Source organism: Helianthus annuus, chromosome 15, assembly GCF_002127325.2.
Source record: "Helianthus annuus cultivar XRQ/B chromosome 15, HanXRQr2.0-SUNRISE, whole genome shotgun sequence".
NCBI classification, from domain to species: Eukaryota; Viridiplantae; Streptophyta; class Magnoliopsida; order Asterales; family Asteraceae; genus Helianthus; species Helianthus annuus.
The window spans coordinates 104604033-104676121 of NC_035447.2; the positions used below are offsets into that span (position 1 = coordinate 104604033).

The following is a 72089-nucleotide window of genomic DNA, read 5'->3' on the forward strand; positions in this document are numbered from 1 at the left end:
AAAAGCCGTTTTTGAGTGTCTAAAGCACCACATGCACAAGATTTTCTTCTTGCTATACCTATAGATGGGCTAGGCTTGCATATATCACTAGTGGAGTACCGTACTATCTTTATGTATTGCCTCATGATTCCTTTATTTCCAGTTGATGAGATATGTCTTGTTTGTCATAAGGTGTGTTTGGATTCTTTTGAGGAGTGTGCAGTGCATTGTAGAGAGCTCCCGAGGTTCAAATACTAACATGATTTGGTTAGGGATGCCCTTTTTGACACATTGGAAGGGAGATCTACCCTTCGACCAGCCGACATTTTGATCTTTGGATGGGTAGGAGAAAAACATGCATGTTTGGATCTAACAAGGGTTTCCCCGCTTGTGGGCATAGGGGGTAGTGGTTTCATGATGGGTCAGTGTAACGCTTCGCATTTTGTACCTTCCTTATTTAAAAGGTGTAACCGTATTTCTATTTTTGGAAACTTGTATTCGTATCATGAACGTATTCCATTTCCATCTTTGTATTCTGAGATCTTGATCATAATGAAATTCTTACTTTATACATACGTTTCATACTTACAATCAATCATTTAATTACATGTTTACTTGCAAAACGACACTTGATATACGTTTAATTATTCATACATACATTCACAATACTCGAATTATACTTTGATACGGTTTACATACTTGAAAACATGCAAAATACTAAAGTTTGGGCATAAAATGATAACATAAAGGAAGTTCAGGGAACAAAGTATAACAAAAACAAACCAGCTCGACCAATAAGCGTCACGTCGCGCGACCCCCTTCCTCTTTTCTAGTTGCGTCACGCCACGTGTCACGATCCGCGGATGGTTGTTTCCCAGCTACGGGTTAGTCCTCTTTTCCCACCTTTCTCTTCCCCAATCACCTTTAAACCTCATTTAACTCAAAACTCTAATCGTCTATTATATAAACAAGCTTCCCACCTCCCATTTTCACTTTCCCAACTCCTCTACACTCATACAACTCTCTCAAATCAGTTGCAAACTCAAGAAAAGGCAGAATTATCTAAGTGCCAAAGTGAGCACTTTTCTTACATTTCTTCACTTCTTCTTCCACTACAAAGCTTTGAACACCTCTAGGAGTGTTTCCACTAGTTTACCATGGTAAACTAAGGTGGAGCATCACCATTTTGAGGTCCAAACTTTTTGTTTTGGAAGTTATATATTATAAACTTTTATAAACTTTACTTTTCTTCACGAATCTTATGCCTAACATTTTCTTAAACCCATCTATGGTTATAGGACTTGTTTGATATCGATTCCTATAAGTTTAAAGGTGCAAGCACCATCTAAACTTTCTGTTTTGACTAAGGTTTGAGATAACCTACAAGTGCTAAAACCATCCAAGCTCACCATCTTCAATATGGTGAGACTTGTGTTTTTTGTAAAGGTGTGAACCATGGAAACTTTGGCTTTCCAAACTTGTTCCACCACCTTACTTGATGTTTTATCATGTTATTCCAAGTAGTTTCCTAGACATAAAGTAACACAACCTCGCCGCATCTCCAACATTTTCTTTTCTATGACGGGTATGAAACACCTGAATTGTTCTTACTTGGCTACTTGATGAACTAGGTAGTTAGTAGTATTTCCTAATCATTCATGACCAACCGGGTTTAACAACTATGTTGGTAAACTTTGTGCTTTGGTGAATCATACAATGAGGTATACATAACTCCATGCTTGACTTACATGAATTCTATGATATTATATGATGGACAAATTTTTAACTTATACTATATAATATAATACATATGTTTAACTGAATTTGTGATATTAACCGGATTATGGTTATATGTCATGAACATATGTTACTTTGTCTTTGTTCTAAACTCCTTGGTTTTGATTCTAATTGGGAAAATTAGGACCCATCAAATCACTTAAGAACTTAGTGCCATAACGAGTATTTAGACGAGATATACTTTCGTGCACTTATCTTTTTATGTTCTTAAATTCCAAATCGGAATCTTCGCCAAATCTGAATATTCACACACCTTCATTTCCCCATGTAGGGTAACTTCGGTGTTCCCATCTGAACGACTTAACAACTTCGCGGTTTAACTCTGAAAGCTTGCAAAACATGAATATACATGACCCCGTTTTTATTTTAACACTTCTGGGTGCAATACGTGTAGCTTATCAAAAACGCACACATACACTTATAAACATTCTTACAAACAAACAATCCAATATACATGCTTAATACGATATACTTGAACACATACATCATACTTGTTGCCTTATACTTGTCATTAACTTCGTACGAGCCTCCGATAACATGTATAGCGTTATAGGATTAACGCACTGCCCCTATTCTTGAGGTCATGTTTAGTAAACAAAATGGTCTTAGCATTGCTATAATAGGATTACGCTAGCGGGAATCTTTGGGTTGACAACTATAAATTGCCTAATAGTATTGCCATGTTAGGTTCTTAGTATCTGAATTTTGCCATGTGGAATAGTTTAGACCTTTATACTTATGCTAGTACCTAAACTTGTATGCTCGCCAATACTTTATGTATTGATCTATACTTTAATACGTACTGTAGGAAATTGATGATGATGATGATGATGATGAATGAATGAATGAAATCTAGTAGGAAGACTAGAAACGCACCTTTAAATTTTTAGTACTTATGTTGTATTTCGTTTCTTTGATTAAGTTGTTGTATTTGCTTCAAAATGATGTAATTAAATTTAGCAATGAAATGAAATTTTGATTTTATAAAATATTATCACAAATGATATTATGAATTCTCTTGCAATCTTGTTTTTGCCTCATTACCATTGTATGAAAATGGAGGTATTTAACCTCAAGGTTTTCGAATTCATACCTCAACACAAGTCTTCCAACAATATAACTTGTTGGTAACTTGTCTTGGTGCCAAGAAATCCAAGAAACAAGGTACAAGATGAAGAAGTATGAAAGTTTTAAGAAAAGCACCCAACTTTGACCTCAAAATGGTGATGTGTCAACTTGGTTTACCTTGGTAAACTTGTGGTAACACTCCTAAAGGTTTTCCTAGTAAGAGGAAAGCAAGAAAAAAAAGAAAATGAGAGAAAATGAGTTCAAAACATATTGTTTTAACTTAAGAACAATATGCCAACACTTGAATTCTAGGAAATCACAAACGATTGGAACGTCCTTCACGCTTTTTCCTTTGCCTTTCTCCTCCACAATGTGGGTTAAAAATGCAAAGAGCTCCTTACGTAAGTACTTGCTCGCTTGAGTGCATGGCATGAGCTTGAGGCCTTTTGAGGGTTTTTCTCCATAGTTTTCAAAGTGTCACCAGCTGAAAAAGGAAGGCGAATGTGTAACAACCCTTGGAAAACACCTCTAAACGCCTTAAATATACCTCGTATACGCAAATTATACCCTTATAACCTTAATATTATTCAAAAACAAATAAAACAAGAAAATAAGGGTTCTCGCGGGTCGCGACCCAGTTCATCAGAGGAGTCGAGGGGCGCGATCGAGCTATATCTGGCGAACGCACAATGTGCCATGTGGCACTACACCCGGCAACCCTACACTTGTGACTAATCTGAGCTAAACCCTACCTAGGGTCTCTCGTTGGCCGCGAAGGGCTGACCCCAGTGCGTCACGGGGCACGAGCCACCCCAAAATCAGCCTATAAATGGGGCCTTCAGCCTCAGTGGTCAATCGTTCAAAATCTTCTTTCTTTCTCAAAGTTATAGTGCGAAAATACTCGGGTATAATACCCCTAAAACATGAAGCTTTGCCTCGTTGTAAGTATTTTAACCCCCGATCACTAATTTGTTACCTTACCCGATTGATCTAGGGCTCCGTAAGCTTGTCAAGGCTCTGCCTGACTCAGTTCGTTGGAGTTCTGTCTCGTGTTGTACGGTTAATGTGATTTGGGTTATCTTACTAACACGTATGCATTATTTATTTTTAATAGATAATAATCAGGAACACCAACAGGAAGCTATAGTATTACCTAAGTCAACAATGTGAGTCGTTCTCTTTTTCTACCAAACTGTTTTACAAAACCTCAAATGTTTTCAGTTATACTTACAATGATTGAGTCTATGTATTCTACAATTGTTGCCGGTATGTGGGGTTTTGAATACACTACTTGTAATCCGTTACTATTGGACGACGAGTTAGTCAATGAGTAACATGACTAGAGTCATGGAACTTTGAACATGACAAATACTGAATGAGTATATTGGTAGATATAAACATTGTAATCGCTCTCAATGCTGTAAAGTTATAAAAGCTTGTTTTGATTGAACTGGGATGCACTCGCCAGTATTTCTTGTTGATAAAACCTTTTTAAAACGTGTTTCAGGTAACTTAATGTGAAGCTATTAGAAGCCAGTAGGGGAGCACTGAAGGCTTAAAGAAGTGGCTATAAAAGTTACCTAAATAAAAAGGAGTTTATGTTTTCAATAATTAGGGTTTCTCCCTATAATTGTATTGTGAATGAAACAGGGTTTTATCCCATTTATTTATTATAAAAGTTTGGTGTTTTGAAACTCTGATAATATTTTCTAACTAAGGTCCTGATGTTTAAATTCCGCTGCCAAATTAATAAACACCGATACCACTTGACTGGCTCGCGGTGCCCGCTCCCGGGGTAGGGGTCGGGGGCTGCGACAGAATGAACTTCTCGAAACAAACAACTTCGGCACGAAACTTGGTAAGCTAATCCATGCCTATTATTATATCAAAACTACCAAATTGCATGGGTATAAGTTCGATGGGGAATTCATGTTCGTTAAGGCTAAGAACACAATTGTGGAGAATGGAATTAATAGTGATATATTTCCCGTTAGCGACTTCAACAGTGAAGGATTTTAGTAGCTTAGATCGTGTACATTTAAACTAGGGTTCAAATTCTACGGATATAAATTCCATTTACGAGAAATGTATCGTTAACGGCATCATTGTCGTTTTGAGCTTGAGTCACGTTGATGTTGAAAGCACAACCACGAGACACTTGCACTTGGCCTTGAACGTTACGTTGAGGGCATTAAGGGGTAAGGTGGTTGGGATCACCACACTTGTAGCAAGTAAGACCATTGTTAGCCAGTGGTCGTTTGTTTTGGTTATGGGGTTGAGATTGGGTTTGGTTACCTTGTTGTCTAGGACCACTTTGGTACGCGGTGTTAAAATGCCCATACCGGTTCCATGTGGTGCAATGTCGGCATGCGGATGTGGTTGGATGGTGGTAGTGGCATGCGTTACATTTGGCAAAAGTCCTAGTGTAGGCCTTCTTGATGAGATCAGGGTTAGGGTTATTGGGAATTTGTTGGGGGTTACAACGGCGTAGTTACAGTTTTGAAATTTGCGTTTCTTACCGTTGGAGTTGTTCTTTAGTTGAGGTTTAGCTTCATTGGGCTTATCAGGAATTTCGGTAGTGGCTTGGTTGACGGTTTTGATGGAGCCTTTGAAAGACAAGGTTCCATCCTCGACATGGTTGTTGGTGAAGGTGGCGGCTAGACGATAAGATTTCTCTAGGGTTTCGTGTTCGGCCACAGAGACGGCATTGCGAATGGCTAGTGGAAGTCCTTTGATGTACTTCGCGATGACTCGCTTGGTGGTGCTAACTTGGTGAGGGTATAGGACACTAAGTTGCTTAAATCGGGTGGTATAGGCCATATTGTTTCCCCCGATTTGTTTGAGGGTCCAAAACTCGTTCTTGAGTTTTTGCATCTCATGGGGCAGACAAAACTTTGTTACCTTGAGTTGCTTCACCTCTTCCCATTGTAAAGCGTAGGCGGCGGCGTTGCCATAGATTTTCATCTCATTTTCCAACAATCGAGTGCCCTTAATTTGAAGACACCGGTGGCATTGAGGGTTTGAAGATGGTCGGGACACTTACTATTGATAAAAGTGACTTGTCACACCCCAACCGATGGCAAAAACATCAGAGTGAGACGAACGATATTGCTCGAGACTTCATAACACTAAAGGTGACAAGTATTTAATAAACATTTTCATTTCATTTCTAACATCAAGTACATTGTTTGAAATAGAATACATCGAGTTTGAAACAAAATGAATTACAACAACTATCGAATTACTAAACTAATATACACAAATTAAAGTTTGGTGTGTTTCTAGGCATCCTACTAGATTTCGTGCATCATCATCATCATCAAAATCCTGCAATACGTTTTAAAGTATAGTTCAATGCAAAAGTATTAGCGAGTATACAAGTTTTGAGTACTAGCATGTATGTATAAGAGTTTGAACAATCCACATGACAAAAATAGTTAACGAGATTAATGTAAACATGGCATGCAATTATGCAAGTCAATCCTCTGATTACCGCAAGTATTAAAGACTTAACATAACCCAAGACTACGGGCGGTGCGTTACTCCTATAGCGCTATGCATGTTAAGGGAAGGCTCGTACGAAGTTAATGACAAGTAAATCGCACAAAAGAATCATCCAAGTATACAAATCAAGTATCACATATTTAAGCATGTATGACTGGATTGTTTGTGTTTGTGATATAAGCATAAAGTATGATTTTGTGTGTTTAAATAGTATAACATATTGCACCCAAAAGTGAAAAAAAGGGTAAAAAGGGGTCATGTATACTCACAATTTTGCAAGAGCTTTCCAATTATCCGTGAGTGGCGAGTTGTTTGAGAAAGGGGAATCGAAGGTAAGGTCATACGGCGTTATGAAATGGTTAGATTCGGGATTTAGAATTCAAGTACAAAAGTATGTATGCATAAAAGTATATCTAGTCTAAGTACTCGTTTTGGCACTATGTTGTATGTGATTTCATGGGTCCTAGTTTGCCCATTAGAATCAACAACGAGAGACTTAGAATCATAGATAAAGTAGCCTAAGTTCATGACAAATAATCATAACCCGATTATCATCATGAGTTCGGCCATGTTTATATATATATATATATATATATATATATATATATAGAGAGTAAGGTTAACATACAAAAAGCCTTATCATACATCACGTAGGAGACAATGGTAACCGTTGGATCAGGGGTATAATCACGCATGGGACCACATAATCATGCATGGGACCACATAATCACGCATGGGACCACATAATCACGCATGGGACTATAATCACGCACGTTCTATGATAATAACGCACGTTATATTTTTTGTCATGTATGTTAATGTAGGTTAAGCCTTGAAGTACATTATACTTTCTCTCTCTCTCTCTCTCTCTATATATATATATATATATATATATATATAGGGTAAGGTTATTGTAAAAAAGGTTGAAAGTGTGAGAAGGGTGAGAAATATTATGGAGGTGACATGTGTCCTAAATCTAAATTAATTCAAAAGGGTAAAGAAGTAATTTTATCATTAATTTAATTAATTGATAACCTTCCATAACCGCCACCCTTATTTATAGGAACATGATTTTTTTAAAGATCTTTATAAAAACACTACGAATAACACTGCAACCACCATTCAGCACATATATAACACCCTTCGATAATTATATAACACCATTCATCACATGTATAACACCATTCAATAAAGTATATAACACCATTCAGCATATATATAACAACATTCAATACATATATAACACCATTCAATACATATATAACACCATTCATCACATATATAACACCATTCCATAAAGTATATAACACCATCCAATACATATATAACACCATTCAACACATATATAACACCATTCAATACATATATAACACCATTCAGCACATATATAACACCATTCAGCACATATATAACACCATTCAATAATCATTACATCTCCGTATCATCTTCTTCTCCACTGCCGACACCACCACTACAGCCCACCGTTGTGGAGAGGTGGCCGGCACCGCCACTGCTGCCCGTCGTTGTAGCATCCACTTTCTCTACATATTTTTCCTTACAATAATAAAAATAAAAACAAAAAACTCAAACTCAAGATGAAAAATTATAATCTGTGGTGAGGTCCACATCACCATCATCATCTCCATCATCATCGTTGATCTGATCAAGCACCAGAACCAATCCCATTGCAAATGCACCACCAAAACCAGGCTTCAGGGTTAGCAAGAACACATCCTTCCCTAGCATTACATTCGTTGTAGCATCCACTTTGCGTCGGATTTCCGCCATTGTTTCCTTCGCCGAATCGTAAATCGAGTCTATATAGAGTGAATCGATACAGAGTGAATCGCGATTCTTATATGTTACGGTGGAGAAGAAGATGATACAGAGTGAATCGCGATTTTGTAGGGTTTTTGATACGGTTTCCTTTTTCAAAATGGATATAAAGACTTTATTACCCCTACATATATCAAGTTAGTCCAAAATAATAAAAACATTTTACAATCTGGTCCCTATTGATCTCAACCATTAGATCAAAAGATCTAATGGCTGAGATTCTTTCTTACCCTTCTCACACTTTTGGTCTTTTTTACAGGAACCTCAATCTCTCTCTCTCTCTCCCTCTATATATATATATATATATATATATATATATATTATAAAAATCCTAAAACTAAGTCCATTCAAGAGTATCATAGATTGTCATGTAAGTCAAGCATGGAGGATTAATCTCATTGTATGATTCACCAATACACAAATCATCACAAGGATGATTCGGATGGTCATGAATGAAAAAGAAACAAACAACTAACTAATAAGTCTTCAAGTAGCCTAGTAAGAGTAACCCGGGTGAGCCGTCCCAACATGGAAAGAGTTAACTAAGTGTTGGAGGCTAGACAGGGTTATGTTACTTTAAGACTAGCAAGCTACTTGGATTAGCAAAATAAATCATCAAGTGATGTGTGGAACTGGTTAGGATAGCCTAAGCTTCCAAGGTTCACACTTGCATCAAACATAAGTCTTGCCATATGAACTATGGTAGACTTATGTGACTTCAACACTTGTGGGTTTTCTTAAAACCTAATAAAACAGAAAGTTTAGGAAGATGTTAAACATGAGATTCAAGTGGAAAAGTTGATTTTTATAAAATTTACCACACATTCATCCAAAACAGAAAGTTTGGACCTTAAACTAGTGTTGTTCCACCTTGGTAAACCATAGTAAACCTGTGGAAACATTCCTAGAGGTGTTCCAAGCTTTGTAGAGGAAGAAATGGTGAAGAAACGTTGAAGAAAAGTGAGTTTGAACTTACTTTTAGCACTTGAAGAAATCTGCCTTGTTCTTGATTTCCATCAGATTTTGGGAGTGTCTTGATGATTTAGAAGTGTTTGGAAAGTGCAAATGAGGGTTAGGGAGGTTGTTTATATAGTGGGTGAGTTAGGTTGGGTGTTAAATGAAGTTTAAAGGCAATTGGATGAGAAAATTAGGTGAAAAACTAGCCAATCTCGTAACAAAAACAATCTGGATGCGAATCGGTATTTCAGGAGACACGCGGAAGAAGACCAGGATCCTCCCATGTGTCGACTGGGAGTCATGTCAGCAAATTTCCATTTTTGGCCCCTGAACTTTGCAATTAGGTTATTTTATGTCGTAAACTTGCATTTTAACCCGGTTTTAGGTATTCAAAGTGTAATAAAGTATAGTATGAGTGTATGCAAGTATAATTTGAGTGTCGTGAATGTATGTATGAGTATTAGTATGTATAAAAAGTGCCGGTTTGCATGTAAACACGTATTTAAACAATCGATTGAACGAATAACTAGTACATATACAACATGAATTTCTTTACGATTAAGGTCTCGACTTACGAAGCTGGAAATGGAATATGAATACGATACGGATATAAGTTTCCAAAAATAAGAATATAAATAAACTTTCTAAACAAGGAAATTTCCAAAAAGCAAGGCGTTACATGACTTCAGTGTCGTCGGACCATTAGAGCATTTGAGTAGCACCATCATCGCCTGTGAAGGGTTTGGGGCTACACGTTACGAATTTCTAGTAGGTAAAGGTGGTTTTGGGAGGGTCGACTTTAGAATCTACCGGAACATTAGGGCTTGAGGTGGCTTGAATTTACTAACGATGTCGGGTTTGACTTGAGCCATTTGCTTAGCCGTAAATGCTAACATCTTCTTGTTTGAGCTTCGCTTGGAGCTCCTCTTAGAGTTACAGTTAGAAGAAAACTACAAGGTTGGGAAGGGAGAATGGTGAGACTTGATCAAATGGTTTTAAGAAAAAAAAATTTTGCACAAGTAATGTGTGATGGCATAGCATATAAGCATGTAAGGTTCACATTGTTCACATAGATGTAGCATGAAATCACGTTGAGTATAACTAAGAAACAATGAAAGAGTTGTAATTTTTTTTGGTTCTCGAATGTTATTATTGTTTTAGGTTGCGAGTATAGCGCGTTTCGGGGAGTTCGATTTGAAAAGGAGAAGGGATCAAGCATAAAACACATAGAAATTTATATAAGCGTAAAAGTGATTCAATTATAAAACTTGGAATGTTTTGGAACGGAATTAAGACTAATTCAAAGTAATCAAAACCCCTTTTTATTTCAGGAATCATGCTTTGGCCTAATAGGTAGAACACTCTCGCCAGAATCTTCGGTTAACAATATTCACCATTCTGGTTACTACATGTCCCTAGTCAATCACAAATTCCAGACTTTGCTGGGATTGAAAATCGAGGAGTGGGACTAGTCACCAAGATTTGGATATCACTCCTAACTTGGTGGTGTTGTTCCCTAAATGTGGTTGGTACTTACTCATCGAGAAAAGGAAATAAATATAACTCATTGGTTAGGGTCCACAAGAGTATGATAGGTGAAATTGCCATCAAGGTAAGGAAGTCACTCCTAACTTGATGGTGAAATTTTATAAAATGAAGATGCGGATTGAAAGTCGTCACCAAAGTAATGGTTTCACTCCTGATTTGGTGAGGTCGTTTCGTTTGTGAAATATGAGTGTCTTCGTGTCTCCATATCGTAGTATAAGTTTGCCTTTGGAATGGTAATGTATTAAGACCAAGAAGATGAGATAGAAGAAAATGAATAAAGAAAGGTCAAATAAGCACAATGTTCGGTTTCTTAACTATAAACTAGGTCAAATCATGGATAATTTTTCCTAATTCCCTATAGTTATGGCTCTGATATCAATCTGTCATACCCCAACTGAAGGTGGAAACATCGAGGCGGGACGAATGAGATTGCTCAAAATGTCATAACATGTTATTTGTGACAATAAATTAAGATTTCAAATTTAGTTTCATTTCATAACTTCCAAAGATGCATTTTCTCAAAAAGAATTTACAACAACTTGGGAATAACATAACTAAACATAAAAGAAATACTTAAATAAAAAATTCAGGCGTGTTTCCTATTTCCACCCTAAGTTGATTTCTCATGCATCATCATAATTTTCCTGCAACATGTATATAAAGTATCCATCAACACAAAAAGGTCGGTAAGCATACAAGTTTTGTCTACATAGCATACGTATAAAAATGTCTCAAATCCACATGTTGTTTGTACACTAAGTTATATGAACATACTAGCATGCATCAACTATAAATCAAACCAAAGTGTTCACTAGCGTAATCTTATCACCGAAATGAATAAGACCGTATTGATTGAATACTTAACAATGACCACAAAAGGGGCAGTGTGCTACATGTTAAGGAAGGCTTGCAAAGTTAATGATAGATGGCGTGCATAATAGAATTCTAGTATGTATAAACAAGTAGTATCACAAGTAGCATGTTTAAGAATTGAGTGTTTGCATAAGATCGATTTTATGTATGATTGTGAATTTAATAATAATACATGTTTCAACTCAAAGTGACTTAAAGCATAAAATGGGTCAAGTATATCATGTTTTAATAATAATACATGTTACAACTCAAAGTGATTTAATAATAATACATGTTACAACTCAAAGTGATTTAAAGCGTAAAATGGGTCAAGTATTCCACAAAAGCGAGTTGAAGGAGTTTGAAGGTTGGACCACCGAAGTTTCCCTAAAATGAGAAACAAAATTATGCAAGTTTATTGAGTTTGATGATGGGAAATGTATCCGGAATTTATAGATAGGAAAATACATAAAATATATATTTGCTTGGATATTCAATTGGACACCATTTTTAGTTAGTGTTTTGCATGAGTGTTACACTCATGGAAAGTCCAAAACAAGGAGTCCAATACTAAGATAAGTTCCACCTTAACATCTAACATTCAACCATGGTCATGGTTGATGTTATAGTTTGGTTTTGGATGTATTACATAGGTATATTAATAAGTATATTATAGTTTTGTATTGTCATGTATTAGAGGTATGGTAACCCTCTAACCTCATGATGCTCACCATTGCACAAAAATTACCACAAGCATGATTCGGATGGACATGAATAATATGAAGAACATAAACTAACTCTTCTAATTCACCATGTAACCAAGTGAGTTCAACTAGACAAGTGCTTCCAAACATGGTTATGACTTGAGACTTGGTGTAGTTTCTTTGTTTCCATGAAAGTTACTTCGTGACTTAGATTGTATGAAAATGGAGGTATGTAGCGTCAAAGTTTCTGAATTCATACCTCAACACAAGTCTTCCAACAATAGAACTTGTTGGTAACTTGGCTTGGTGCAAAGAAATCCAAGAAACAAGGTACAAGATGAAGAAGTATGAAAGTTTTAAGAAAAACACCCAACTTTGACCTCAAAATGGTGATGTACCAACTTGGTTTACCTTGGTAAACTTGTGGTAACACTCCTAGAGGTTGTCCTAGTAAGAGGAAAGCATGAAACAAGAAGAAAAGATAAAATGAGTTCAAAACTTCCTCTTTTGAACTTAAGAACAATTTGCCAACACTTGAATTCTATGGAGACTAAAAGGAGTTAAGAGTGTTTTGGAGGTGTGTAAAAGGATTAGGAGGTGTGGAAAAGGTGTATTTATAAGTGGGTATTAGGGTTTGGGTTTAAATGAAGGTAGTTGGGAGTTGGAGTGGAGAGAATGTTCAAAAATGACAAAATTCGTGAGTTGAATTGGAGTCTACTAGACCAGGTCCTTGCAAACCGTAAGACCTAAAAGATATAAAATTTTCAAAAATGTCACTTTAAGTCCCTACAGTTGGGTTGTGTGTTATTTCATGTTATAATTACATAGTTATGTATGTTTTAGAAATTTTTAAGGTGCATACATGCATGTGTAATGTGTGAATATGTTTGAATATAATTCCGAGAAAATATATTCTCTGTTTATGACTCGCTTTTTAAACATTAAATATAAATGCGTATTTCATGATTGTTTGCGTATAATGTATAGTATGATATAAAATGTGATTTCCATTATGATCAAAGTCTCGGAGTTACAAGGATTGAATTTGAAATACGAATTAAAATAAATTGAAAACGAAATGTAAAATACGAAACGCTACATAAATAGCTTTTCTATTTGTAGGATTAACTGGGTACGGTTGTTGTTGTTATTAATTGTGAAACATTAAAAAATAAAGTTTGTAAATCTTGTGTTTTTGGAAAACATATCAAACTACCTTTCATTGATTCTAATAATTTTATTTCTTTTCCTTTTGATATCATACATAGTGATCTTTAGACCTCCCCGATTTTGAGCACATGGGGTCACTGTTATTATATGTTGTTCCTTGATGATTTCACTAATCTTTATCTTATGGACTTGTCGTCTAAATAACAAGTCTGATGTATTTTCTACCTTCACCACATTCTATAACTTTGTTAAAACACAATTTGAACAACACATGAAACAGTTTCAATGTGAAAATGGCAAAGAATACGCTAATTCCATATATCAAAACTTTTGCAAAAAAAACGTAATGCAGTTCAGATTCTCTTGCCCACACACATCCTCCCAAAATGGCAAGTTGAACGTAAAATTCGGTTCATTAACAATGTTATTCGGATTCTTCTCGCTCAATAACACTTATTGGCATCATGGACTCGAAGTTGCAACATATCTCATTAATATTTTACCTAGTAAAATACTAAACAAACAATCTCCTACCCAATGCCTTCCATCTTACGTGCACCTTCGTATGTTTGGATGCCTCTACAGGTGCTTTACAATACCTCACTTTTACTCGCCCTGATATTAGTTATGCTGTGCAACAGGTATGCATGCATATGCACTCCCCACGAATCGATCACCGGAACACTTTAAAGTGTATCATCCGATATAGTCAAGGTACATCCTCATATGGTCTCACTCTGAGAGCATTTTCTAACATTACATTGCGAGCCTATACAGATGCTATGCTGATTGGGCTGGATGTCCACATACTCGTAGGTCTACAGCTGGTTATTGTGTATACTATGGTCCTAATATGCTATCTTGGTCCTCCAAACGTCAGGTAGTAATATCCCGTTCTAGTGCCGAAGCAGAATACCATAGTGTCGTAAACGTGGTTGCTGAACTTTGTTGGGTTTGTAATTTATTATTAGAATTACATCACTCTGTCACAGACGCCAGCTTGGTGTATTGTGACAACATTAGTGCTATTTATTTATCTGGGAATCCGATTCACATCAGTGAATCAAACATATCAAGCTAGATATTCACTTTGTACGAGAACTTGTTAAAAGGGGTCAGTTCGTGTTCTTCATATCCCAGCTCGTTATTAGATCACACATATTTTCACCAAGGGCCTACCAAAAGTTCTTTTCGATGATTTCAGAATCCAGCCTGGTGTCGCTTCGACTATGAGGGTGTAATAAATGCAATCTCGTATATAATAGGAATATGTATATTCTAGCGATTTAGGCATATCTATCCCTAAAAATAGGAGATATCATTTGTATTATATATACAATTGTAAATCAATGAAATCAGTCAATCGAGTCAAATAATCTTTCAAAAACCTTAAAGCATGGAAGTCAGAATTATTCAACAAGGGAATTTAGTTTCATACACCATGTACTTTGGGGAATCTACACCAATGTCTGTAAACTGCAGTTTACAAGAAGCTAAACTACAATTTACAATGTTTTCTTTTGTTTTTGCAGATGCCAGTGACGAAGCTTGAGATTTCTAACCGAGGAGTCGAAAACGTATATACCAAAAAATTTCTATAAAACCGGGGGTCAAAAACGTATATACCTAAAAATTTCTATACGAAAACTACATACTCTCCACGATTGAGCGAAAATGTTTGGGGGGTCGACCGCCCCTCCCGCCCCCACTATGTTGCGCCCCTAGTAGATGCTACTGTAAACTGTAGTTTACGAACATGTAAACTGTAGTTTGTTCTGTTTAATTGGTTTTTTAAATATAAAAGTAAACTGCAGTTTACTATAATAAACTACAGTTTACTAAACAATAAAACTTTGAATAAACTAACTTTTTTTATTATTATGTATAATTATTTTTTATTTTTTTATTATATAAAAGTATTTATTATTGTATATTTATTATTTAAAAGTTGTTTATTTACTTTTTTATTATTTATTATTACCTTATCATTGTTTATTTACTATTTATATTTTTTATTTATAACTTCTCTAAGTTATTTTTTATTTTTATAATTTATAGTAATCAATTAATTATTAATTATTATTTTGTTATTAATTATTATTTATTTATAATCTATGTTTACATGTGGAGAAGGTTTTGCTTTATACATATATTGACGTGATACGAATACATTTTCCTAACCAGCTACATCGCTTGTGTTGTTTGATTTGTAACACTATCTTGGGTCAGCACAATGAAATCATATCTTGGTGTGTTTGAAGGGTTGGCAAAATAACTTTGTCTAGCAATATCTTGGTTAACCTCATGAAATTATGTACTATTTATCGTGAATTTATACATGCATAATCATAGCAGCTTGTGAAGCTTGTTTAGCCTTTATGTACAGGATATATTGGTTTCTACATATGTTGTGATTCTTGCACTACATGTTGTCAAGCTGTTTGAATAATAAAACAAGCAATAAGAGTTTGTGAAAGTGTTTTACAAAATATATGATAGAAGGGTGTCACCACAAGATGGCATGATGCACTTTATCACCCTATATGACATGATGCACCTTAATTCATTACTGAAATGAGTCAATGCTAAATATGATTTATGACTTTTGTGCCCTAGAATGTCTTGTGGCTGGCTTACTATTTGATTACATATGTGGTAAAACGCATTGTGCAAGTTAGAAAAAAAATGATACTATAATTCCTTATATTTAACCGAAAATTAATTGGGTACATTGAAGTACTTGCCTGTTTGTGGCGTTGAGTATTATTAGGGAGGCAGGTTGATGCGGTGAGAGGTAAGATAATTCCAACACCAGATATGCGCATAGAGCAACACTGTAATAGAGTTGTAAGAAAAATTAATAAATCATTTGTTAGATATTTAGTAATCTCTAGCATGCCTCATATATACTCAATATGTTTGACAAAAAGATCCATGGTGACTTTTGTTGCTTACCCCCTGAAACATACAAGTAAAACAATCCAAAACAAAGCACTCGCCCAACTTGATTCCTTATATGCTATCCACACCTGATAACCAATCAAGTACAAACAGGAGATGCAGAGATCTATCAGATCCAAAGGTAACTGTTAATTAATCCAAAGCCATTACTATGTATTTAAAATCTTATAACACCCACATTATATTATTGGTAATGTTGTTAAAAAATATATGACTGGGACATGGTTTTTAAGAAGGCAAACGGACTTTATCACATCTTAAAATTATGTAATTATTATATAGAGGGCCTTTTTTATTAACTAACTGAACATCCGGCCCAATGAAATTATATTGTCTGATTTTGGAAACAAGACAGGTTACTCATCTGGTAGAGACTATTGCCTTTTAGTCGGATGTTTTAGGTTCAATCCTAAAAAAGATGATAATTGGATGTACTTTAGTAGTAATTGAGAGTTGTATACCATTAGCCGTTCATCAAAAAAATAATAATAATACGACGGGTTTTATAACCCTAAAATAACGCCTAATAAAAGTTTTAAAACTTGTAATTATCAATCGATGCTGCTAAACATACCGGCTATCTCTTTATTTTTACTAAACGTACCTCTCCCCTAAATTTCATACTAATACAGTTTAAACCTTTTTAGTGGCCAAAGGTTCCAGGGTAAGGGTTCTCAATATGGCCGCAAAGTAATAAAAAACTTTCTTAATTGTTTTAATAGTTTCAAAATAATAAAAACATGTTCTAATTTATGTTGCAGCTACAGGGTGGTCAGAAATAATTACTAGATAAAGAAAAACATTTATTTAAACCTCGAAACCTTATAGCGACAACATCTCACCTCCATAGGTTAAAACATATTTTATTATTATTTATGAATAAAGAATAAAATAAAACCAAAAAATATATTTTTCTGTAGCGACGACAAGTTGGCAATATAGAGTTTGACTGGTCAAAAGTTTGGAAACATTTATAATGGCGTCATGTCGTCGCTATATGATAAGATATGCGGATTGAGGACGTCCGTCGTCACTATAGAGTCGTTGGTATATGGTAACATTTTTGCAATGACATACCGAAAAAGTCACAACGTAGATATTCATGTCGATGGCAGTTGTCACGAAGCACCTGTCAACAATTTCTCTTTATTAATGCCAACTTATAGCAAACTATATTCTATTTTACTTTCAAACGAAAAGGAAGAATGTTTACGATGCGAAATATTTGATATAGGATGGAGATAACTCAAGAATAAGTGTATAGATCAAAACTCCCAACACCAAGCAACCTAAAACTGAAAAGATCACCCTTGCAGCTACAACAGAACTTCCTCCACTTACATCCCTAAGCCAAATAATGGAATCAAATCAGATCTGAATGTCTTAACACATGAAAGAATGAAGACATCAAACCTGAACTTGTCATTTAAAACATAATATGTTCACACTCCAAAAGACAAACAAGTTTAGTGGATCTTATGTTATTTCTTGCCTTTTTTGACGTCTTGCTAACACAAAATATAATGGATCTTTCACATATTCTTCATGTGACAACTTGTAGAACTGTGTAAGGATATATCCAAGGCTAACGAGACTACACATAGGGGAAACATCCACAATAATTAGTATCTACAAACTCTAATAAATACTGAAAAAGAGTTAAAAGGAAAAATAATGATTATAAATAGTTTCGCGACAAGGAGGCTTTGGCTAGACGTCATATTCAGTGTGGCGACCATAATTGCGTTTTATGTGAGAGTAACGAAGAATCGCTTGAGCACTTGTTAACTGGGTGCATCACTTCGATGGGCGTTTGGAATGCGATAGCTTCTTGGTGCAATATCCCTAGACCTTTTGTTTTCCACGTTAATGATTTGGTGGAAGTGCATAAGGTGAGTGGCGTGACGGGGAATAAAAGATCGATTATTCATGGCATTGTTATCATTACTTGTTGGAGGATTTGGCGTGCTAGGAATGAAAAGATATTTTCTGGAAAGGATACGAAGGTGGTGGAGATGGTTGCGGATATAAAATCTTTGGGTTTTCTTTGGTACAAAAATAGATCTAAGCTAGGGGTAGTGGATTGGAATAGATGGTGTCTGTTTGATGTAACGTGATTGTTGTTTATTGTTTTTGGTTTTCGGCGTCTTTCTCCGTCTTGGTGTTAGTCGTCGGTGGTGTTTGTTTTATGAAAGTCAATTTTCCAAAAAAAAAATCTAATAGATAGAAGAGTACCTTCCGAATAGATACATTGTACTCACTAAAACAACCGCAACAATCCAACTTGATTCCTTGTAAGAAATCCATGCCTAATTAAGGAAACCGATATAAAATGACATATTAGGGTATAGTTGATTCAAAAATGTTTAAATATAATACACTACAGAGAATCCGCCCAATAGCAGCGACATGTAAAAAGCTTGTAAAAAAATTTCTTGTAGTGGTATCAATAATGGTTGAGATCAAAGTACAAATAAAAATGAGAATGAAGGTTATTTTTGTAATATCGGTTTATTTCAAATTCCACCACTTTTTTCAAACATTCATGACTTTTTATACGACATTATTTTTACAATAAATGTTCATCATAAAATTGAAGATTTTTTTATTTTTAGTTCGAGTACATATTGCTATACAAAAAATGATAACTGAAAAACGAAAATTGTGTTGTATAAGATTTTTATTCTAGTCTTTTTATGCTTGACTTGTGCAGTATTTTTTATGCTGAATTTTTATACTAGATTTTTTTGTGTTTAATTTTTTGTGTTGTATTTTAAGAAATCATAAAAGTGAGAGGTTGTATTTTAGGACAAAAATGTTCTATAATCCTAATCTGAATGATTTATTTGAGAAAAAATCTTCAATGTAAAAAGGGAGGAAAAAAATGCTATAATAGAATAACAATATAAACTTTATCTATCCTTCCATTCATTCTCTTACTAATTAATTAATAATTAATTAAAACAATTTATACTACAAATATCTAAATTTATCCTACATATGCACATCTCTTTTATATATATATATATATATATATATATATATATATATATATATATATATATATATAGGGTAAGGTTCATGCGAGAACCACCTTATTGCGAGAACCGCGAGAACCAATGTGAACACAACCTAAAATAGCTAAAAAAAACCTAAAAAAACCTAACCCCCACCCCCAAAAACCTAAACCCCCCCCCCCCAAAAAAAAAAAAAAAAAACCTAACCCCCCCCCCAAAAAAAAAAAAACCTAAACCCCCCTCCCCCCCCCACCCCCAAGCTAAAATGCTAAAAACTAAACCCCCAAAAAACCTAAAAAAATCAAAAAAAATTCTAAAAATTTTTTTTATTTTTTTACTATTTTTTTATGTTCAAATCGCTACTTTTAGTATCCAAAAAAAAAATTTTTTTTTGCATACTAAAAGTAACGATTTTTATATAAAAAATAGTAAAAAAATAAAAAAAAATTTTTAGGTGTTTTTTAGATTTTTTAGGTATTAGTGTTTGTGTTCACACTGGTTCTCGCGGTTCTCGCAATAAAGGGTGGTTTCTAACGGATCTTTGTCCTATATATATATATATATATATATATATATATAGGGAGAGGATCATGAGAAAACTAGATATAAATGAGAAAACTAGAAAACTAACTAAAATCCACTAAAAGGGAGAGGGAGGGAGACTTTTAATGAAGGAGGGGGGACTTTTAATGAAGGAGGGGTAAAATTGGAACAAAAAATATATAAATTTTCAAACATTTCTCATTTCTCCATACGTTATCATTTTAAAACAAAAATGGTACCATAAGATCACAAATTTTCTTATCTTTCATTCAAGTATATTCGAGCATATTTTGACATAAAAAAAGATTTATGGTGTCGTCTTGTTTTCTACACTATTATTATAGTAGTGCACATGTGCAATGTAACATGTACTACAATTGCATTACATGCTTAAAATTAGCTTTTTGAGTCTAGTTTAGCTTTTAGGGTTAGTTTTTTTGGAGGTTTAGGATTAGGATTAGGTTTTTGGGTGTGGGGGGAGGGGGGGTTTAGGTTTTTTTGGGGGTGGGGGGGGTGGGGGGTTTAGGTTTTTTTTCGGGTTTATGTTTAGGGTTTAGTTTTAGGTTTTTGGGGGTGGGGGTGGGGGGTTTAGGTTTTTGGGGGGTGGGGGGTGGGGGGTTTAGGTTTTTGGGGGGTGGGGGAGGGGGTTTAGGTTTTTTGGGGGGGGGGGGTGGGGGGTTTAGGTTTTTTTCGGGTTTATGTTTAGGGTTTAGTTTTAGGTTTTTGGGGGGTGGGGGTGGGGGGTTTAGGTTTTTGGGGGGTGGGGGGTGGGGGGGTTAGGCTTTTGGTGGGAGGGTGAATTTAGGTTTTGGGGGTGGGGGTGGGGGGGGTTTAGGTTATTGGGGGGTGTCGGTGGGTGGTGGGTTAAGTGGTTTAGGCTTTCCGTATTAGTGCACATGTGCAGTACAACAAAAAAAATTTTTTTTTTTTTTTTTGAAAATTTTTTTCCATACATATAAAGTAGCGATTTTTTATTAAAAAATTGTAAAAAAAAAAAAAAAATTTGGTATTTTTTTTGGTTTTTTTTATGTTTTTTTAGTTAGTTTTTTGGTTTTCTCATTTAAACTAGTTTTCTCATGATCCATCCCCTATATATATATATATATATATATATATATATATATATATATATATATATATATATATATATATATCAAAACTATATCCTACACATATCCAAATTTATCTTTAACCATAAATTAGGTTTGTTTTGAAAGTGTATATTTTAAGAAATATCTAGTTTTTAGTTTAATTTAGTTTTTTTTTTTTTTTGAACGGCAAATTTGGATCACTGACGGACTACTGGAGTATCATCGTGCCACCAGCAGAACCACCCGATCATATCCATCTCCACTAGGCATAATGCCTATACACCAATTCAGAAGGAAATCCAATAAATATGGGAAAACTCCCTTGTGAGAATCGAACCCAAGACCTATTGGTCCAAAGTCTTATCTCACCCCCAAGATACCACTAGGCTATAAAGCCATGGGTGTTTAATTTAGTTAAATAATTTAAATGAATACAATAAATTAATCATTTGTGTAAATTTACTCGTATTCCCTTACAATAATATTAAATACACGTATCAAATGCATCATTTATATTAGTTTAAACTTATTTTTTTCTATTCTTATTTGAATCCATCACTCTCTCTCTCTCCATATATATATATATATATATATATATATATATATATATATATGGTAGGGTTAGTTTACAAAGGATATTCTTCTTATAAAGTGTGGGAATTGTACGTAGACATTGTGTTTTGAATTTTACGCATGATATTTTAGATTCTTTTAGCTAGGGCTGTAAACGAACCGAACGTTCAGCGAACAGTTCGTGAACCGTTCGGCGGGAAGTTCGTTTATGTTCGTTCGTTTAATAAACGAACGAACATGAACAATAAATTTCGTTCGATTAGTTAAATGAACGAACATGAACAAAGGTCTCGTTCGTTCGACTGTGTTCGTGAACATTCGGTAAGGTGTTCGTGAACGTGTTCGTGAACATGTTCATGAACATTCGTTGATTTGTGTTCGTTTATGTTCGTATGTTTGTGTTTTAATTGAGATCTTTGTACTTTTTTATACCTTATTTGTACTTTTTATATTATAAAACTTTTATTTATTTTATTACCTAACAATTAAACTTGGAAATTCACTTTCACCTTCTTTATGCATTATTTCCCTTTCATTTCTTATTATTTACATCAGCGAATACAATCGACCTCCGTTCCAAAATAAGGGATTCAAGTTCGAGTGCTACTCTCTGGGCCATCTATCTTTATCCTTTGTCGCGTTTGCCAAATTTATTTGTGTTTGTTTGTGTTCATGAACCGTTTGCGAACACGCTCATTTTCTTAATGAACGAACACGAACATAAAATCTCGTTCGGTAAGTGTTCATGAACCGTTCATGAACACATTTATTTCCTTAACGAACGAACACGAACAAGGCCTTGTGAACACGAACAAGGCCTTGTGAACAAGGCCTTGTTCGTGTTCGTTCGGTTCATTTACAGCCCTACTTTTAGCATTGTATAATATATAAAGATATTAAACGTAACAATATAAAACACAATCATATGTATTATAGGTATCAAATTTAAAACACACTGATTAACTTTCTTTGCATGGTGTTTTAGATTTCATGCCTATAATACATTTCATTATATTTTAAATTATTACGTTCGTTTCTATTTTTTTATATTAGCTCATGCCAAAAAAAAAAAAAAAAAAAAAAAAAAAAAAAAAAAACTAAAACATCATGCCTAAAATTTAAAACACAATACTTACATAGGTTTCTTACACTATGCAGAAAAATTAACCCTTGTAGACAAACCCCTAACTGTATAGCTTGTAAGTGCAGCTTTCGTTGGATAACTGTGCTTTATCAGTTCTGTTCATCAACGTCAAATGCCAGTCAAAGTGATTGATTAAGTTCGGATAGCTTGAGCTGATTGATTAAATTCGGACAATATAAGGTGTGAAGGATCCGAATTTGTGACATGAGATGGTCTGGACTTAGGGTTTTGCCTCAGGCTATATATATGGCAGTATAGGTTAGAATTGTGTATCAATCCATCACATTCATTCATCTCAGTGAGAATGGATCAGGGTGATCAGCTTTATGCAACCTCACACAAACCCTAAGGAATTCCTCAACAGTGTGTGCACATTTCTAGAGAGAGCGTGACTATGTGTTAGTGAGAGAAAGCTCGGGTTAGATCTTTATGATCTAAACCAGCTTGTAGATGATGTATACTCTTTTGGTATGTCATCTGTGATGACTGATTTGTTAATAAAGAGATTCATCTTCTACATCTTTCTATCTTTTGTGTTTTTCATATCTTCTACGTCTTGAATCAAGTGCAATGTTGATGTTCGTCATCGATCTGGTGCTTTAACAGTGGTATCAGAGCATGGTAACCAATTCGGAATGGTCTAACCGCCTTCCGAATCACTATTGCTCTTGATTTGATGTTTGATTCTGCCAAACATAACGTGAAGATTCTGCAAAAAAAAAAAAAAAAAATTGAAGATTTTGAAGATGTTCGTCGTCTGAGAAGTTTTCTTCTTTTCCAAGTTGCTTTAGATCTGTGTTTTAATCCAAAAAAAGTATTGTGCGAACTTAATGTTGTGTTAGAAGTTTGGAAGTCTATATTTGTTGTTCTCATGACTTGTGTGAAGTCACACTTGTCAGTATTTGTGGTTTGTCCACATTGAATCAAGTCCGAACTTGTGATAAACAAACCTGTCCGCACTTACCTTCATTTCGTTTATCCGCATTTCTTAGCTATGTGCTTGTCCGCACTTGTGGATTAATATGCATCTATTGTCGGCACTTGTTTAATCAATTAAGTACGAACTTAGATGGTCATTGCTGGTCCGAACTTGTGAATTAAAGACCTGTCAGTACTTGTGAAATACTCTATGTCTGCACTTGTTGATACCCATTTATATCTGGACTTAAACATATTCATCGTTTGTCCGTACTTATTTGATGATACTTAGTCCGCACATAGTATAAATTCTATCATCCGCACTGAATATCAACAGTCTTTCCGCACATATCAATTAGAACTTGTGAATCACCAATCATTGTCCGCAATTGTTTTAAAAACATTATGCCCGCACATAACATTAGTCTCTTGTTCGCACATGTGCTTTGATTGTCCGTATTTAGCATCATTTTCTATGTCCGCCCTTAAGGAGATCAAACTTGTCCGCATTTAGACTTAAATGATATGTCTGCACCTAAATCTGATGTTTGCATTTGTAAGATCTATTCCATTGTCCGCACTTAGGTATTAAATACCATGTCCAAACTTAAATGTTTCTTTCACTGTCCGCACTTATTTGGTTGGTTGTTTGTCCGCACTTAAACATTGAAAGACTCATCTGGACTTGTAAGATCTAGTCTTCATCCGCACTTGTGAGATCAAGTCTTCATCCGCATTTGTGAGTTTACAATGTGTCCACATATAGGATTGGTACATCAGTCTGTACTTAGTTGTTTGGATTCTTGTCCGCACTTAACAATCAATTCTTGTCAATATTTGTTTAGTGTTTGTCAGAACTTGTGTTTTGAATCCGAATTTGTTGATTTTTATTTGTAAAGTCCGAATTTATGGGTTTTATTCGGAAGTTTCGAGTTATATTCAGTTTCTTGATTCTCGATGAATGGATTTGGTCCATTCTAGAGTTCGGACAATGTGGGACTTTATCGGGCATATGAAGAGATATGAAGGTGACATGGCTTAGACGTTGACAGTTTACGAAGAAATAGGGGAGTAAAAACTTCCTATTTTCTTCGTAAATCTAAAGCTTGTGCATAAAAAGACTCGTGTGTGATGGAGTTTTGTCAAGTATGTTCGTGTTTTCAATCAAGTATGGACGTGATGAAGTTGGATTCTCGGTTGACGACTAGTTAAAGATTCAGCCTTATTAGTTGCTGTTTAGAGTAGAGAATATTGGTTTCTGCGTCCCTCTTCAAAGACGGCTGCTAGTCTATTCTCGAAATAATGTGGTACTTCTTGATAAGGGGAAGATCGGAAATGAAAGCCATCGGAGATTCAGTGGATTCGTGAAAATAGGAGATTGACTCATGAAGATTCGTGACGAGATGAGATCATACATGAAAGGTTGCAGATTTTGATAAAGATGGTGGACGTACTTTACAAAGTTCAGTTTGTTATTAACTTATCGAACTGAACTTCATGTCTTTGTAAAGTTTGAAGTGTTCAAGGTTGGGGATTGGAAATCCAATGTCTTTTTCTACTGCCGGTTAGGTTTGAAGATTATGGTTTCGAGCGATATTCTTACATTTGGCTGTAGGCTAGTTCGCGTTAACTTGATTCGGGAATAGTTTGAGGGGGAGGATCTACAATGTTTGATTTTGGATTCTTCAGGTTTCACAAAGCGGCCATTTAAGTGATCGTCAGCAAGACTTTAATTAGAAGGGTTGAAGATCGCTGTGCTCTGCCGGAAAGATCAAGTCTCAACAAAAATAGGAAGCAGGCATGATATCATCAGTCAAGGGGGAGTCTGTAACCCAATATCCGATGACTGATGACTGAAGATTATCGATGGCAATACAAAACTGATAGCAATAGTTAGGGGGGATCTGTAAGTGCAGCTTTTGTTGGGTAACTGTGCTTTATCAGTTCTGTTCGTCAAAGTCAAAGGCCAGTCAAAGTGATTGATTAATTTTTGATAGTTTGAGTTGATTGATTAAATTCGGACAATATAAGGTGTGAAGGATCCGAATTTGTGACATGATATGGTCAGGACTTAGGGTTTTGCCCCAGGCTATATATATGGGAGTATAGGTTAGAATTGTGTATCAATCCATCACATTCATTCATCTCAGTGAGAATGGATCCGGGTGATCAGCTTTGTGCAACCTCTCACAAACCCTAAGGAATTCCTCAATAGTGTGTGCACATTTCTAGAGAGAGAGTGACTATGTGTTAGTGAGAGAAAGCTCGGTTTAGATCTTTGTGATCTAAACCAGCTTGTAGATGATGTATACTCTTTTGGTATGTAATCTGTGATGACTGTTTCGTTAATAAAGAGATTCATCTTCCACATCTTTCTATCTTTTGTCTTTTTTATATCTTCTACGTCTTGAATCAAGTGCAATGTTGATGTTCGTCACCGATCCGGTGCTTTAACATACCTACATGTGTGTGTGTATATATATATTTGTGTGTTGGGCGTGTGTTGTTATGGTAAAAAGCATTAAAAGGGTATTGCTTGCTCTCAGAATGATTCTCATACTTAGGCTTTTCGGGCTTTTTAGCGTAACTAGATAATTTATCGTGATGGATCATTTATTTCAGAACCAATTTTAATTTTAGAACCCTTAATTGAATATACATTTCTCTTTATTAGGTGTGTTATAGAAGGTGGTTATATAACCGCCTATCATAATATCTCATTAATTCATTAGTGTAATATATTCTATTGTTTTATGAGACTTTTATAGTTCTTAACTTGAAATTGGTTCGGAAAAGAATCTTGCCTTGTACACACGTACATGGGATATATCAATTCAGAAAACTATAATAAAACTTAATTCTTAATTATTTTTATCAAGTATATTGAAATCAAAAAAGAATGTATTAATGTAATGATGATTGTTACTTTATCACTTGTTTACATGAAATAAAAGTAATAAACAAATAATTTGATTGTTTTACATATATAAAACCTACATATATCTAGATTTATTTTTTTTTTAACGGCCAACGAAACTTTTATTTATCACATTGCTAACAAAATGCTAGCAATAAAAGAAATCCAAGAATACGAAACATATCTAGATCTATTACATGGAATAAAAGTAATAAACAAATAATTTGATTGTTTTACATATATAAAACCTACATATATCTAGATCCAGGTTGTATTACCTAACCAACAGTACAAAATGTAACTAAAAAAACTAGTCACATGGCAGCTTTTGATGCAATCTAAAAATAGTATTAATCTCTCACCTATTATGTGTCTTTCTCTTTTATTAAACAATAATAATTTAAATAATTAAATTAAACAATTAATATATGAAATATAAAGCTTCCTGTTTATATATATTGATAGGTTAAAATGAGAACCATCTTAAGTTGTGAGAACCGTAAGAACTAAGTTATCCAAAAGGTTTTTTCGAATTTTTTTCTCAAAAGTCATAAAAATCACTAGTTTCAGAAAAAAAAATTAAAATGCCGCATACAAACATTTACATGAGGCGTAAAAAAATATTTATCTTCGTACAAAATTTATATCAGCGCGTAAAAAACACTTGCATCAGTCAAAACTACCGACTCGACAATTTTTTTTTACAGATGTGTTTATAATATTTTTATCTACGTTTGTGTAAAAACAATTTAGCCCAACTCGCGCGGGAAGAAGGAGTTCTCACGGTTCTCACAACTCATGGTGGTTCTCATTTGAACCGAGCGCTATATATATATATATATATATATATATATATATATATATATATATATATATATGGGTTGGTTAACGTACAATATTCCTTAACGTACGATGCTACGAGATGAAAATACGTACATTATAAAACTCAAAACCCTAATCACGCATGTTGAAAACCATAATCATGCATGAACATATTGACACGTGTACAAAATCAGAAATCACGCATGGGGTAAAACCCTAATCACGCATGTATAATAACTAAGCTCTCCAAGTATATTACATTTTGATGTTTTCTTTATTTTTTTTCCTTTACCTTTAATCCTAGTACTTTTTATGTTTTACAATTTAACACAACACTGTTCACCTTTAACTTTGGTCTTATATTCTTATCATCTTTTACAAATTGTTCTTTTTATTCTTATCATCTTTTACAAATTGTTCTTTTTACATGTCGGTCTAAAATTTGCGAGTTATCGTTCCACAATGTGTGTGTGGTTTTTACGTCTATTATTTTTCTCGTTTAAGGAGCCGTCGCGTGGGTCGTGGATCGATTTAGTTATTTTTTTATGTTTTACATTTGGGTCTAAGTTTTTCACATTAACACGCCGCAACTGGTGTACGTGGTTCAATGTTTTACGTTTACTTTTCGTTCGGTTTTATGTTTTTTTTCATATCCTTTATTCTATGAGCTTTTCTAGAGTTGGTGCTCGCTTAAGGTGGTGTACATTGGTGCTACTTGGCACAATTTTACGCCCTAGTTCGAATGCAGGGACTTAATATGGGTTCTAATAATTCATGTGATGTTAATTAGACATGATTTCTATATGTATTTAACAGGGTTATGTTGCAAATTGTAACAACCCTCAAAAAGGCCCCACAAACATTCGTAATCGAAACCCCAAACGCGCACGACGAGAACCAGCACTAAAAATCAGAAAATTTAATTTTCATGCTTCTCGCGGGCCGCGACAGACTCCAAGGTTCCTTTCGCTGGGAGCGAGAGACCTTGTAGCCGCCATAGACACGTGTGGAACACGTGTCGTCCACGTATCAAGCCTACCCGGTGACTAAGCGCACCTATGGCCTAGCTAGACCCTCTCGCGGGCCGCGAGAAGGAAGCCTCTACCTGTCGCGGGGCGCGAGTCGCCCTGAAAACAGCTATAAATTGGACTAGGTTTGGGCATTTCAAACTGCTCAGAATTCTTTTCTTTCTCTCGCTCTCTTGTTCTATCATTTTAATGTTAGTACTTCTAAAACCTGAAGCTCTGCTCGTTATCAGGGTAACAACTCTAATCACTAAACACAGTACTATATCCAATCGATTGAAACCAATCCAATGGATGTTTAAGTGCTGCCGGTACCTGGCTATACTTTGTCATTCGTTGTGGGTTTTGATCTCGTGATTATCGTTAAAGTTGAATTGAGTTAATACACTAATACGAGTTCCATTGTATCTAGAAATTAGAACTCATAACCAGGGAGCTGCTAAACCAGAATACTTAGCGATTAAGTAAACTTAATGGCTAAGTAAACTTGATGGTTAAGTAAAACTTAACAGTTAAGAAAATTTAGTGGCTAAGAAAACTTAATGGTTAAGTAAACTTAATGGTTATGTAAAACTTAGTTGTTAAGAAAACTTAGCGGTTAAGAAAACTTGCGAGTCGCCCTGAAAACAGCTATAAATTGGACTAGGTTTGGGCATTTCAAACTGCTCAGAATTCTTTTCTTTCTCTCGCTCTCTTGTTCTATCATTTTAATGTCAGAACTTCTAAAACCTGAAGCTCTGCTCGTTATCAGGGTAACAACTCTAATCACTAAACACAGTACTATATCCAATCGATTGAAACCAATCCAATGGATGTTTAAGTGTTGCCGGTACCTGGCTATACTTTGTCATTCGTTGTGGGTTTTGATCTCGTGATTATCGTTAAAGTTGAATTGAGTTAATACACTAATACGAGTTCCATTGTATCTAGAAATTAGAACTCATAACCAGGGAGCTGCTAAACCAGAATACTTAGCGATTAAGTAAACTTAATGGCTAAGTAAACTTGATGGTTAAGTAAAACTTAACAGTTAAGAAAATTTAGTGGCTAAGAAAACTTAATGGTTAAGTAAACTTAATGGTTATGTAAAACTTAGCAGTTAAGAAAACTTAGCGGTTAAGAAAACTTAACAGCTATGTAAGTTAATTAATCGGCTAAGTAAATTACTTAATTAAACAGTTAAGGAAAATTAATCAGTTAAATAGCTAAGTGAGATAATCCGTTAAAAAGCCAAGTAAACTTGATAGCTAAAACAATTAAGTAAACATAATAGGTAAGTAAACTTAATCAGTAAGAAAAACCTAATAAATAAAGGAAACTCAATAAGTAAGAAAACTTCCTAGCTAAGAAAGGAATTTGCCTTACCTATAAATAGGAGCCTAGGACTTCATTCTTCCTTGCTCATTTCTTCTCTTCTTCTCTCTATACGTTGGTATTCTAACCAATAATCACCAATACGATATTCTGTCCGATCGATCCGGGTACCAACTAAAGAATGCTCAAGTGTTGTCTAAATAAGACTATACTTTGTTGACTTACGTTATGGTTCCGATCTCGTGACCATCGTTAGGTTTGATATGGTTTTACACTAATACGTATTCCACTCTATTAAACTAAATGTTTAACTATCAGAAAACTCTGATCCATAAACTTACTATCAAACAAGATGTTTAATCATCAGAAGACTTAGAATTAAGAGGCTTGTTTAATCAAGACTATATGCTAACAAGGTGAGTCATTCTCTTTTTATCAAATTGTTTTGCAAAACCCTAAATGTTTTCCAGTTATACTTACAATGATTAAGTCTTTGTAATCTTAAATTACTTCCAGTACGTGGGGTTTTGTATACAATTCTTGACAAGCGTCACTTTTGGGTGAACGGACCTAAATAGTGATATGACCACAGTCATAGGTCTTGCCGAGTGACAACTAGGCCAAATATTCTAAGATACAAACATCGTAATCGCTCTTAATACTGTAAATTATAACAAATGTGTTTTTGAATAACTGAATGAACTCACCAGTATTTCCTGCCGACCAAATGTTTTTAAAACGCGTTTCAGGTGATTATAGTAGATTAGAATAAGAGTTGTGATACGACACCGAAAGGCTTAAAGAAGTGGCTTATTTTATCAATTAAATTAAATTAAGAAACGTTGTTTCATATATTCGGGTTTATCCCATACTAAAGCTACCTTTGTAAAATATAGGTTTATTCCCATCTGTTTAATGAATAAAATCCGGTGTTTCAAAACTCTGATATTTTTCCTAACTCACGTTCCTGATGAAATTTTCCGCTGCAATATTTTCAAAATAACCACCGGTACCACTTGACTGCTCACGGCTTCCGTCCAGGGTGTGGTCGGGGGTCGTGACACAAATCAGATAAGGTTAGGGTAATTATTCATTAATATTGTAAATTTAAAGGGTTAGACGGTATTCATGAAAATTTTGGATGAAAACCTGAAGAAACGAGGCAAGGCTGAGCAAAAAAGTGTGATAAAGAAGAATATGGACTTCAAAGGGCATATGTTGAGCTAGAAAATGAGTTATGTCGAGCATAACATATGAATCATGATTGTTTCGATGAGATGAATCCAAATATGGGATTCTTGAGCTTCATATGGGTATGGGTCGTACCTATTTAGGTGAGGTGCATGTCGTACTCCCTAAACAACTTCCAACACACTTGTAATCTTATTAATAGGCTTTAGGCTTAATATAGGTACGGGTGGAAACCTTAGGGGACGCGATTTGGAGGCTGAGAAGGTTATTTAGGAGTAGATTTGAAGATCTAGAGGTCTTGAAGCTTGAGGATTGAAGATCTTACCATTTGTTTCGCGTTTAATCACGCATATCGATTTGGTTTGCTTTCATTTTTAGTTTCTATCACATCCATGACTTCTTTTAGAAATTGTTTTGGTTTGTTTTACATTACTATGATTTTGGTCTGTTTTATCTTTATCGTCGCTAATACATGTGGGTAATGATGTGGTGAACGGTGGATGGTGGTGAAGGTTGATGGTGGTGTTTGAGAAGACTGATATGTGTTTAGGAGGACAAGATGGGGTGTTTTTCTGTTTGAGAAGAAGAAGAAGATGACCCTTGGATCATTCTTTCATCAATGGTCAGGAGTAGATTTGGAAAAAGCACACATATCGAGCATTAGGGGGAGACCGCCATTGCTCCATGTTGCCACTATTGGCCTTGATGCTCGAATTTCTTGTAGTGTATGTCAACTCCGGAAGGTTGAGGTTGCTATGGAAGCATTATATGAAGAAGCGTTAAAGTGCAACTGTTCAGTTATACATGCTCGCTATTTGCAGCTAGCGTTTCAAGATCATCTATGAGTCTTCTTTCATCATACACATTTCTCCTAGCCGCTTCCTTTTTTGTTGTTATCTCTGGATCATTAGGCCGATGGTAAGAATTTTTCTAATCTTCTGATTTTGGTAATCAGAAGATCTGCAACATAAAACTGTATACCACTCATCATTTCACTCTGTAAAGCCCCTAGGTTTTCGTTACTATTCACTGACACATCATGACTAGCAAACAAAAGAAGAGCAATTAATCTGCCGCCAATGTGTTCTATGACTTTGTTGAATCGTTTGGCTAGTGACGGTGCATAATAGAGACTTGCAAAAAAAACATAATCCTTTGCAACTTGGTGTCAATAACTTCAATAGATTTCGAATGAAAAAAGTCATAATGATCTGATTTTCCCGAAAATCGCTAAGAACTTTGTTGAATATAAGTGTAGAGTGAGATAGTACAGAAAATGATAAGACATTGTTTGTTTCTAAGTTGAGTAGGTGTGTTTGGAACTGAAACACCATATTAGAAGTACCATTGTGAATAGAGACTGAAGAATGGGTTGTAAACAGGCTGGGTGATTTCGGACCATCAAATTGAAGGGCCAAATGAAGTCTAAATTCACAATGGAATGTGAATTAATGATCACCAAAGCTAGGGGATCATAAGGTATGTCAAATTTTGATGATTTGTGAAGTTGTGAAATTTGAATAATTATCATAATCACGAATTATGAATGAATTATTGAAGCTATGATTGAATTAGTGATGTATACTTGCTTAGGAACCAAACCCGAAGTGAAAATTATACATATGATGCTATAAATTGAATGATTATATGATTTACCACACTAGGATAAGTGGGTTTTAATCTTATGATGAATTTGATGATCCAGTTATGATTATAATCATCATATTTGATAGTAATCAGGAAATACTTAAACAAATTTTGTGTTTGAGTACATGGTCATACTTGCTAGGAATAGGATTAGTATGATAAAAATGAAAATGATGATAAGCTATGATCAAAATGATGTTTGATATCATCATGTGATAATCGAATGAAATTCGATTACAATAACTTGAATTCATAAGTAGTTAAAACGGTAGCATAATAAGGATGCTTACCGTGTAGTGGAAAAGTAATAAAACGTGTAGTTAAGCTACATCGTGTAATTACTTTTGTCAATAGGCAGTTTGACTTTTTAAAGTTAAAATGACCTTTTATATGATCGAATGATAAATTCGACGTAAAGATCGTAGGATGGAATAGTCGTGAATGATTGTGACTAGTCTAACCATCTTACAACTTACAATGATAGTTTGACGCTTGACAAGCTAGGTGAAAGCTTGGGAAGGAAGCGGGTCAAACGAATAAAGAATGAAGGAAAAGCATAATCTGGATGCTAGGTAAGTAAAGTTTACACTTTATTTATTGAATACCTAATGGTTTGTAGGTTATGAATAATAGAAAGCCATCTTTGAACTAGAATGTTCCGACACGACATGCGCAATTCGGAACAAAAGACAATGAGAATAAACCATGTTTAATGGTTAAAACGGACTAATACGATAATTTGGTCATGCAATGACTAATAGATAGTGAGTTTTAAATGATTACTTAATAAGGTAAACCAATACAAATAATAAGGGTAAAACGGTAATTCGGTCACTCGTTGACGATAACCATTAGTTTTGAAAGAAACTTTATGGCGAAAGACATAAAGGAGTCAAAAGAATCAAGAAATGATTTATAAGTAAAATGACCGCATGGTGTGAACCGGAGCGAGTCATGTAGACGAGATGATAATAAATCCATCTCGCAAAGATACACGGTTATTTAGACTAAACGGGTCAAAAGGTGAAATTATCACCCTTTGACAATATCGACTAATGGTTTGTCGAGTTGTATGATTATAGGAATAAATATCAAATGGATATTTACATCGCTATTACTTAGCGGCTATTAAGGCAAGGTATCGAAACAGGTCAATATATTGATCCGAGCCAGGTATGTATAATAGGTTAACTACTCAATTAGAACGAAAGGTTCATTGAGAGTTAAATGAAGTCAAAATAGACATTTGGTTACATTAATAAGTAAACCGAATGATTCAAGTAATGATTATTGTGTTTAGAAAACATAATGACTTTTCAAACAAAATCATAGCTAAAAAGAGGGATTTTGGTCAAACATGCTTTCAAAAGTCCTTCTTCGTAAATGAAAGGCTAAAATGGACCAAAACGCCCTTGTAAGCTAAATCGAGCGAACAACCCTTAAAAGTTGTTTGGAAATGAGTTTTATGATAAGACAAATACTTCGAATAAGTATCAAAAGCGAAAGATGTAAATTTATGGTCAAATGACTCTATATGAGTCTTTGCCGTAAAATGATAATCCGATGGGTAAAACTCGGAATATATAAATCACCACATTAAATCTGCCACAAATATAGTTGTGGTGGAAGATCAATTGCTAAATAATGTGGAAATAAGATGCTAGAAGTAAATGAGCATGAATTATGTGGAAAAATGCTTAAATACCCTTAACCGGTCAAAATAAGCATTTAAGTAAAAACGGGTTTAAGAATGTATATAAACCCGGGATTTGAATCTAGTACGATAGATAACATTGACTGTATAAAGTTTATAAGAAATCGAGATCAAACAAACATGTTTGTTTGATTAATATATGAACGGGTCAAAAGTTCATAATTACCTTTTTAAGCCGAAGGCTTAAAAGTCTAAAATTTTGTTAATCCGGATGTCGGATGCTAATTCCATATGATGGAGAATTAAATTTCGATCACGTAGGAAGAAACGTGGGTCAAATCAGATTAAAAAATGAACAAGTTATGTTCGTTTTCGTAAAAATGAGTTTGGCTGGAAAATGCAGCATCTGGCTGCAATCTTTCTGTCGAAATAAAGGCCTCGCAGCACGCGACGGCCACAAGCTTTGTGGTCGCGGGACGCGACAGCTGTCGTGGCACGCGACAAGAGTGTCAAATCCCGTCGCGGCACGCGACGTGTATCAAACTCAGCCGAAGCTGCTGTATTGTTTGTTTTGCATTGCGAACTTGTTTAGACACGTTTTAAACGCTATATGACTAACTCATTTCATGTTTTATGAAATGTAGGTACTATTTGAGTTACCGGAGGACGATCAAGCTCAACGAGGAACCGGACACATAAAGAAGAAAGCTTCCGCGAAATGATTCGTCGCCACGTTTTTAAACGGAGAATGTTTTATATAATGTTGAATCGTGTTATTTCTAAAACGTTTTTAAGAAATACATATTTTGTAATGTATATGTAACTTTAATTAAATAATTTAGGAGTAAACTGTTCGGTTCGAGACTTGATCGCAAAATCCGGTAAGTTATTCAGTATATTAACGGTCCAGCATGTGAAGTGCTGAAAACAACACATAGGGTTATCGTGTAAAACACGTTACCCCAAATAAAGCGATAAAAGACCGATATAGTTAAACGAAGCCTTGTATTATAATACGGGCGCTTGTTAATGTCAACGTTAATAACATTTGTATACGTTTTAGTTGAAGGACCCACGTATCTGAAGATGACGAGAGTCTAAGGAATTATCGATACGATAAAGAAATGGTCTGAAGTATGACAAGTAAGTCATACACGCTAAAGACTGGAATCGAGAAACGATCTTGAATGAGAGATCGAACAACAAGAAAGTTTATCAGGCAAAGTATCTACAAGGTACACATCTTAAACTTATAGTATAAACAGAAATATGCAACAAACACATAGTGAATGACAGTTGCATATAGAATATAAAACTTGGAAAATCTGGATAGGTTACCTATCCAGGATGACGTTTCCAAGAGAAATTCACTAGAGATATATATTATTCATAGTCGTGAATAATAAAACAATAACTGAATTTAGTAAAACATAAACTTGGACGAAAGTAACCATCCAAGCAAGTATTCTCAATAAAGATTTAGTTGAGAAAAGTAATGATCACATCGACGAATGTGATTGTATAAATGGTATAAAAAGGAACATTCTAAATGTTCAAGGATAAAACGGGTAAAACTGGTAGTTGTTAATTGGCAATTAAATAAAGTTTTACCAATTGAAATAAATCGAGAGGTTACTTACATGGGACGTAATGTGGTAATTATAATAAGGTGATGTGTACCATGTGTTGATCGCTTACTCTGGCCAAGTAAGTAGTGAACACATGATACCATGAGCTTCTTATAATGAGTACAATTATGTCCGATGTGGTAAGGTCGAGAAGAATGAAAAAAAATGTTAAAAGAACCTTGGGGTCAAGAAATCTTATGGGCATACTCGTATAAATGGTTTTTGAGGGAATCATAAAAACGATGGATGACGCGCATAGAAATAAATGACCCAAGGGAATTCGTGAAATAAGTCATTTTGAACGAAAGAGCCATGGTTGACAAAAAGGGCATGTAAAACCAAATTATAAATGACCCGCGAGGTCATAGAAACAAAGGTGTTGCCCATACAAAAAGACGATCGAAGTCATTGATTTTGGTCGTAGTAAAGAAAGGATGATGATAATAATCATCATTCAGAAATTAAAAGACCATCAAGCATGGTCACATAACGAATACAGGTTTGGTTAAATAAAGCGATGAATTTCGCTAAAACAACCAAACAAGTCAAAACGAAGACTTAATGCATACCTAAAGGGTTGCATTAATAATGACTTCGGTAAATCACCTGGTTGATGGGTAGGAAATTAAACACATGCGTAACCCGAAGAGACGGGAACGCGGATTGAAAGTCAAAGGACTTGGATTATGAGTTATGACTAAAATATGATAAAATTTCTCACAAAGAAATTTTGAATAAATATGTTCAACTATTTTGAGGTTAAACGGGTTGGATAAAGAATAAAGTTTGATTGTCTATAAGTGATGGATTTCACATTAACAAGTCAAACGGGTTGAATACAATATAATGTCGGATGGCATAAGTAAGCGCAAGCCGGATAACGGTAGCGTTAAACGCAAAAGAATAATGAGCCTGGTAATGGGACATAATCAAATACGAATATATGCAAACCGGAGACGAACCGACGCATAAATGACGCGAGAAGTCATAGAGTCGGGAGAATGATCCGAAATAAAACGATTGTAGTCATGAACTACAGTCCAAGTTAACGGATCTTAAACTTGAAATCAAATGATTTTCAAACATAAACAAGGTGCCTTGACACCCAACATGTATGTTAAGAATGACATGAGTAAGAAATGATCTACGGGATCAACAAAACTTTCGGGTTATAAATAATGAAAAGGTCTACGGGACCAAAATGACCCTTGGGATCATAAATAAAAAGAAATGAACTATAAGGGCCTTGCCTTAACAAGGTAAAAGCCTAAAGAAATAGCCCACGAGGCAAAGTGAAAGAACCTACGGGTTACTTAGACAAAGCGAGGGAACCAGTTGAGAATCCTCGCGTAAAACCAAGACTACAAAAGAATACATTCTTAACTGTCAATATCCCAGTATGGATAATTGAAAAAAAAAAAGATAAAAGGAAGATGCTAAACTAAAACTTCAGTTTTAGTAAGAAATAACGTTTTTACAAATATGAATTCTGATAGGAATTGAAACTGTAAATATTAAAGATACAGGTCTTGACACTGGTAGTTTCAAGACGATATATTCGAAAGGAAATATTTCGACAATGAAAGGTTGACATAAATTTACACATGACGTGACACGATCACGGTCAAGAAAAGTAATGTGAAGTATAATCACATTATAGCCCGAGCGATGGGTATAAAGTAACTGGACTAATAAGTCTAGTTAGTGAGACCGGTTAAGGTCGAAATTCAAATTAAGAATTTAGATAGTACGCTATTTATTATGAGGATAGCGTATAATAAACAAAATCAATAGATTTACATGATCAAGTGGTCAAATTGGCGACTCGGTCAAGTAAACAACAAAAGTATATAGATACAAGATATAAAAGTGACGGCCCATGAGACCTCACTAACAGAAAATACTGATCACCTATTTTGAGGGATCATAAGGCTATAAGTTCACAAACAAAGGAGTTTATTTGTTAAAAGGGAAATATTTCACTAAAAACCTTTAAACTGATTAAATTAACGGATTCATGAAGAATTCAATAGTATGAAAGCGATGGATTTCGCTAAGTTAAACAAACTAGTGGAAATAACGGGATTACGTTATTTCGAGTTGCATTAATTCATATGAGATATATAGACGTTTTGTAAGCAAAAAGATATTATCATACTTTTCTGGTAATACTAACAATTGGTTAAAGTGTGAGTAATGCTTAAAAGATTACTCAGATCAAATGCATTAAGTTTAAAACTCAATGACTATGTAAGAAAGGTTTTGACGACGAAACCTCTTTAAGGGGGATAGCCCCCCGGAAACGGGTTTGGTAATCAAACCACGTTAATACTAAAAAAAACGGGTAAAGTACCGTTAGTAGTAAAATTAACCCGGAAAATATTAGGATTTATATAATTAAACCTAATATTTAATAAAAAGGGAAAAGAAAGCTTTTGAGAAAATAAAGTTTATAGAAGCCCGACTTAACAGGACTTAAAATAAACTTAGTTATGAATTCCCCAAACCCACTAATTTAACTAGGAATGTTTAACCTAGTTAATGAGTGGAAAAATTGTTAGAAATTAAGTGGGTTGTGGCCTACTTAATAAACTAACCAAACGAGAGGGGCCAAAGTAGATAAACGTGAAAGTTTATCTAATAAAAAGAATCAAACAAAACACACACACATCGTGTGTGTTCTGGATCGAGCAGGGGAAACTCCCAGGAGCTTCAAAACCCTAGTTCTTGCTAAATCATCAAATTGAAGGGCCAAATGAAGTCTAAATTCACAATTGAACGTGAATTAATGATCACCAAAGCTAGGGGATCATAAGGTATGTCAAATTTTGATGATCTGTGAAGTTGTGAAATTTGAATAATCATCATAATCGCGAATTATGAATGAATTATTGAAGCTATGATTGAATTAGTGATGTATACTTGCTTAGGAACCAAACCCTAAGTGAAAATTATACATATGATGCTATAAATTGAATGATTATATGATTTACGACACTAGGATAAGTGGGTTTTAATCTTATGATGAATTTGATGATCTAGTTATGATTATAATCATCATATCTGATAGTAATCAGGAAATACTTAAACAAATTTATGTTTGAGTACATGATCATACTTGCTAGGAATTGGATTAGTATGATAAAAATGAAAATGATGATAAGCTATAATCAAAATGATGTTTGATATCATCATGTGATAATCGAATGAAATTCGATTACAATAACTTGAATTCATAAGTAGTTAAAACGGTAGCATAATAAGGATGTTTACCGTATAGTGGAAAAGTAATAAAACTTGTAGTTAAGCTACATCGTGTAATTACTTTTGTCAATAGGCAGTTTGACTTTTTAAAGTCAAAATGACCTTTTATATGATCGAATGATAAATTCGACTTAAAGATCGTATGATGGAATAGTCGTGAATGATTATGACTAGTCTAACCATCTTACAACTTACAATGATAGTTTGACGCTTGACAAGCTGGGTGAAAGCTTGGGAAGGAAGCGGGTCAAACGAATAAAAAAATGAACGAAAAGCATAATCTGGATGCTAGGTAAGTAAAACTTACACTTTATTTATTGAATACCTATTGGTTTGTAGGTTATGAATAATAGAAAGCCATCTTTGAACTAGAACGTTCTGACACGACATGTGCAATTCGTAACAAAAGACAATGAGAATAAACCACGTTTAATGGTTAAAACGGACTAATACGATAATTTGGTCATGCAATGACTAATAGATAGTGAGTTTTAAATGATTACCTAATAAGGTAAATCAATCCAAATAATAAGGGTAAAACGGTAATTCGGTCACTCGTTGATGATAACCGTTAGTTTTGAAAGACACTTTATGGCGAAAGACATAAATGGGTCAAAAGAATCAAGAAATGATTTATAAGTAAAATGATCGCATGGTGTGAACCGGAGCGAGTCATGTAGACGAGATAATAATAAATCCATCTCGCAAAGATTCACGGTTATTTAGACTAAACGAGTCAAAAGGTGAAATTATCACCCTTTGACAATATCGACTAATGGTTTGTCGAGTTGTATGATTATAGGAATAAACATCAAATGGATATTTATATTGCTATTACTTAGCGGCTATTAAGGCAAGGTATCGAAACAGATCAATATATTGATCCGAGCCAGGTATGTATAATAGGTTAACTACTCAATTAGAACGAAAGGTTCATTGAGAGTTAAATGAAGTCAAAATAGACATTTGGTTACTTTAATAAGTAAACCAAATGATTCAAGTAATGATTATTGTGTTTAGAATACATAATGACTTTTCAAACAAAATCATAGCTAAAAAGAGGGATTTTGTGTCAAACATGCTTTCAAAAGTCCTTCATCGTAAATGAAAGGCTAAAATGGATCAAAACGCCCTTGTAAGCTAAATCAAGTGAACAACCCTTAAGTATCAAAAGCGAAAGATGTAAATTTATGGTCAAATGACTCTATATGAGTCTTTGCCGTAAAATGATAATCCGAGGGGTAAAACTCGGAATATATAAATCACCACATTAAATCCGCCACAAATATAGTTGTGGTGGAAGATCGATTGCTAAATAATGTGGAAATAAGATGCTAGAATTAAATGAGCATGAATTATGTGGAAAAATGCTTAAATACCCTTAACGGGTCAAAATAAGCATTTAAGTAAAAATGGGTTTAAGAATGTATATAAATCTGGGATTTGAATCTAGTACGATAGATAACATTGACTGTATAAAGTTTATGAGAAATCGAGATCAAACAAACATGTTTGTTTGATTAATATACGAACGGGTCAAAAGTTCATAATTACCTTTTTAAGCCGAAGGCTTAAAAGTCTAAAATTTTGTTAATCTGGATGTCGGATGTTAACTCCATATGATGGAGAATTAAATTACGATCATGTGGGAAGAAACGTGGGTCAAATCGGATAAAAAATGAGTAAGTTATGCTTGTTTTCGAAAAAATGAGTTTGGCTGGAAAATGCAGCATCTGGCTGCAATCTTTCTCTCGAAATAAAGGCCTCGCGGCACGCGACAAGAGTGTCAAATCCCATCGCGACACACGACGGGTATCAAACTCAGCCGAAGCTGCTGTCTTGTTTGTTTTGCGTTGTGAACTCGTTTAGACACGTTTTAAACGCTATATGACTAACTTATTTCATGTTGTATGAAATGTAGGTACTATTTGAGTTACCGGAGGACGATCAAGCTCAACGAGGAACTGAACACATAAAGAACAAAGCTTCCGCGAAATGATTCGTCGTCACGTTTTTAAACGGTGTATGTTTTATATAATGTTGAATCGTGTTATTTCTTAAAAGTTTTTAATAAATACATATTTTGTAATGTATATGTAACTATAATTAAATAATTATAGTTGAAAACTATATGAAAAGCGTATAATTGGACTAAGGGTCTTACTATAAAAGTAGGCACAAGGTCCAAAAACGAATGACGAGAATCAAGCAAAGCTGGGGAAATCGGGTCAAACAGGCTAGTAATGCGAGTAGAATAAAGCGTGATGACAACAAGCACACCAGATAAAAACCAAAGTTCCAAGAAAATATCAGAACATGATTCGCAAGCAAACCTAGATTCCACTCAAAGGAGTTCATAACTAGGGAATCAACATAATAATCAACAACATAATATGATATTTCGATTGAGGTATCCTTGATCCTGTATGACTCATTGACAATAACTGTTGTTTCGATTTTGATAGATAATACATCGATGGTTTGATTGTCTACTGTTGGTGCAGTTTTGTGTCTGTCGCTTGTTCTTATTACGTCTGTAATTGTACGGTCTTTGTTTAACGTGTCTGTACAGTTTTGGTCGAGTCGACCAAGTCAAGATATCCTCTTATCTTGACTTGGTACGACGTTGTTCATGTGATGTATGTAAAACAGCTGTTGTCTGCAGTCTGTTAGTGTTTGTTTGTTTTGTTGTTTGCTGGACTGTCTGTTATCTGTCATACTTGTCTGTTTGCAGCCTACCCACGAAGAACCCGTTCTTCGTGCGATAACACCTTCAAGAAACATGTCTTTCACCCATGTGTGATAGTGACGAAGAACCCTTCTTCGTCACTTAGTTATTTGTTGATTTGGGTGACGAAGAACCACATTCTTCGTGGGCTTAGATGTTTCGTTGATTTGTGTTTGTTCAACTTTGCTTTTGGTTTACATTCTTACATGGATTCCGCACTCGTAAGTGTGTTATATAAACAAGGAAGTAGGTTTCTTGATCCTCCAAGTAGACCTACATCTACACTGTCAATTTCAGTAGCTATACTATGCCACAATGGCAATTGGATAGACGAAATTAGCATGGAATTGAATAATCATTTCAATAGTGAAATCATTTTAGGTGATGAAGTCAGAACTCCGATGCCAACCATTGAACCACTAGAATGGCTCATCATCAAATGATTCATTGACATAGAAAAGCGCTCGTCATCATAGATCGCATAAAACATAAAATATCGTTCAGCTTGAGAGATTCATAGGGAGGGTTTAGATCCAATGAAACCAGGTAATCGTGGATGGTCTTGCATGAGTTTTCCAAAGACATCTTGCTAAGGATCAATGAAAGCACCAATGTGGTGAATCAAAAACAAGCTATAACTGGAATTGATTAAAGAGGCAGTCAACACAGATCTATTGATTCAAATGAAGAAGGGGGTGAGAAATAAGATGGGTTGCTTTTAAAGCAACACTAGAAAACTAACTTTCATGACCAAAAGATCAACAATGGTGATTTGTAGTGAAGATGATCAATCCATGCTTTGTAGTGAAGGAATATTCCGTTCGTATGAATGGGCCAATAATTCCTAGTGTCCTTACAGAACAGGCTAATGTTTTTGTCAATGACGCGTACACAACTATGAGGAGTTCGACACGTTAGAAAGACTCATATGTGAAGTGTATTATCATAATTGAGATTTACTGTTCAGTTTGGTTCTCTAACTACCATCCATGTTAATACATTTTTTATTGCATGGTCTGTTTCTTAATTTTCTAAAAATGAATAACAGATTGAAAAGAAACAAAGTCGAGATATATACTTATCATACCCCTATAACAACAGCAAATGATGTAAAATCTGCCGTTATTAGTATGAGCCACCTGCAACAGTTTGAGAATATGTATTCAGTATAGTTGATCAAAGTTGTTTTCTTGAAAGACAAAATCATAGATACTTAAATTAATGAATAGGGTTAGGTCAAAATCATAAAAACCAATATATTTTCTATTTTCTCATGAAAAAGTCTCGTATTATTGACATAATAAATCTTCTGTAAATGACTCGTTACCTCTTTGTCAAAATTTGATGACATGACATTCAAACTTTTTTTCATAAATAAATTATATCATTATTTTTTACAGGCATAAGGTCTAATGATCATGATTTTTTTATATATTCTTTTCACAAGTACATCTATTAAGTGATTTTGTATTCCCAAATTGTGCTAAGTGCGTTTTTCGTGTTAATTTTATATACGTAAGGAACTAATTATGCTAAAATTATGTATGATCATGATTTTTTATATATATATTCTTTTCACAAGTACATCTATTATAAATGATTTTATATTCGCAACTTGTGTTAAGTGCGCTTTTCGTGTTAATTTTAAATATATAAGGAATTAATTATGCTAAAATTATGATATGTTTATTTTCTTCAATGTTGAGGGGCACTTCCGTTATTTACCGTGATACAATAGTATAACGCGTTGAACTTCCATATTCCCATCCCCACCTAATAGTATAACGCGTTATATTTTCAACGAAATCGATTTTCGTTATTTTTATAACGCCGTGATAGTTTTATTTGTGAGTGTAATTATTGGTTGGGGAAAATTGTTGGGTGTGGTGGTGAGTGATGACCACCCCTACTAAAAAAGGTTATGAGTGATGGAAAAATGGTTGCTAACATGGCGGAACATGATTGGATATTGTGAATGATGGAAAAATGATCACTAGTGACCACCCCCTCTCCTAAGTGCGTTTTCCGTGTTAATTTTATACATATAAGGAACTAATTGTGCTAAAATTATGTTAAATTTATTTTCTTCAAAAAAAATTATCTTGGTATTTATTATTATTATTAATTTAAGCCCTAATTAATCTTTAAGTTTTCTATATGCATGTATAGAAGCATATATACATCTAGGGTGGGGTTTGGCTATAAAGTCTTTTTTTTCCTACAAAATGTACAAAGTTATAAAACACCACAATTTCACCATAAAACACACTCAAAACCCACAAATAACATAGTGAAGATCACTAACAGCCATAAACCACACTTAAAACCCACAAATAACATAGTGAAGATCACTAAAACACAATATCCAAACCCTAACAGTCCTTAAAAATTTTAAACACACTGTCGTACAACTATGAATATAAAACACAACATGATAATCAACATAAAACACACTAATATTAGTCATTCAATAATTAAAGACTTATCATCCAAACACAACACAAACCTTAAAAATATGGTGTTTTAGTAATCTCCACTATATTATTTGTGGGTTTTGAGTGTGTTTTATGACTTTTACACTTTCTAGAAAAAATAGACTTTGTAGTCAACTCCCACCCATACATCTATACCTCATAACACAAAGGGGCTGTTTGGTAGCCTCTTAATAACCATTCAGATGCCACCTCTTAATGGTTTCAAACCCCTGAATGAATAAGAGGTAACCTCAAGTCTGAATGGTTAAGAGGTAACATCTGAATGGTAAATCATCACATGTCACATTCTTCTACCTTCTCATTGGTAAAATTCCTAATGGTTCCATTAAGATGTAGCATCTTGATGACCATTCAGAGACTACCAAACAGCCCCAAAGCTTATATTAATTGATTATATTAAAGAAAATATATATGAGAATAACTAAAATTTATTAAGAAGAGACAGACAACGTGTATTCGTGAGACTTATACAGACAATTAGAACTAAAATTTATAAAGAAGAGACAGACAACGTTTATTTGTGAGACTTATAGAGACAACTAGTTGAACGTATAATAACCAAAGATTTCAAAACTTTTTGAGGGAGAACGAAATTAACATATTGCAAACGGTAATTTAATTAAAATTTTCTTCTGAGTTTTTGAGATAATATAATGGAATAAGCTACCTGGAATGTATATCAAAACAAGATATGTAGTCACCGAAGATGAACAAGTGAGCAAATGAAGCTGTGAGCACACAAAACAATACAATAAACAACGTCTTCACTGAGACTCCAATGGATGCAGCCGTCACCATTATTGCACGGACGTTTGTGTGTGTGTGGAGAAGCTTTGCCCAATTAACCTTATTGTTTTCTGCGATTTAGACGATGAATATATAACAGGATCAGCTGATGTTATTGAGTTTTCATGTGGAAAGTTAACTAAACACATGGTTATAATAATAAATTAAGTACGACAAAACTCAATTTAACTAAACACATGGTTATAATAATATAAGGAATTAATTATGCTAAAATATTGTTAAGTGCGTTTTTCGTGTTAATTTATAATGTATGTATGTGTGGGCTATCGGGGGGTAAAAGTGAAAGTGCACTAATTTTAACTTTATTTTACTAATTTTGTGAAAATAACGTTAAAAGCAAAGCTGGGGACGGTTAATCATGAATCATGTGGTAGAGTTGATAGTTGAAAGACAAAAGGTACATGCACTAATCGGTCTTTGTCCCGATTGCTGAGTGTTATGTGCCTTATGTCCAAGATGCAAAACTACTATCGAGACAGGGGTTTCACTGGAAGTAGCCTCTCTATTCTTATAGGGAGAGGTAAGGCTGTCTATATCTTATGCTTCTCAGACCCTAGCTTTACTTTGCTATTAGTGAGATTTACTGAGTATGATAATAATGATGGTTATAATAATAAATTAAGGTCACCTATGACTAGGCTATACTCCAAGAATTTAGAGATGAAAGAGAGAAGTACAACTGGAGCAATATTTTTGTATATTCCAAATCAGGGCTGGCCTTGCAAGTGGACGGGGAGGACCACCGGTCAGGCACGTTTTATTCTAGGGCACGTTTAAGAAAAAAAATCCTACATATAGATGCATATAAAAAACTATCAAACCCAAAATACATAAAAAAATTGATGTAGCTCAGCTGGTTTTAGCACTTTGTCTCTATCTTTAGAGCACAGGTTTGACTCAAGTCTGCCTTTTTTCTTTCTATTATACCCATTTACCCCATATGTTCGTTTTGGATATATAAAATAAAAGACTATGGATCTTTGCTAATTTGATCTACATTGAAAATTGAGAGCCATACTCCTTCAACTTTTAAAGATAAGCCAAAATCACATGGCAAGACTTTAGCACAAAAAGGCCCTCCAATATATCTGTACGACAAACAAAGCAAAAGATCAAAATACTAAATATTAAGCAAGTCTTTGCTGGGTGAATTAATAAAAATATACTTTTAACAGTTTATCACTTTATTGTGTAACTAAAAAATTGAGTACAGCTTATGGTTCCATATGAGTGTAGTCGGCAAATTAATTTTTTTGAAGAGAGCTTTATGAATCATCGGTTATCTATTAGCCTATAACGACATATTATTCACTCATTCGAATTTTATCACTTTGGTAATTTGATTGTTTATTGATATAACTTTAATCGTTGTTTCAAGAAAATACTTTACGTTATCTATTTTGTTAAGGCCTAAGAGGCACGTTTTTCCGGGCTTGAATAGAGCACCTAAATTCTCTGGGCCGGCCCTATTCCAAATGCATGATTACAACAATTAATCAAATATGCATGAGACAAGAATTAAATATGCATGTGACTACATGTTCACCATAACAACCCTGCATTCACCACTATCTCCTAACATGTAAACCATGTGCTAAATTGACTAATTCAAAAATGTAACAATTAATTAAAGGAATAATGCAAAGGAAAATTAATTTCATGGGCTAGTCCAAGAGCTTGGTTGGTGAGCATCCTGATGACTCTCTTAGGCCTAGCTAACATGCCAATGGTTGGGTGATTAGGTGATTCGCATCAACTGTCTTCCCCTTGAGAACCAACTAGTCCTCGAGCTTGAGGTGTAAATCTAGAAATCGATTGCAAAATTCTTCAAGTTCTTCCCACGTAGCTTAAGCCATTTCGTGATTCTTCAATATCTTTAAAAGAAACGAGAGACTATAACTCAAAGAAGAAATAAGAACTTAAACCGATTGATTACTCTAACTTTGTAAAATTCAGATATGACAAAATGTAACTTCGGGCTATAACCTTATGTCTGCAGACAAATCTTATCTCATGGAGGAGTCATATGAACTGATAACAACAACCTAAATTATAGTGACATAATATGTTGCTAATCACAAAGCAATAGCCACTAAATGTTGTTGAAAATTCATCAGTGGATTCACAGGTTTATTAACTCTATATGAATTATATATTGAAGACTTACTATGATATTTTCTTGAATAGTAACAGTTCAGAGGCGCTGCATTAAATTTCGATACAAAATGATTGTTCGTTTATGAACAAATTGAGGAAACTAATTCTCTGTATCGAATACATTCATGGTATGCTTAAGGATCCTATAACTGAAGGTCTATTACCCATAAGTCTTATTAAACGTGTTTATAATAGATATGGGTTTTAATTAATGACCATCTATAACTGCATATCGTACTAGAAATGGTTAATTATCAATTTTCCCTCACCAGCGTAATGACATATAGACAAATATAATACAAATCAAATGTTTAAAGGGCTTACTTGTTTGATCATAGCTGTTAGGTTTTAAATTGAGGTTGTAGCATGACTAATAGGGGTCTTGAGTTGAATAATGACTCAACGGTCGTATTTCTCTGCTACAATTCTTAGTTTAAAGCTAAAATGAGTATTAGCTTCTGATCAAACTTATCAAATGCTCATAATGATTATTTGGCTAACTGAGAGAATGTACCAATACATATATATATATATAATATAATTAGATAGTCATCATTATCATTTATATTATATGGATCAAAATAATTAGTATGTCTCTAGATGAAAATTAATCATGTTCATTGAAGTACTTGCCTGTTTTTGACGTTGAATATTATTAGGGAAGAAGGTTGCTGAGGTGGGAGGTAAGATAATTCCAAAACCAGATGTGCGCATAAAGCAACACTGTAATAGAGTTGTAAGAAAAATTGATAAATCGTTTTGTAGTATTAGTAATCTATAGCATGCCTGATATAGGATCAGGGAACCCCCTTCTCCTCGAGTTGTGAGAACTTAGAGAATTCGGTCTTTTCGTACGAGTTTTGCCCCCTATTTTTTCACAACTCTACATTAAAATGTTTAGAAGGACTGTCGTAAAAAAAAGGGAAAATTACGGCAGTAGCCGCTTGACCAAGCTTTTTACGAAAATAGCCATTTGACCAGGCTTTATGCACCTTCCCATCCAAGTGAACCCCCATTTTATGCACCTTCAATCTAGCAACAACCAAGCGGACACGTGTCCCTCTTACCTGAACCGGCTTTATGCCGCTACACATGTCAGCCGAGCCGCTTCATGCCCAAGCCGAGCCGCTTCGCCCAATATCTGATTTATGCCGCTTTGTGGTACTGCCAAGCCGAGCCGCTTCATGGCCAAGCCGAGCCGCTTTGCCCCATTCCAAGCCGCTACACCCTGGATCTAAGCCGCTAGTATGTGTATAAATTTTTTTGATATTTTTCTTAGACGGCTTTCATAAAAAAATATGGAGAAAAGAGTATTTTGATATTTTTTTGATGTATTTTGATATTTTTTTTGATGTATTTTGATATTTTTTAAAAAATACTACTGAAGCGGCTCGGCTTGTACTTGTAGCGGCTCGGCTTGTACTTGTGGGGCAGGGGGCGAAGCGGCTCGGCTTGTACTTGTAGCGGCTCGACTGACATGTGTGGCGGCATAAAGCCGGTTCAGGTAAGAGGGATACGTGTCCGCTTGGTTGTGGCTGGATTGAAGGTGCATAAAATGGGGGTTCACTTGGATGGGAAGGTGCATAAAGCCTGGTCAAATGGCTATTTGGTAAACACCTTGGTCAAGCGGCTACTGCCGTAATTTTCCCTAAAAAAAATTCGAAGTGGTGTTTTTCGGTCACTTACAGCAGCTGTAAAAAGCTGATGACATAAGCATGACATCACTTTTACAACACTTACGCCTGCCGTAAATGTTAATTTTTTTTTTTTTTGGAAAAGTTCATTTTTTTAGAATTTTTGGTAAAAAAAATTGAAAAAACTTTTCGTAAGACCAAGTTCTCTAAGGTTCTGTTTGGTATGTAGTAATGGAATGGGCAAAGGAATAGAATGGGTGAGGGAATGGAATGGGTGAGGGAATGAAATGAGTCATTACCATTCCATTGTCTTGTTTGGTTACCCTGTGAGAATGGAATTATACATTACTTTGTGTTGTTTGGTTGACGGAAAAAAGCAAATGAATGGAATGCACTTCTTTGTAAATGACAAAAATACCCATGTCTTAAAATAAAAGAAGTTTACCAACTTTCACAAAATTTTCCGATTAAAAATTATAACAAATTTATAGTATAAAAATAGAATAAATTTAACTAACAAAATTCAAAATTCATTCAAAAGTTTCCAACCAAAAAAAAAATCATCCGATAAGCGTCAAATAAAAAAAATAAAAATCATCCAAAATTTGCAAACTAAAAAAAATAAACAATATTCCAAAGATTGCTAGTTGTCGCTCCACCGCATTAAAGAATCCAGGTTTAAACCCATTATCTGATTTGTAATTAGAACCTGAATTGAGCACATCAAGCATGGCTGCAACAAGCTTCTCATCTTCATCTTCATTCCATTTTTTTTTTATTTTTTCCTGGGCCCCTTTCAGAATCGAGCTGTGATTCCATAACTTCACACAAAAAATAGCAATTTTGTATAAATAATAAAACATTCAAATGCTGTGTAAGTAACAAATATAAGATAAGAAACACATAAAGCATTCAAATTTATTCTAAGAAAATCCATTTATTAAACATTACTAAAATAGCATAACTAAAAACGGTTCAACCCGTCAACCCGACCGGGTTGACCCGAACCTGACCCGTTTAGTTAAACCTCAAACTGACCCGAACCCATTTAGACTAAACCCAAACCCGCGAATTACATGTTAGATTCGTGTCGTGTTTTTGGGTCGCGTCAGAAATTCACACCCCTACTTTAGTGTTGTCAATTATTCCTCTGATCTGCCCCTACCACTGGCAGAGCTTCTTGATGCCGGTACTAAATCCAAGATTAAATATTCATTTGTTGGTTTATAATTTATAAAGTTCAAAATTCCCAGCCTTCAAGTTCAATTCTTTAAAAGTGTATGCATGTTATTCTCAGGTATTGCCAAATGACATGCTGGACTACCTGGATGCACCTGTACCATTTATTGTAACTTCTCAAGCTAGTACTTATTCTAATTATTCCAATGCTCAATTGTTAATATCATTAATTACCATTACATTACATAGTTAAATACTCAATCAACTCATCGCAAGCCTAAACGGTCTCGGTACACACTGCACAAAGCTTGAGCTCGGACTCATCGAAATGAGCTTATAAGGCTTGAGACTCGTGATAAAGGTCGTTTAAGCTCGGCTCATTTCATTTCTATCTTTTACCAATCCAATCCAATCCAATCCTAAGTAGGTCACAAGCAACCCGTTCATACCTCTAATTCTAATCACACAAACAGCCTGCAGTCGTAAGTTACTGGCATGTCAACCCAAAACTGTAGCAACATATATAACTATAGTTGTACATGAAAATGGACGAACACATCAGTGGCAACTATTTTCCCCATTTAATATTCTTTTGAGTGATAAAAAACAGGAACTAAAAACGGGTACCAGTACCGAAAATACCCGGTACGGGACAGTTTGGTACCGGTATTTGAGTGAAAATACCGGTACCATACCGGACCGATACCGAAAACTTCAAAAGCGGGTACCGAATTGGTACCGAAAATATTTCGGTTTGGTAAACGCTACCGGTACCCGGTACCATTTGCTCATCCCTTGTTCTAATGGCTCAACAAATTTGAAGCTATCAATTTTGTTTTCAATAGAAGCATAAACATTAAAACTATATTTTTACAATACAAAGAAATACTCTGTACTATGAACAACTAAAAAAGTGATACATGTTATTACTTGTGAGAGTGAATGGCTAATTTAATTAAGAGAGGAAGTTGAATAAATCAGGTTCAAGTGGTTTACCAGATTCGATGCAATGACATGTTCTATCAAAAGTAATACAAATATGACTGGTGATTTAGGGTTCTGTACTATGAACAAGAAACATGCTTACCACACAAAGTTATACATACAAATAAACAAATTCAACAGCAGCATGTGAGAGTTTGAGATGATTAAATCACAAGAAGTAAACAGGTTAATATACAATGAAAAAACATTTACCTGGTTTTGTGTTTGATGACGAAAATCCAAACAAGTAACTGGTGATTTAGGGCTCAAATGCTGAAGCTCTGCTTGCTGATGAAGATGAAAGAAATATATAACCAGAGATCCTTGATTAGAGGAAACGAATCAGCGAGGGAAAATAGGTGAGGATGAGGGCAAAATTGAGAAGTCTCTTATCTATTCCGAACGGAATGAAAAAAAAATAGGGGGGGTCGCTGGAATACTTTTTGCCATATTTAGAGGGAATGGAATAAGGTAAGTAATGGGTTATTCCTTTCCTTTTAGCAACCAAACATTCCTATTTGTATTACCCCTGAATGGTTAATTCCATTCCTTCTCTCATTACCTCATACCAAACACTACCTAAATTCTCAAAACTCGTATAAGTTTGCATTTTACCCCAACCCGCCTGATATATACTCAATGTGCTTGACTAAAAGATCCATGGTGACTTTTATTGCTTACCCCCTGAAACAAACAAGCAAAATGATCCAAAACAAAGCACCCGTCCAACTAGATTCCTTATATGCTATCCACACCTGATTAACCAATCAATAGTACAAACTGGTTTTTATGAAGGCAACGAACTTCATCACATCTTAAGATTATGTAATTATATAGAGGCCATTTTTATGAACTAACTGAACATCCGACCCAATGAAATTATATTCTCTGATTATGGAAACAACACTAGTAGGGGTGTAAACGAGCCGGCCTGAGCCCGAACCCGACTAGGCTCAAGCTCGCCTCGTCATGGTTTTATGAAGCTCAAGATCGGCTCGGTTGGAGCTTTACTTATTTGAGCTCAAACTCAGCTTGTGAGTAAAACCAAAAGCTCGAGCTTGGCTCGACTCAGCTCGAGCTATTTTGAGAACAACCTTAAACGAGCTAAAAGCTCGACTTGAGCTCGCTTAAACGAGCCCAAGTTCGGCTCGCTAATATTATCATCACTATTATTATATTATATTATATATAAAAAACTAAAACTCCGCTTGGGCTCGCGAGCTTAAACGAGCTTTGTATATTAAGCTCGAGCTCGGGCTCGATAACTGAACGAGCTCCATTTTAGACTCGATCTCGGGCTCGTTAAGGCTTGGATCATTCAAGCTTTTAGCCGAGCCGATTACCAGTAGCTCTCGAGCTATTGGGCATGTTTACACCTGCAAGACCGGTTTTATAACCCTAAAATAGCGGCTAATCAAAATTTTAAAACTCTAAGGGGGCGTTTGGTTCGCGGAATGATTTGGAATTGGAATTGGAATTTGTATAGGAATTAGAATTTGAAGGAATTGAATTTGGAATTTAAACATTTCAATTGGAATTGGAAATTGTTGGAATTGGAATCTCAATTCCATTTTTGTTGTGTTTGGTTGTCAAATGAATTGGAATCCATTACCCCGGCACCCACAACCACCAGTTCGGGTCAAAACGGTAGGTCGAAACAGTACGCGTCAAAACGGTACGGTCAAAATGGTTCGCGTCGAAACGGTTCGATTCGAAATGGTACGGGTCGAAACCGTTCGCGTCGAAACGTTACGGGTCGAAACCGTTCGCGTCGAAACGGTACGGGTCGAAACCGTTCGCGTCGAAACGGTACGGGTCGAGACGGTTCGGATTGAAATGGTACGGGTTGAAACGATGCGGTTCGAAACGGTCGAAGATTCCAATGAATTTACTTTAATTCCTTCACATATAGGAATGATTTTGAATTCCTTGAGTTAAAGGAATTTGAAGGAATTAATGTCTAATTCTAATTCCAATTCCAATTCCATTGTCAACTAAACATATGAAGATTGGAATTGAGATTTTAATTCCATCAAATTCTGTGAACCAAACATCTTAACAGATGAAATTCAAATTTCAATTACCTTAAATTTCATTGGATTCCTGCGAATCAAACGCCCCCTAACTCACTTTGTAAAGACATTTATTTGTTTGTTAATTAGAGAGAAGTTTCTAGGTTTAAACCTGGATAAGGAATGAAGGGGAGTAATTTTGTAATATTTGATATATATAATATAATATATAAACTTTATAAAGTGAAGTGAAAATAACCGTCGTTCAAAAAAAACTAATTATTAATTAAGATTGTTGTTTATGCTTCAACTTGTTACAAGTTCTTTAATTGAAGCTAGTTTTTGCCTTTTCAGATATTTCGTAATTTGGTTTACAGAACTTTTATTAAGTTAAGCTTTTTGATAACTATTTTAAAATAAAAACCTAGGCTTTATTAGGTAATTAGACTCGCTTAAAAAATTGGACTTTGTTTGGTTTTCAAATAGGCCTTTTAATTCCCGATGGGTTATCAAAGACTTAGGAGGTTAGTCGAGTAACACACGCTGAAGAATTAAATCCTATAGCGACGACAACATGGCGTCGGTTTAGGTCTTTTTCACCCTTTTCAACGACACGTCAGTTAGTGGCCATATATTCGTAGGTAAAGGTTCTCAACATGGTCGCAGTAAAAAACATATATTAGGGTTGTGGTCAAGAACCTTTTCTAAATAAATAAAAACAAACGTTTATTTAAACCCTGAAACAATATAGCGACGATTTCCCATGTCACCCGATAGCAATGACATATTGTCTCCATAGGTTAAAACGTTTTTTTTTTTTCTTTTTATTCATGCACCAAGAATAAAAAAGCAGAAAAAAAATATTTTTCCTATAGCATTACAAGTCATCACTATAGAGTTTGACTAGTCAAAAGTTTAGAAACATTTATAGCGACGAAATGTCGTCGCTATAAGGTAAGATATGCCAACGACTTCCATTGTCTGTATATGGTAAAATTTTTGTAGTGACATACCCAAAAAGTCAGAGCGTAGATCACATGTCGATGGCAATTGTTACGAAGCAATTTGTATCTAGATACACATGTCGATGGCAATTGTTACGAAGCACCTGTCAACAATTTGTATCTATTAGACTATTAATGCCAACTTTATAGTAAACCATATTCTATTTTATATTCAAACGGTAAGGAAGAATATTTACGATGCGAAATATGTGGTATAGGATGGAGATAACTTAAGAATAAGTGTATAGATCAAAACACCTAACACCGAGACGCCTAAAACTGAAAAGATCACCCTTGCGGCTATGACAAAACTTCCTCCACTTACATCCCTAAGCAAAACATTTGAGTTAAGATTAGATCTAAATGTCTTAACACATGAAAGACATCAAACTTGAACTTGTCATTTAAAACATACAATGTTTAAATTCCAAAAGACAAAATTTAGTGCATTTTATATTATTTCTTGCCTTTTTTTGGCGTCTTGCTAACACAAAATATAATGGATCTTTTAAATATTCTTCGTGTGAGAGCTTGTAGAATTGTGTAAGGATATATCCTAAGGCTAACGAGACTACACATGGGAGAAACATCCACAATAATTAGTATGCACAAACTCTAATAATCCTGACAAAGAGTTAAAGGAAAAAAATGATTATACATAGAAGATTACCTTCCAAAAAAATACATTATACTGATTAAAACAACCGCAACACTCCAACTTATTCCTTGTAAGAAATCCATGCCTAAATAAGGATACAGAAATAAAAGGACATATTAAGGTATAGTTGATTAAAAGATAAATAAATATTGCAATAATAATGGATGCCTCATAGTTGATATTGTTTGAATTGTAAACGAACCAAACGTTTAGCGAACAGTTCGTAAACCGTTCGTAGGAAAATTCGTTTATGTTAGTTCGTTTAATAAATGGACGAACATGAACATGAAATTTCGTTGGATAAGTTAAATGAACGAACATGAACATAGGTCTCGTTCGTTCAATTGTGTTCATGAACGTTCGGTAACATGTTCGTAAACATTCATTCATCTCCGTGAGCATTCGGTCATGAGATTTTTCTACTTTTATTTCGTTTATCTAAACTTTTTATATTCTTTAAATTTTATTTATTTTATTATCCTAAAAATTAAAATAGTAAGCTATATTCCCACTGCGTTTATGCATTGTTCCCCTTTCCTTCCTCAATATTCACATTAACTAACGAACATTATCGACCTCTATTCCACGATTATGGCTTCAAGTTTCAGCTGCTCCCTCCTCCATCCAACTCTAGCCTCCGTCGCTTTCGCCGATTTTATTTATTTCTGTTTGTGTTCGTGAATCGTTCGTGAACATGACGTTCATTTTCTTAATTAAAGAACACGAACATAAAATCTCGTTCGGTAAGTGTTCATGAACCGTTCGTGAACACATTTATTTCCTTAACGAACGAACACGAACAAGACCTTGTTCTTGTTCGTTGGGTTCGTTTTCAACCCTACATATATACAAGTACGTGCGTAAGTGTACGCAAGCACAAACACATACATATATATTTGAATTTTTTGTGTTGTATTTTAAGAGCAAAAGGGTGAGAGTTTGTGTTATAAGACAAAAATGACATTTAATCCTAGTTATAATGAGTGACATGTTATTTTTTTGGAGATTCTTCATGGGCTACTTAGATAAAAACACACTTTTTAGGAGATCATACATCTAGATAGGGTTAGAATCGTGTGAAAATGTCACAGCCCCCGACCCCACCCCGGGAGCGGGAGCCGCAAACCAGTCAGATGATATCGGTGTTTATTAATTTGGCAGCGGAAATTTTCATCAGGACCGTAATTAGGAAATATGTTTATTAGAGTTAAACACCATAATGTTTAAAATAGATAAATGAGATAAAACTCAAGTTTTTCTGATAATATTTGTAACACCCTTGCTATTATTTTAGGATTTACGTATAATTTACGAAAATAAACATGTGATTATGAACACATATACATTACAAAATACGGGTTTATTTAAAACTTTTACAATTTAAAGTTTAGAACAACATAATGTAGTTTAGTTTGTCATTTAAAAATTTCGACGAAACAACGTGCGGAAGCTTCTTCTTCATGTGTTCGGTTCTTTCTCATCGCTTGATCTTCATCCGGTACTCCTGATATTCACCTGTGATAAAAAGCAACTTAAAAGTTAGTTTTGATATCTTAAGTAATAGTATAATCAAGTTCTAGTATCGAACAATCAAAAACAAAATAAAATTTTGAAATTTAGTCTGCCGCGCCACGCGACAGACTCCGCTTGATCTTTCGCATGCCGCGAGCGCCCTCGCGTGTTGCGCCAGGATTACTGCTCCCTGTCGCGTGCCGCAGGGGAGATGATTTTCCAGCAGTTTTGTTGCTGAAACCTGCATTTTTCCAGTTATGGTTTTAATCGTAAAACGATCTTTAAAAGGGCATAACTTTCATTCTACTTACTTGTTTTGCGTGATTCTTTTTCCTACACGTCCGTAATTTAATTACGGACCCGTTTATCTTCTTGTCCACATCAAATTCAGATTTATAAGCTTAAGGCTTATAAATCCCTTTTTATGATTATTCGACCCGTTTAGAGAATTTGAACTTTTAAGTTTATATTTCACTCATTCTTTTCACCCATCCTTTTTTTCCACATTTGTATTATCTACTTACATTCTACCACAACTATTCTTGTGGTGGACTTAGTATATTTGAACAATTTTTATTTTCGAATTCTATGCTTGGGTTGGTTGTTTTACGGAAAAGACCCAATACTAGGCATTTGACCCAAAAAGGCCTATGTTTAAAACCATTATACTTATTAAAAGCTCACCTAATTATAATACATATTCCTAAACGACCTCTAAGAGTCGTTGCCCAATTTACCCTTCAAGGGCGTTTTGGTCAACTTTAGTCCATTCTTTTACGACAAAGGACTTTAACTAATTATTTAACCAAAAATTGAACTTTTAACTATAAGTCTATATATGTGTACCTGGCCCGGGTCAACAAATAGACCCGATTTATACCTCGCTTTAATCATCCCACAATTTGTGGCGACGCAATTATCCGATTCGCTAATCGCTCCTGTCAATATAAGACTTGACAACCACATTAGTCGCTATTGTCAAATGGCGTTGTCACCACCATTCGACCCGTTTGGCCTATATGCCCAATATTACCCCTTTTTACCATTCATTATGGTTTTCATCACTTTCGCTTATTCCGACCCATTTCAATTTACGTCGGAACATCACATTTCAAATATTAGCTTATCATTTTCATAACCTTTATAATCATTATGCATTCTAAAATAAAAGGGTGTAAGATTCACTTACCTTGCATCCATGCCACGCTTTTCTTTCCATACTCGCTCCGTTTGACCCGCTTCATCCACAAGCTTCCACCTAGCTTGTTAAGCGCCAAACTATTATCCAATGTTCACAAGGTGGTTAGATTAACCATAATTTAATATGATCTTCCACCTTAATATAGTCACGTTTTACACACAACCAAGTAGACCGCGATTTCATTTAGGCATTTCATATCACTGAAAATGAGTTGTTTTTGGTGACTTGTTTAACCTAGTCTTCAAAAATTATGATTTTTTTATGTGGCGTACCTCTTGGAGGGTTAGGCCTTATGTTAAAATTTCAAGATCTAACTCTTTACTAAAAATTCGTAAAAATTCATTTACTAAGCTGCAATCAGATTCATCACTTCTGACTGCAGCTTACGGAAAAATTCATTTAAAATTCCTCGTTTATCCGATTGACGAAATTCCAATTGAAGATTCTTTTAATCACTTAAAACTATCTACAGTAAAAATTTAAGATCATAACGAAATTCCTATATTGAGTTATGACATTCGTAATGGGCTGCAAATTTTGCCAGAAAACGCAGCTTGAACCTTCGATACGGAAAAATTCATAAAACGCTCAATTTTCGTTGAAAAATGCGATTCCAGTGGGGTTTTAAAGATATTTCCTGGAATTACATTTTTGACTCAAGAAACACATGTTTTGTCACATTTTGTCCATGTTACAGCCAATACAAATCGGCTGTAAATTCTGATCAGGAGCTGTTTGAATTCAGCTTTCAATTAAAACATGTTCTTGACATCATAACACTATTTTTTAGCAATCAAAACCCTAAAAACATCTCATACATGAATTTAGCATCAACAAAATCTTAATTTACTTGAGTTAAGCATGATTTCAATATATACTTGTCTAGGGTTTACTCCTAAACACTACAATGTTCCTATTTCATCCATATAACATACATGCAACATCAATTTTCGAATTCTCTAAGTTCATCCAGAAATTTAGATGGAAATTTTCTACAAAATTTACATACCTTATGATCCCTTTTCAGAGGAGATCACCAATCTATGCTCAGATTTTATTTTGGAACCGATTTGTGCTTTCAATTTGTGAGATTTGTTGAGTTTAGAGTTTGAGGAGGAATCCGCCCCTCTGTGTTTAATCAACCAGACATACTGGTTTTAATTTTTATTGTTTTAATTATTATTAGTTTCAAACTTAACAACTTTGGTCCCCCATCTATTATTTGGTTCATTATTAACTAGGTCACAACCTAATTATTTTTAACAATATTCCCACTAATTAACTAGGTTAAATGTTCCTAGTTAACTTAGTGGGTTCAGGGAATTTATGATTAAGTTTATTTTAAGTCCCGTTAACTCGCGCCGCTTATAAACTTATTTCCTTAAAAGCTTTTATTCACTTGTATTTAATATTAGGATTATTTATTTGAATCCTAATATTTACCGGGTTACTTTTACCCGTCTTTTAGTATTAATGGGGTTTAATCACCAAACCCGTTTTCGGGGTGTTACAAGTCTACCCCCCTTAAAGAGGTTTCGTCCCCGAAACCTTCTTTATGTAGTTCGTTGATTAAACCAAACGAACTTAGCTTCGTTTTCAAGGCTTTCCTTCTTGTCGGTCTATAGTGATCATTTGTATTGACGTGTGCGTCTTTCATGTGTATGGCCTCATGGGTTGTAACTTTTATCATGTATTTCTTATCCTTGTTGTCTATTTGACCGAGTTGTCATTTGATCACCCGGTCACTAAGTCTTTCAATATTTTTACTTCACGTTAATCTTATATTGATTAGCGCTTTACATAGTTCCTAATCGTATTTTGAGTTCGAATGGTTTTACCGGCTAGATTAATTAGTCGCCTTCATTTCATACCCCGTCACCCGAGTATATTATTTCACCATCATCGGCCTTATGTGTTTTTTTAAGATTTTCTAAACCACCTCTTACCACTTATGTTTTGTTAAAACGTTGCTTTTGACTAAAGACTAAGTTTTTAGTTTACGTTTCCTCTTTGTCTTACCTCTTTCTCTCATTTTTAGGAATGTTACTTCCAAGGATCCATTCCTTTTAGTTATTATTAATGCGGGGAATTATAACGAATTCCCACGCTTGACCCATATGTCCCGTAGGTTCTTTCACTTAGCTTTGTAGGCTATTTATTTAGATTTTCACCTTTTTTCCCCTTTAAGGTGAGACCCCTAAAATTCGTTTCTTTCTATTTGTGACCCGAAGGTCTTTTTGGTCCCGTAGACTTTAACCCTATTTATAATCCCATAGGTTATGATGATCCCGTAGATCATCTTTTATTTGTGTCTTTACGTAACTGTATATATATTTATGGTGTCAAGGTACCCTTTTTATGTTTAGAATCATTTACTTTTTCTTTTTGGGTTTCATTTAACCTTGACCGTAGTTTAAGGCTTCCTTTGTTTTCTTTCGAATTATATTTCCGACTTTATGACTTCTAACGTCATTTACACGTCAGTTTGTCCTACGCTTACCATTATCCGGTTCTTACCTGTACTTCTTTACAACCCGTTACCCGGGTTCTTTATCTTAATGTTTTTAACATTCTTGTTTCGCTAGTTTGCGTTTTTCCTATCTACGTACATTCCTTTACGACCCATCACATAGGTTTATTAATATTTCGCGCTTCTATTATTCGGTTTCCGCCTATTTGTACTACCAATTTCTTATACTGTATTTGTCTCGTTTGACTTATTCGTGTGAGGTTTTATCACTTATGAACGTTAAACTTCGTTCTTTATTTGACCCGTTTAACTCTAAAATAGTGAACATAGTTATCAAAATTTCTGTTTGCAAATTCTCACTGTCTTTTAGTCGTGACTCATATTCCGAGTCTTTTGACTTTCTTTTTTGCGTTCCCGTCTCTCGGTTTACGCATTCACCCAAAATCCTACCCGTCCATCGGGTATCTTTACTGAAGTCATCGTCAAGTAACCATTCTTATACGGTTTTAGACATCATCTTAATTTATTTGATCGTCTTAGCGAAATCCATCGCTTTTATTTAGTCATGTCCTTTATTCTTTTATTCTACCCCTTTAACTTGTCTGTGTGAATTTCATCACTTATGATAGTCAAACTTTATCCCTTATGCCTTAGCATTCACATTAGTTGGTTTGTATTTTCATTTACTTTAATCTTTGTCCCGTCTTTCGGGCTGGTTATTCTAACGTAATACGCTCCCTGTCATCCGACTTGCGTTTACGTTTACTATCAAACATCTTACTTGTTTGACTCATTTGGGTACCATTTAAATTAGTCCCATTCACCCCGTCCTTACTACATCGGACGTAAATGTGTCCGCTACAAGAAGTTCATGGTATCATATGCCACTACTTACTTGGCCAGAGTAAGCGATCAACACATGATACATATGACCTTTTTGTAGTTTTCACATCACACCCCATGTAAGTAACGCCCCTATTTATTTCATATCTCTGATTTCATTTTAGTAAAACTTTATTTAATTGCAAAACAACAATCATTAGTTTTACTAGTTTTACTTTTGTACATATAAAATGTTTTTCTTTTCTATTGAACTATTATATTATCACATTCGTTAATGTGATCGCTAGTATTCTCAATAGCATTATATTGAGAGTTTTCCACTTGGATAATTACCCCCCGTCCAAGTTTCCATATGAACTAATCCTATTATTTCTTTGTTATTCCTCATCGTGAATAGCACATGTTTCTATTAAACTTCTCTTGGAAACATCATCCTAAATAGATATCCTATTCAGGTTTTATTAGATATATGCAACCGTCTTTCCCTACATGTTTGTTGCATATTACTACTTATGCGATTAAATTTAAAAGCGTGCACCTGGTAATGCTTACCCTTACGGGCTTCTCTTGCCGTTAACTTTGTTCGTGATCGTCACGCGATTTAGGTCCTTAATGAGTATGCTATGCTCGTCATACCTCGGACCGTTCCACCATCATATCCACAATTCGCTCAACTCTCGTCATCCTCATGTGTGAGTGTCCTTCAACTAAACATTTACAAAGGTTAGTAATTCCGACATTAATAAACGGCTGTATTGTAATACAAGGCCTTTTTTACTGTACATGTCAACGCACGTGATTTCGTTAACTATACCTATCGTTTTCATTGGAGTAACGTGTATTACACAATAACCCTATGTGTTGTTCACAACACTTTAATCATACTAAACCATTAACATACTTTTACCTATCGGATTTGCGATCAAGCCTCGAACCGAACACTTTACCCTTCAACCATGAGCTCTGATTACCAACTTGTAACACCCTTGCTATTATTTTAGGATTTACGTATAATTTATGAAAATAAACATGTGATTATGAGCACATATACATTACAAAATACGGGTTTATTTAAAACTTTTTACAATTTAAAGTTTAGAACAACATAATGTAGTTTAGTTTGTCGTTTAAAAATTTCGACGAAACAACGTGCGGAAGCTTCTTCTTCATGTGTTCGGTACTTTCTCATCGCTTGATCTTCATCCGGTACTTCTGATATTCACCTGTGATTAAAAGCAACCTAAAAGTTAGTTTTGATATCTTAAATAATAGTATAATCAAGTTCTAGTATCGAACAATAAAAAACAAAATAAAATTTCGAAATTTAGTTTGTCGCGCCACGCGACAGACTCCGCTTGATCTTTCGCGTGCCGCGAGCATCCTCGCGTGTCGCGCCAGGATTACTGCTCCCTGTCGCGTGCCGCGGGGGAGATGATTTTCCAGCAGTTTTGTTGCTAAAACCTGCATTTTTCCAGCAATGGTTTTAATCGTAAAACGATCTTTAAAAGGGCATAACTTTCATTCTACTTACCCGTTTTGCGTGATTCTTTTCCTACGCGTCCGTAACTTAATTACGGACCCGTTTATCTTCTTGTCCACATCAAATTCAGATTTATAAGCTTAAGGCTTATAAATCTCTTTTTATGATTATTCGACCCGTTTAGAGAATTTGAACTTTTAAGTTTATATTTCACTCATTCTTTTCACCCATCCTTTTTTTTCCACATTTGTATTATCTACTTACATTCCACCACAACTATTCTTGTGGTGGACTTAGTATATTTGAACAATTTTTTTTTCAGATTCTACGCTTCGGTTGGTTGTTTTACGGAAAAGACCCATTACTAGGCATTTGACCCAAAAACGCCTATGTTTAAAACCTTTATACTTATTAAAGGCTCACCTAATTATAATACATATTCCTAAACGATCTCTAAGGGTCATTGCCCAATTTACCCTTCAAGGGCGTTTTGGTCAACTTTAGTCCCTTTTTTTACGACAAAGGACTTTAACTAATTATTTAACCAAAAATTGCACTTTTAACTATAAATCTATATATGCGTACCTGGCCCGCGTCAACAAATAGACCCGATTTATACCTCGCTTTAATCATCCCACAATCTGTGGCGACGCAATTATCCGATTTGCTAATCGCTCCTGTCAAGATAAGACTTGACAACCACATTAGTTGCTATTGTCAAATGGCGTTGTCACCACCATTCGACCCGTTTGGCCTATATGCCCAATATTACCCCTTTTTTCCATTCATTATGGTTTTCATCACTTTCGCTTATTCTGACCCATTTCAATTTACGTCGGAACATCACATTTCAAATATTAGCTTATCATTTTCATAACCTTTATAATCATTACGCATTCTAAAATAAAAGGGTGTAAGATTCACTTACCTTGCATCCATGTCATGCTTTTCTTTCCATACTCGCTCCGTTTGACCCGCTTCATCCACAAGCTTCCACCTAGCTTGTTAAGCGTCAAACTATTATCCAATGTTCACAAGGTGGTTAGATTAACCATAATTTAATATGATCTCCCACCTTACTAATTTCTATGCATTCATCCGAACACTTAATATAGTCACGTTTTACACACAACCAAGTAGACCGCGATTTCATTTAGGCATTTCATATCATTGCAAATGGGCTGTTTTTGGTGACTTATTTATCCTGTTTACAGGTCTTCAAAAATTATGATTTTTTTATGTGGTGTACCTCTCGGAGGGTTAGGCCTTGTGTTAAAATTTCAAGATCTAAATCTTTACCAAAAATTCGTAAAAATTCATTTACTAAGCTACAATCAGATTCGTCACTTCTGACTGCAGCTTACGGAAAAATTCATTTAAAATTCCTCTTTTACCGGATCGACGAAATTACCATTGGCGATTCTTTTAATTACTTAAAACTATCTACAGTAAAAATTTTAGATCATAACTAAATTCCTAAATTGAGTTATGACATTCGTAATGGGCTGCAAATTCTACCAGAAAACGCAGCTTGAACCTTCGATACGGAAAAATTCATAAAACGCTCAATTTTCGTCGAAACAATGCGATTCCAGTGGGGTTTTAAAGATATTTCCTAGAATTACATTTTAGACTCAAGAAACACATGTTTTTTTCAAGTTTTGTCCATGTTACATCCAATACAAGCCGGCTGTAAATTCTAATCAAGAGCTGTTTGAATTTTAGCTTTCAATTAAAACATGTTCATGACATCATAACACTATTTTTTTTAGCAATCAAGACCCTAAAAACATCTCATACATGAATTTAGCATCAACAAAATCTTAATTTACTTGAGTTAAGCATGGTTTCAATATATAGTTGTCTAGGGTTTACTCCTAAACACTACAATGTTTCTATTTCATCCATATAACATACATGCAACATCAATTTTCGAATTCTCTAAGTTCATCCATAAATTTAGATGGAAATTTTCTACAAAATTTATATACCTTATGATCCCTTTTCAGAGGAGATCACCAATCTATGCTCTGATGTTTTTTGGAAACGATTTGTGCCTTCAATTTGTGAGATTTGTTGAGTTTAGGGTTTGAGGAGGAATCCACCCCTCTGTGTTTGATCGAACCAGACATACTGGTTTTAATTTTTATTGTTTTAATTATTATTAGTATCAAACTTAACAACTTATCTATTATTTGGTTCATTATTAACTAGGTCACAACCTAATTATTTTTAACAATATTCCCACTAATTAACTAGGTTAAATGTTCCTAGTTAACTTAGTGGGTTCGGGGAATTTATGATTAATTTTATTTTAAGTCCCGTTAACTCGGGCCTCTAATAAACTTATTTTCTTAAAAGCTTTTATTCACTTGTATTTAATATTAGGATTATTTATTTGAATCCTAATACTTACCGGGTTACTTTTACCCGTCTTTTAGTATTAACGGGGTTTAATCACCAAACCCGTTTTCGGGGTGTTACAATATTTTTGTAACAAAAAGTGGGACAAAAACCCAATTTTCGTTTATAATACATTTGTAGGGAATAACCCTAATTATTGAAAACAATTTTCCTTTTTAATTAGGTAACTTTTATGGCCACTTTTTCTAAGCCTTCAGTGCTCTCCGGCTGGCTTTTATTGGCTTCACACTAATTTACATGAAACACGTGTTTAAAACATTTTATCAGCAATAAATACTGGTGAGTGAATCGCAGTTTAATCAAAACAAGTTTTATCATTTTACAGCATTGAGGGCAGTCCAAAAATTACATTTGTCTATATTTCTACTTTAATTACCACCCACGGTACTGCCAATCCTGACTTGTGGTAATGTTACTACTCACAGTGTAGTAGCAAATTTTATATACAAAACCCCAACATACTGACGATAATTGTAGAATACAAATACTCAATCACTGTTAATTATAAGTTAAAACAATTGGGGTTTTGTAAAACCAGTTTACAAAAAGAAGGATTAACTCACAAAAATGGTTTACAAAAAGGAGATTACTCACATTGCTAATTTAGGTATTTCCTTATGGCTTCCTGGTTATAGTCTATTTAAAATAAACAATGCACACATGTTAGTATAATAACCCAAATTTACATTAGATATACCCTCCCCGAGACAGAACTCCAACGACTGAGTCAGACAGAGCCTTGACATGCGTTACGGAGCATTAGATCAATCGGGCAGCGTATCTAATACGTAACTGGGGATTATAATACTTACAACGAGGTAGAGCTTCGCTTATTAGTGGGTATTATGCCCGGGAATTGTTTCTATTAATTCAGAATTTGAGAGAGAAAGTTTGATTTTGAACGGTTTGGAAATGAAGCTCGAACTCCCAATTTATAGGGCTGATCAGGGGATTTCTCCCGCCCCACGACGGAAACAAGAGGGGCCGTCGCGCCCCGCCAGAGCCTAAAAGGCGGCGGTAGGGTTGCTGAGTCACCGGTAGTCTTGACGCGTGTCACTCCACGTGGCATCACCGGGTTACGCCACTTATCGCTCGGTCGCGCCCCGCGACAGATGAAGAGGAATCTGTCGCGCCCCGCGACAGCCTCTTATTTTTGTTTTTATTTGTTATTTAATGACATAAAGGTATTTCGGGTCCGTTTTTCGTATACGAGGTGTATTTAGGAGCGTTTAGGGTGTTTCTTGAGGGTTGTTATATCCTCCCCACCTTGTTTTAAATCTCGTCCTCGAGATTTGAGCTACAATATCTCCTTGGAGTTATACCAAGTCTTGTAGTTAGTAGAAACAACGTCAAAGCGTCTTTGGAAGCATTTTATGGACGGAAGTTCCGAATCCGAGTCTGTTGGGCAGAAATTGGAGAAAAGCAACTATCTGGACTTGAGATAGTGCAAGAAACAATAGACAAGATAATTCAAGTTAAAGCAATACGAGGTTATCAAAAGAGTTACGGATAACAGATGAAAACCTTTCAAGTGGGAGAGAAGTTTTTTGTTAAAAGTTTCTCAATAAAAAGGGGTAGTCAGATTTGTTAAAGAGGGAAGTCAAGTTCCAGGTATGTTGGACCATTTATTAGAAGAATAGTACCCGTAGCTTATTAGCTACAAATGCCAGAGGAAATGATAGGAATGACGTATGTATGAAATCTTAAAAAGTGCTTAGCAGACGAATCATTAGTGATATTTCTCTAAGGACATAGAAGAAAATGAGAAACTTGATGGTTTCGATTAATTTCAGGAATTGATATTAACTGAACGTGATACAATTGAGTTTCACAAAATCCATAGAGGCATATGAAATGAATGTAAACGACTTTTAATGCCAGAAGAGAAATTACTTTGATCGTTTAATTGAGAAGAACTCTGAATCAATAATCTCAATTGAAAATAGAAGTATGAAAAATAGTTTGTCACTAATCAAACCAGAAATCAGTTATCTTTATTTAAATGGTAGAGATACATCGAAAATACAATAGAATTTAGTTTATTATTGTCTTAATACATAACTGGGGTTAGGATATAATAGGAAGTTTATTTGACTAGGAAGGCTAGAAAGTAATCTTGACCATCAATAGTTTAATCAAGAGCTAAGATTAAATGAGTGAAATTGAAGATCAAAAAAGAGGCGCGTTGGTTGTGTAAGAGTATTATAGTCACTCCACCACAATAGTTTCTCTCTCCTCCAATCCCCCTCCCCCCCATTTTTAAACGTTAATAACTATTTCATACGACATTATTTTTTTATAAAAATTGCACAAAAAACAAGCGTTTTTTAATCTTTAAAACGAGTATACTATTGCTATATTTTTGAAAAAAAATTTTGAAAACCCAGTTGCGTAAAACGCAATGAAAAAAAAAACCCAGTTGCGTAAAACGCAATGGAAAAAAACCTAAAAAATGACATTTTTCTAAAACGCAATGCACCAAAAACTCAAAGAAATGTCTTATTTGTAAAACGCAATAGCCAGAAAACACACAGAAATGTATTATTTCTAAAACGCAATAGCCTAAAAACACAAAAGAAAGTGTAGTTTCTAAAACGCAATGGACTGAAAACACATAAAAATGTGTTTTACCTAAAACGCAATGCACCAAAAACACAAACAAATGTCTTATTCCTAAAACGCAATGGGCAGAAAACACATAAAAAGTGTTTTACCTAAAACGCAATGCACCAAAAACACAAAAAATGTCTTATTTATAAAATGCAATGGCTAGAAAACACTTAACAATGTCTCATTTCTAAACCGCAATGGCCTAAAAAAACAAAAGAAAGTGTTCTCTCCAAAACGCAATGGACAGAAAACACCTAAAAATGTGTTTTACCTAAAACGCAATGACTAAAAACACTTCAAAAATGAGTTTTACCTAAAACGCAATGACTAAAAACACTTCAAAAATGTGTTTTTCTAAAACGCAATGGCCAGAAAACACATAAAAATGTCTTAGTTCTAAAACACAATGGCCTAAAAACACCAAAGAAAGTGTTCTCTCTAAACGCATTGAACCAGCACAATAGTTTTGTCTGTGAATTGTCTGAACCAGGAATGCAGTTCTAAAACGCAATGGCATAAAGCTCGACCCCAGCCAGGGGTTGCCGCCCCTTGGACCCTACTACCATGGGCGCGGCCCCTGGACCCCCGCCAAGATCGTAAAACGCAATGACTAAATCAAAAACCTAGATCGTAAAAATGAAATTAAAGAATTTCTTGCATGGATCGAAGCCGATTTCTTCAATGATTGATGAAATTTGAATGATAGAAACACTTATCAGCAATCGAATCAAACGGATTGAGTGATTAACTTCAAAATCACAGGAAAAAACGAGATTTTGAATGAAATTAAACTGGGTTTTCTTCAAAAAAAGAGTTGAAGAACACGTTGATCGGATGTTTGAATCATTGATTGATGACGAAAATCGCACTATAATGTAGTGATTATTGAGATAGTAAGTGAAGAAAAGGTTGAAGATAGTGGGTTTTGAAAATGGTGGGTTTTGAAGTTACTAGGAAAAGAAGGAAGAAGAAAGGATAGGATTGACTAAAATACCCTTTCTCTTTATTTTAAATTTTGCCACATGTCATAATCCTATTGCTTCCTATCCTTCCTAGCCAAAATAAACTTCCTATTTGATCCCCCACCCTACATAACTATATCAAGACTACTTGAATGATGAGGCAAACGAATGACATATGAATTGATATAATTAGGGTTTATGATTAGCACAGGCTACAAATTTATACAGTCACCGCAAGGTGTTGTAGTGATCGAAAGAATTCAGTGATTACGGTGACCGAACGAATTTACCGTTCTCGAAATTAACTGAAAGTTTCAATGAAGTGAATCTGGATATTTAAAAGATAGGATGTTCAAATGAATAACTGAATTTCGTAGGATTGATCAAAGAAATGTTGGAGGTATATTGGAATAGGAATCTGGTACCTTTATCTTAACACAAAATTGTATTAAGACTGTTTTAGGATAACGAATCAACAGAAGATAGATACATTCGTACCTCAGGCGTGAAAATGAAATGAGTCCAAGTTTTCAAAGAAATCGCCACCGCAAGTTGTCGTGTTTTAACAAACAATTTATTGGAGTCGTAGACTTTGAACAGGTCTACTATGATTTAAACAAATGAAACTACCTCAAATATGATGATCTCAATTCATCATATGGGATTTTGAATTGAATGTATATTGTGAACAAGTTCAAACAATTGAGCTTGGTTTCGATATATTCCAACAATGGATACATGTAGTTGGCAAGAAATAAAATCCGGTAAGTATCTTTGAAAAGGAAAGGAGTTTTCCAAGAAATCTATTGACTTCATGGTTGTAAAAGTCCCGCCTAGGCTCCGAGTATTCCCCGAGTACTCACTACAAGGTAGGCTGCCAAGGCACGAGTACTGGTCTCCCAGGCCAATTACTCCCCGAGTAATCTCCGCCTAAGCCGAGTACTTCCCGAGTACTCCCGAATCCGACTAGGGAGCGCCTAGCGACTTTTGCAACCATGATTGACTTGATTATCAAAAGTCAATATTGTGTAATCATATAGATTATCAGAGTGAGTATAACGGAATATTTATTAGATCTTACGAATAAATGATCTTTTGAAGTGAATTCACATGCATGACAAGCAATGCATGTGCAACATATGAATTTGTCAAGAGATGAGACAAATGAGTGTTGACTTTATGAAAGAAAAATAAAGATCTTTTTATTTATAGATCTTCGATTATAGCCAAAAGTCAATTAATACTTTAGCACATATGCTTATATTAGAATTTGCTATTGTTTCTTGTGTCGTAGATACTTGTGCATTTTCCTTAGCTTCATCTGGGTTTCTCTCCTGGTTGCCGGGTGCCTTAGATAGTTTTGGGCAGTAGGGACGGATGTGACCTGGTTCTCCGGATTTGTAACATACATTAGTTTTCCTTCTACATTCTTCCTCTGTATGTCCAGTCTTCTTGTAGAAGTTACAGCGAAGTGTCTTCTTAGAATGGCATTTTCTTGCGTGCTTCTTGTTATGGTCGTTGTAGGTAGGCTGCATGATCGCTGGTTCCATTTCTTTGTCCTTACAGGAATTATCGGAGCGGAATTCCTTATAAGAGTAGCTATAGGTTGTGGTTTTCTTTCGTTTGGAAGATGGAGTTTTGATACAAATATCATGACTTCCATTGCTACTAGGGTTAGGTTTGAAGTGATGAGTATGCCTACACTGGGTAGTAGGATTCTCGTTTATAGAAACAGAAATCTTAATAGCTTCAATGATCGAAGGTATGGCATTCGATATTCCTTGAGCTATTATATTTTCTATAGTGTTCCTATCCAAAGAATTTTCATTACTAGCCTGAATTTTCTGATTACATGCAATTTCCTTTGACATCTGAATTGCAAACATGTTCAGATATAACTATCACAGAACTAAACAATTATACATGCACGTTTTGTTGCTCATATTACATTAGCACACTTATAATTATACTTATCAGTATTATGTGTTAACAGATATATATATATATATATATATATATATATAGGGCCAGGAACTCAGGATTTAGAGAAAACTGTGAAAAGTGTGAGAATGGTGAGAACGCTTATGGGTCGTCCGATCAAAACAATCCATGGACTAGATTGCGCGGTGGCATTTTCGTAAATAACATCAATTTTATTATGTGGGACGCGCGTCATTAAGGGTAAAAGGGTCTTTTACCGCTCATATTTAAAACGCCATCAAATGATACAACGCCATTCAAAAAAAATAAAATGCCATTAAAAACAAAACGCCAAAAATTAGTGATAAAACGCGTTGGATATTACAGGAAGATGAAACAACATAGTAACTGAATTTCAGTTATTAACATTTATTAGAAGAAATTCCCTCCTAAATTACGTGCCAAAAACATCATTATATAAACGAGGTAAAACATAGCTTCCATAATCACTTAAATCTATCCATTTTTTGCAAAAACATCTTTAACCAAAAACGCCAACTTAACCAAAACGCCAAAAATGGCAACAATCGTTTCGTGGAGATACACTCTGGCATTCAGGCGATTCGTCCTCTGTTTTGACAACAGAAGGAGGGTGTATGTTAGGACGGTCAGGGTAATTTTGAAGATGGAAAAAGAGGTACAGATGGGTATCTTATCCCTTGGCATCGCTCTAGACAACGAATGCCCTGAAACACATATGCTTATGAAAGCATTAACCAGGAAATTTGGACTAATCAAAGTAGATGTGAAGCCGGACCCTATCCTGACATCATGGCGTTTTGATGATGAAACAGACATGGCGACCGTTATATACAACAGCGGAGAGCAGGAAGTCTACTTGCTTGAAAACATCATGACAAAGCAGGGTCTTGGTTTCATGGAAGAATTGCATAACGCCACTTGTACGAACATAGAAATGGACTCAAAATTGGAGTTAATGCAAGACATGTTCAAGTGGAGGCTTCAGAATCTCAGGAACAAGAAGCCGATGAAGGTGACGGTGATGACATGGATGAAGATCCAGATGAAGACTCCGAGGAAGAAGATGACGCAAGTGATGGATACTTTTCGGATAAAGTACCTTCTGACGAAGGGTTTTAATTTTTTCCTATTTTTTTTCTTCTGTGTAACCTTCTTTTTTTAAGATAATTAAATGATATATTTCTCTCTTTATTAGCAAAACGCCAAAAAAAAATACTCAAAAGGGTTATTCCTTACAAAACGCCAAAAATAACAAAAAATATTTTTCCTGCTTAATATTTTATTTTCTCCGTTATTGTATTTTGTCATCTTGGTCTGCATAATGCCATTTAAAAAAAACGCCAAACTTAGAAGATGGGACGTCTATCACCTATAAAACTGATAAAAGCTGATCAAAACAGTAAATACAAAAACAGTAACTGAAAAGACGGTTACTTTATTACTATCATTTATTACAATAAAAAAGTCTCGTCTAAAATACGCGCCAAAAACTCCTATAAGAGAGGGGTCTATACACAATGAAATTGATCACACCCAGAAAAACAAACGCCATATCCTCTAGAAACCACTCACTTTAAAACGCCAAAATAATGTTAGTTAAAATAACCACAGATGGCAAAGCTTTCACTAAATGTATTCTTCTTCTGAGGGGGTTATCTCAGTAATATTTTGCTGAATGAGATGGACAAATATTCAAGAAAAAGAGACTGATGACAGTGATATGCCATCATGTGTGCTTTGTTCTTGATGAATTTAGGCATGGAATAAAGGGATCAACACAAGTGTAAAATGCTATTTTGGACTCCATTATTACAAATAGCATCAAGCAAGAGTTGATCTTTAA

At 34.8% G+C, this 72089-nt stretch overlaps 1 protein-coding gene and 1 long non-coding RNA gene across 4 annotated transcripts; both read right to left on the reverse strand.

The window, feature by feature from the left end:
• Positions 1–11157: 11157 nt before the first annotated feature.
• On the reverse strand, positions 11158–45222 carry LOC110912066. 3 transcript variants are annotated; one of them, XM_022156737.2, is made up of 9 exons: positions 45015–45221; positions 42940–42991; positions 18612–18685; positions 17869–17970; positions 17590–17721; positions 17454–17505; positions 16371–16444; positions 16160–16249; positions 11158–11333 (listed from the first exon to the last, which is right to left on the reverse strand). In XM_022156737.2, the coding sequence occupies exons 1-9, from the start codon at positions 45143–45145 to the stop codon at positions 11300–11302; spliced, it is 741 nt and encodes a 246-aa protein (XP_022012429.1). In that variant the 5' UTR covers positions 45146–45221; the 3' UTR covers positions 11158–11299. The 3 variants fall into 3 exon arrangements, with proteins under 3 accessions (XP_022012429.1, XP_022012430.1, XP_022012428.1); XM_022156736.2 differs by lacking the exon at positions 11158–11333 and adding an exon at positions 11412–11928; XM_022156738.2 differs by lacking the exons at positions 11158–11333; positions 17869–17970 and adding an exon at positions 11407–11928 and having other exon boundaries at positions 45015–45222.
• A 4501-nt stretch (positions 45223–49723) lies between these two features.
• Positions 49724–51685, reverse strand: LOC110912064. The gene is made up of 2 exons (XR_002577647.2): positions 51322–51685; positions 49724–49766 (listed from the first exon to the last, which is right to left on the reverse strand). It is a non-coding gene; the product is annotated as an uncharacterized LOC110912064 (long non-coding RNA).
• Positions 51686–72089: the final 20404 nt, after the last annotated feature.

What these genes read in the sequence shown, in the direction of transcription:
- LOC110912066 (XM_022156736.2), bottom strand. Translation starts at nt 45,145, where the DNA reads ATGGTGACGGCTGCATCCATTGGAGTCTCAGTGAAGACGTTGTTTATT. An exon ending in CATTTGCTGTTGTTATAGGG is followed by an intron (nt 18,686 to 42,939) that starts GTATGATAAGTA and finishes TTCCTTAATTAG; the next exon opens with GCATGGATTTCTTACAAGGA. An exon ending in ACAATGTATCTATTCGGAAG is followed by an intron (nt 17,971 to 18,611) that starts GTACTCTTCTAT and finishes CCCTATGTGTAG; the next exon opens with TCTCGTTAGCCTTGGATATA.